This window comes from Pongo abelii, chromosome 3, assembly GCF_028885655.2.
Source record: "Pongo abelii isolate AG06213 chromosome 3, NHGRI_mPonAbe1-v2.0_pri, whole genome shotgun sequence".
Taxonomy (NCBI): Eukaryota; Metazoa; Chordata; class Mammalia; order Primates; family Hominidae; genus Pongo; species Pongo abelii.
The window spans coordinates 8,016,356-8,087,248 of NC_071988.2; the positions used below are offsets into that span (position 1 = coordinate 8,016,356).

The following is a 70,893-nucleotide window of genomic DNA, read 5'->3' on the forward strand; positions in this document are numbered from 1 at the left end:
TCCTGCCTCCGTCTTGTTACTTTTCCCCTTAGAAGCATTCAGCTCTACCCGAATTCGTATTTCTTAGTGTGCTAGTCTTGTTCAACACCGCCGAATGAATTAATTTAAGGAATCTGGACTAAAATCGGGGATGCCGGTTCTGTCCAGCCTTTCTGCCGGACCTCGGCCAAATCACGAACCCCCTTTGAGGCTCAGTATCTCATCCGTAAAGAAGGATGTTGGCCCATTGGTGACAATGGAGCATCCCTCAGGTAAAGCTCAGAGCAGTTTCTCCCAGTCCAGTGTGGGTTTAGGGATTCCACCAGCATCTAGAGTGAGGCAAACTTGGTCAACTTTGACCATGGCCAAAGGGGAATTCTGCCAAGTATAGGAAGCGGCTATGGCCTGGGCGCTCGCTTCCCAGTTGCCGGTCGGCTGTTGGCTGTTTTCTGCATTCATGCCAGAAGCAGCGGCAGAGGTTGGTGGGAAATACAGGCCGGGTCTTAGACACCTATGTGACATTTGGCAAGTCACATACCCTCTCTGTGCCTCGGTTTTCTCACTTGAAACAGATTAATAAGAGTGCCTGCGTCATAGGAGAAGACTAAAAGAGGTGAAGGTGTCTTAATTCCGGGTCCAGAGTGGCGCACAGAAAATGGTGTTACACCCTTCCTGACACTTTCCAAGAGCAAGAACACTCTCCTCCGCTTCCACTCTGCTCATCCCTCCGGCCTCAGGGACCTCCCCTCACCCACACACACCCTCGGAGGACTGGAGCCTAAGGACTTCCAATCGCGCTGCGGGGAGCAGAGCCGGCCAGCAAAGAGCGCTCAGGTCACCATCCTGCCTCTACGCTCGGCGCTACGCTCAGCGCTCTCATAGCGAGCTCCCCTTCTCACCCGTAGTTCTCACCGCGCGCTGCCTTTGGAGTCACCCATAGTTTCCTCTGTACCAGCCCGAAAGTGTTCCCATTCCGCGGGCGAGGGAACTGAGATTTAGGGGCGCCCAGATGGTGGCACCCAGCAACGGCTGTCTGAGTCGGAAGCTCTGTTTCACTCTCACTAGCTGTGTGATCTTGTCTGGGTCATTCAACTCTCTATGCTTCAGTCTATGAAACGGGTCACAATGGCACGTGCCCACCTGGTAGTGAGGATTCGTTGGGATAACCCGCGTGGAAAACTTAGATTCTAAGGGTTGTGATCCGTATGCAAGCGCGCATACATGTCAGCTGCAGTCACCGCAGGCGGAACAACTGTGATGACCTCACCACCATCACCAAACTGGGGAAGCAAGTGATGGTGCAGCCCGTGGAGAACCCTTTACCTTCTACTCTTTCAGGACCTGCCAGGGGTCATGATTGTGTCCACTTAACAGAGATGGAACCTGAGTCTTGGAAAACTCGAGAGGTGGGGGGCCCCACCCAAGGTCTCAGCCTCCTCACACATTCCCTTTTAGTCGATGTGGTTGTTTCTCCGTTGGAGAAGCCCCTGCTGCCACCGGGGGGCCACGAGAGTCATCAGAGAGGAAACGGGGTTATCTTTTAAAAAGCAGCATCGTCAGAGAAACAGCGACTCAAAGCACCAGAATCCAGCCCGCCCTTGGGGCAGCTCATCTAAGGGGCAACAAAGAGGCAGGGCGCCGCAGGGGGTTATGGAAAGCGCCAGGCGGGGGAAGCAAGGAGTGGTCTCGCAAAGGGGAGGCTTTGGGGTCTCTCAGATCCTCCTCCCGCTCCCTAAACTCCGCAAACTCTGGCTGCAGCTCCCGGTGGGCGCACACACGCACTGTCCGGCCGCGCCCTGTGCATCATCAAAATCTGCACCCAGCTGGTGAAGGAGAAAGCAACTCCTGAGGTCCCACAGCAGCGGGCTTGGATCCCACCACTGTCTCCTCGCCTGTAAAATGTGCAACAAAGGCTGCCACGTAGGGTCGGGGACTCTTCCTTCCATCTGCCCCTAATCAGGCCCCAAATTGAGGGCGGGCTTTTGAATTCGCTTTTAACTACCCACCCCCAACTCCTCCCCCCCCACCACCACACACACACAAAGGCAGATCTTTATTGCACCCCGCTGGTGCGCTAGCCCCTGCGAGCCTGGCATTAGGGGCAGAGATTCATCCTGAGGGGGAAACCTAGATTTGAGCCCCATGTCTGAGTCAATGACCAGCCTTGATTCTTCGGGAGTTTCCAGGGAGGTACAGACATAACCCTCCCGCCTTTGAAATTGATCTAAGTGCAGAACTCATAACCAATGTTAATTGCTGTCAGTGCCAAACATCTCACAGAGCATTTCATTTTATTCCGTTAACAATAGAAGCAATTGTGACGATTCCACACTTTATATGGAAAAAGTGAGGCTCAGTGAAGTTAAGGAACTTGCTCAAAGTCACACAGTAAGTACCAAAACCAAAATTTATAAGTAGATGATCTGACTCCAGGCCGGCGACTCGATACCCGCCCTAACCAGGGTCTGCGACTGCTTCTTGAAGTACTACCTTCTCTGTCCAGGGGAGGTGGGATGGGCATTCCAGATCTCTGGCCTTGGTCCGTGGAGAATGAGCAGGGTGTTGGGTCTGATCAAGGCATTCTGAATCCCTCTGCCTAGGTGGGAGAAGGTGGGTGTACAGGACGAGGTGGGGCCGGAGGGGGTCCCAGAGGAGGGGACCCAGGAAGAGAAAGGAGAGCTGAAGTCACTGGCTGTTCTTGGCGGGGGGGCTCCCAGCGTTCCCTCAGGCGATTCTCCAGGCCTTCCAGTAAAAGGTCTGTGTCGGGGGATTGACCCCACGTGCATGGAGCCAGCCTCCGCGCTTACCCTCTGGTGTCAGCACAGCAGAGCACCCAGCGCTCTCATACCTTGAGCTCTGAGCTGAGCTTCTCACTTGCTGTGTTGAGCTTCCGCCGCTCAGGTCTCGCGTGACTTTGCTCCTCCGCCCTGGAGTCCCTGAGTCTGAAAGCCTCTCAATACAGCACCTCTTTGGTTTCTCTCTCCCATCTATGTCTATCTCTGGGGTCTCCCTCCCCCTTTCTCCCAATATTATATGTGTCTGTGTCACCAGAACCCCTGTGGAGACGTTAGAGAGTGGCCTTGAGTGTGTGTGGTTGCCTCTATAACTAGGGCTTGTGGGTGTTGGGTGTATGTTGGATTTGTGTCTAGCATGTGTTGGTTGTGCGTGGCTGGGTGTGTTGGTGATACGTGTTGATTTATGTGTTGTGTTTGTATTTGTCAGCCTTGTGTGTGTGTGCTGGGTATGTGTGGTGGGTGATGTGCGTTGATTTGTTTGTGTGTACCGTGTGTGTTGGTGTCTGCATGTGGGTTATACATATGTGTTGCATGTGTGTGTCATGTGTGTCTGTTTCGGTGTGTATTGGTATATCGTGTGGATGACGTGTGTTGGTCTTGTGCGTGTGCGCACTTGAGGATCTACTTGTCACACAGGCAGCCAAGGCCAGCGTCCAGCACCGGAACTACAGTGAGCAGCCGCTGGGAGAGCTGGCTGTGAGCTGAGGGCCGCGGGAGGGCGCTGTGGGGGAGGCAGGCGGGGTGGAGGCAGGGTCCTCCTAGGCCTGGGAAGGGGGCGGAGTGCGCGGCAGGCGTGGGAGCTGTTGAGTGGAGCGGAAAAAAATTCCACAAGTCTGGAGTGGGGGCCTGGGAGTGCTCTGGAGAGTGGGCACTTGGTGGTGGCACTTGGGGGTCGGGGGCTTCCCAGGGCGTCCGGCGTCGTGGCCGGGGGACTGTTCCACTGTGGGGCGATGCGAGCTGAGCTGCTGGGAGGGCGGGACGGAACCTTGGAGGCCGCGCGGCCTCGGGGGCCCGGCCAGGCCGGCGCCAGCCGCAGAGTTGAAAGGCGGCCGCGGCCTCTCCTCGCCGCTTCCTATTGCGCCCCCGAGGGCTCTAGGCGGGGCGCAGGCCTGGACCGGGCTGGGCTCACCTCCCGGCCTTGGGTCACTAAGGAGGGCGCAGCGGTAGGATTCGCACTCGGGGCCCCTGCCCCACCAGTAACTGTCCTCACTGGGCCTCTTGCTCAATCTGGGCCTTCAGCCCCGGGTTCAGCGATCCGAGAAACTAACCTTAAAATAAGGCGCTCTTAGCGCGAGGTCTTCAGCCCCACCCCAGCCTCCCGGTCCCCAACTGCCCGGGCCCTGCGGACCTATGCTCAAATCTCGAGGCGCCCCGGGTCCCTTGCCGCCAGGTAACCTCATTTCTGCCCCGCTTCCACGCCACGGACTGCTTTGGTCTTGACTGCGTGGTCAGAAGCTGAATTTGAAAAATGAGGCTTCCGTCTCCTCCCCAACAAAACGAAAACGCTTTCACAGCGTGCAGGGCCGGTGAGACGCCCCTCTCATTCCTCAAGGGACAGTGCCTGTTCGTGGTTAGAGCGCGAGGAGTTAAATTCAGAACTAGTTCCCGGATTCTGCGCTCCGTTTTCCAGCGCGACGCGCACTTCGCGGGAGAGCTGCTCAGGCACCAGGTGACCCTCAACCAGATGGAGATGGGCAATGCGGGAAAAACCGGATCCTCGAGTGGAATCCGTGTTGGAATTCCTGCTATGTCCTTCATTAACTGTGTAACCTTGGGAAAACCACGTCACCTCTCTGAGCTGCAGTCCTTTGCGCTATAAAAATCTCCTAGGTTTGTTGGGAGTCAGCGTGAGCGGGAACTCCCGGCACACAGTAGGCTGTGAGTGCAGACTGCTTCCTCACTACCTCCCAGCGCGGAAGGTGGCCGACCTCTCCGCCTGGTAGATCCCATGTTTCTTGCCAGAGAAGGAAATTGGTCCGTAAAGGAACAGACCCAGGAAGCCCCTGCCCACTCCGCCCTCGGTTGATAAACCAGGGAACAGAGTTCGAAGGACTGGGATGGATGAGAAGCAGTGCCGGGAGCGCAGCCGCAATTTCCGGCCGGATCCGGCTGACTGTGGCTCTGGGTGTTCTCCCCACAGCAGTGTGCGGCTCCGAGCCAGCAAACAATTATCGAGCACCTTCTGTGTGCACACCCTGTTCAGAGAGGGAATGCGGAAACAAAAGGGGGGCAAAGAACGGGCTAGACGGACAGAAACAAAAATGGGGAGATTCGGAGGCCCAGAAGTGGAAGGAAGCCCCTATCCAAGGCCAGCAGCCAGAGGCGGAGGCGCGCGCGGGCCGGGGTCCCAGGGCGGCGGGGCCCTCGCACCCGGGCTGAGGCGCAGGGAGGGGGCGGGGAGGCGTGCCCGCCTCGCCTGCAGCTACCGCCTCGCTGGAGCCGCGACGCGTCTGCAGAGCGCGAGCCGTTGCTCATTACCGCAATTATGTTGCTCTAAATTTGCCTCTACCCTAAATTGCCAAACTCCAAGGAGCCAGGAGGCCCTGGAGCCGGGGCCGGGGGAGACACCGGATCCTGCCCTGCCATTTCCCTATCACGGACGCTCGGAAAAAAACTTCAGTGCTGCGGACGCGCAGTAAGCCAAGAAAAGTCAGATGCACCCGGTATTCCCTGGGTGCCCTCCCGCGCGGGGGCTTGTCGACACTTCCCCCAAATCTTGGGGTGTAGGGGGAAGAGTCCAAGGCCCATTTCACAGACGAGAAAACGGTGGTGCAGAGAGATGATATGATCTTTCATAGTAAGTGGCGGGCTTGATCCACACTGAACCACATTGGCTCTCTGACTTCAAGTTCAATACTAACCCCACGACGAGGACGTCTCTAGCGTGTTCCAGAAAAGAACCCAGATTTGCCAGAGCCGGGCGTCCTGCGCGCCGTCATTCGAGGGTTACTTAATTTATAGAGGAAAGAAAAAAGAAAAAAAAACGCGGCGAGGCACTTCAGCCCTAAAGCACCTTTAGAGAGCTGCGTGGTGTGGGAGTCTGAGACCTTGTTATACTTAGCTCCCCTTTGGGGGGCGAAAAGGCCCAGACCCGGGCTCTGGTGCTTTTCTAGAAGTTCCCAGGCCGAGGGCAACAGCTCCGGGGCTCCCCAAGAGCGAAACTGCCCTCCACAGCAAGCTTTTCTTCTTAAGGAGCGGGGTTGTAACAAGCTCATACTGCAGCTCCAGCCAGGGAAGACAGAACCTTTGCCCGAGCTGCAGAGGCTGGAGGATCTGAAGCCCAGGATGCCCCGGAATGTGCCCGGCGCCCGTGCAGAACCTGCCCAGGGCGCGTTCCCGCAACCCTGGGCTCGCTGGGAATTCCTAGACCGACCTCAGGGTCCTGGGGCTAGAAACCGTGCGCTGCGCTTGAGACTCTGTTTTTAACGTCTCTGTCTGTGGAGCTGTTCACCCCTGCCCAAGTCCAACGCCAGGTACCCAGGTTTCGAACCATCTTTAGTCTACTGACCTCCCCCTTAACGGCTTACTGCAGACTGTCCGGCGCTATCTTGCGTGGAGTTTGGAGGAGCGGGCCACCGCGGGACAGAGGCTGAAGGAGGAGAGGGATGCGCAGGTCTGCCGCCGCCCGAACACGAAAGATAACAGAGCGGTGCCTGGAGCTTAATAGGCTTTTTAAACCAGGGGGTAATTTTCTGCATTCAGCATCCTTGCAGAATTCCCCGGAAAGCTAAACTTGGCGCGTGTGCAAATACATTCTCCTGGAAGACTGATCTTAAGACAAACCGAGTTTGTGAGGGTTTGGAAACAGGGCTCCTGCAGGGGACTTTCCAGGCAAGAGTGGAAGGTGGCCCTGGGTTTTCTGTAAACTTTGTTAGGTTGTGTTGTGTTTTTAGCGGCCAGAACAGGGGGTGAGAAGGTTCTTATATTCTGGCAGCTCAAAATTAGTTCCACAAACCGCGTCTACACTGGGGGTAATTTAGAGAGGCAACGCAATCGCTTCCATCCCCCACCTGGCCTCCCGTGGGAAAAACAGATTTGCGGAGGTGGGAATTGTCTGGATTAGCTGTCCGCAGTCATCAAACCATTTGGGCGATTTGCTTTGTTTTCGTAGACAGGTTAAAAGGAGAGAAAGCAAGCCAGAATTGGTTATAGTTTGCCCGAGTAAGTGTCGATTTCAGCTTAAAGTGAATTGGAAAATTGAGCCTAATTATCCCAGGTAATTGCTTCAACTCTCCACTTGACTTTCCTAATGCAGATCTGTCCTGTGTGTTCAAAAAGACACCCCCCTCTATCCCTGCATACCCTGTTATCACCTTTCAAAGTTGCTGTCGTAAAACTACCATCAAACTGAAAAGCAACTGTACACATAAAGAGAAGGCAAGAAGCAAAATTAAAAGACTCAATCAGTAAAGAGATTTTTGTAGCTTAAAATTAATTTATTTAACAAATATAGCTATAATATAAATGATAATAAAATTTCAAATATACAGTATATTACATAGTACACACAATCCCTTCCAAAGGGATGTTTGAGAGCCACACAAATGTACTGTTAAATAGAGTTTTTTTTAAAATTTTACAATTGTGTTTCTGGTACTGGTAAGAGAGAGGTCCCTTCAACCTACCTTTGCAACGCATCTGTGTTTTCCCTGCCCCCCAGAGCAAATGTTTTGTTGTTGAACTTCTCTTAAATTTTCCAATGGAAGAAGCTAGGATTCATCTCCCTGGCTTGCTCGTCTCTCTCTTTTTTTTTTTTTTTTGAGATTGTTCTCATTTCCAAAATCGTCAGACACCGATTTCTCTGCGCTTTTCTTGCCTGGTGTCAGGACAGGGAAAAGCTATGCAGGAGACATGGCCTCTAGTTCTGTTCAACTGCCAATTCTGCTGGGGACCTTAGATAAATCTGTTAACCTCTCTGCCCTCAGTTTCCCCATCTTTAACTCGAGAGTGTAGATCTAAATGCTAGAAGAGTACTAAGGGACTCTTCCAGCCACTTTTTGGCAGGGATCAGACTTCGGAGAGTGAACTCAGGGAGCAAAGAGGTGAAACTGCAGCAGTGTGGGGGTTAAAGGGAAGGCGGCTGGCGGTGCTGAGCAGGGGAGCACGTCGCGGGTACAGCACCAGGGCTGGAAGAATCCGCTGGCCCACAGGTGGGCGACCGTGGGACCCTCTATGTCAGGTGGTACATGCTGTAGCCCACATGGGCCGTGTAGAGTCCCACGGGCGCCACAGGCAGCGCGGCGCGCTGGAAGGGGCCAGAGGCACCGTAGAGCGAGGCACCCGCCGCGGCCGCTACAGCTGCGGGGCCGCCGAGAGGGAAGGAGAGGCCGAAGGCAGCCGGTGGCAGCATGGGCTTGGCGGCCATCTTCAGCTTCTCCAGCTCTGCCTCTTGTAGTCTCTTTGCCTTGGCGCGGCGATTCTGGAACCATATCTTCACCTGCGTCTCAGTGAGGCTGAGCGAGCTGGAGAACTCCGCGCGCTCGGCGATGGACAGGTACTGCTTCTGGCGGAACTTGCGCTCCAGCGCCAGCAGCTGCGCGGTGGTAAAGGGCGTCCGCGGCTTACGGTTCGTCTTGTGTTTGCGGAGGGTGCAGGCTGGGGGGCTCAGCCGCCCTGAGGGCCGAAAGAAAAAAAAAGCACGGGGTTAAGAGAGAAGCGTTGGAGCATAATCAGACCAAGAAGTAGTAATAATAGCCAAACAATACCAGATACTGAGTGCCGCCAAGTGCCTCGGTGCCGGGCATTGCGCAAGGCACTTGAAATACATTTTCTCCAGTTCCCATTGCTACCCCGCAGGGGAGAAGTTCCTGTCTACTTTTTGCAAATGAATAAAGTAAGATTCCAGTAGAAAAATACCCATGTTGAAGGCTCGATGTCCACATCTTAGGCCTAAACAGCTGGGAAGATGTGGAATCACCTTTGTGCTGCCCGGCGGCTTAGGAAGGCCTTCATGGCGGGCCTCCTCCCAGGGCCACCCAGAGGAAAGGTGGATGTTAATACAGTTGACGAAACATGCAGAAAGAGGCCCTGCGCCCAGCCCAAGGGCACATTTAGTTTTACGCGTCGGCCAAACATTTATCAGTGCCCACGGAGTGCTTCAGTGTGGGGCTAGGGCGTTTTGTGGCCTAGAATCCAAATCAAATTCTACACTTTCCCCGGAACACTTCGCTCCTACGGGATTCTAGGAGTAGTTCCCGCAGACCAGAGGTGGAGCAGCGCAGACCATCATGGAGGGTGCACTGTGGCCAGCTCTCTTAGAAATAGAAAGTGTCATCTGGAGCGGAGAACGAGGGGCTGCTTTATTCTAATGGGCTTTTTCTTTAGATTGTCTCAGTCCTCTGTTGGATAGCGTTCACCCCTGGCGCCAGGGCCCTCTGGCCCCATTCAAACATTTGTGTGTGTGTGTTGGTGTTGTTGGGGGGGAGTGTTGAGATTGCCTCTCCCCTCAACCTGTGGCATAGTCAGCAGACACCAACATGCCCAGCTGTCTTTTTCTTTTGGCTTCAAAATAAACCTCAAGGGTGGTCAGTGACGAAGCATCAGAGGGCAGGACAAGTGCAGGTCGGGGATGGGGTCCGCTGGGGACTGCCCCCGGATAAAATGTGGAACAAATTATTCCCAACACAGCCGGGATCGCTTTGACTTTGGGATCTTGGGGCCCAAGGCCCTAAGCGTTGGAAAGGACACTTTGCCTATGCAGCAGCTTTCCTGGCAGAATGTGAATTCAAATCGAAGATGTTTCACCACGCGGGTTTTGCCTAAGTATGCATTTTTTCACACTTCTCTAAAAAACAACAACCACAAACAAACAGAAAAAAAAAAAAAAAGAAAGAAAGAAAACACAACGATCCTTTGGACTTTCAGACCACCAGGATGTGAGTCAAACGAAATCTCGTGTTAACACCCCGCTTCTTCCCCGCTGGAGGCCACCGGGAGTCCGGGAAGCGCTTGGCCCCCAACTAGCTTTCCGCCGGGACGCCCGAGGGGCGGGCGCCGAGAGAAACGTCACTCCCTTCAGCGGCGACAACCCAGAGCGGGGCCACCTTCTCCGGCCATTAGGCTTAGGGAGGGACTGGCCTTTCAAAGACGTTTAATCCCCAGATAAAAATCATTCCTCAGCATCAGGCCATTGAAATCTGGCTGCTATTATGCCGAGCAAAATAATCGGAGGAAACGAGGAAAACTTGGGAATTTCCCGTGCTCCTGAAATATCTCCGAGCGTGTTCTCTGAGTAGAGCAGCCAGGGGGCTGTGAGGCCTTGGAGCGAACCGCCTTGGGCACCTGGAGTCCACTTTAATGGCTCAGTCCTAGACGTTTGGGAGCTTCCGACAGGATTAGAGGGGGCGCCTTCCCCTAATTGACTTGGTGCCCCGCCCCCTCCACTGGAACCTGAATGTCCCCACCCCTGAATCATCCATCCGCCCAAAGCACCAACTATCTGACTCAAACTCAAAGGGCTTGGGGAGGTAGAGTTCTGTAGGAGCTTCGGAACCTCTAGGCAAAGAGGTACTTGAAAAGGAAGAGGGGCTGGGGGACACCAGCTCCTACTGCGAGAAAGTGAAACTCCGGGTGCACGGAAGATGTCCGCACCACACACATTCGTCCACTGGGGTGAAGCCGATGAAACAGAGTTTGGGATCAGATGAGGGATCATGGACCCCCGGGGTCGTTTGGTGGGGCAGGAGGACAGGGTGCCCAGACATCGGTGTCCTATCCGTTAACTCCCACCCGCAGCGTCTCCGGGCCAAGGCGAGGAGGTCTGGAACCTTCTTCCTGGGTGGGAGTGGAGGGAGGCGCAAGACCCGGCCTTGCAGCCCACGGCTCCCTAGCACCGGCTGCCGGTACGCAGGCGCCGGAGGCCAGCAGGAGCCCTCGGGTCCCACACCCCGCCCGGCCCCCTCCCTCGGCGCCTGGATTCTGGCTACTCACTGGCCGGCGGCGGGGAGAAGCGGGGGCTCTGCATCCACGGGGTCCTCTCGGGCTTCTCGGGGCTCTCGGCTTTGACGAGCGCATCTTCTGGCAGCTTGAGGATTCCCCCCACCGAGAAATGGCCGAGCGGCCGCGGCGAAGAGGGCGCGTCCGGGGCGCCCAGCGACCCCGGCGGGACGCCCAGTGGCTGCGCCGAGCCACCCGCCGCCTGCACGCCCTCGGAGGGCGCCAGGGCGCTCTCCTTGGCCCCCGGCTTCCTGTGGTCGGCCATGAGCGCCTCCACGCTGAAGGGCAGGAGCGAAGGGGACACTTTGGGCTTGGCCCCCTCCTCGTCCGCGCCCATGGCGGCTGCCGTGGCCGCGGCGGCGCTGGGGGCCTGGCCCGCGCCTCCCCCCGCCGGCTTGCCGAAGGCGGAGTCCTCCACTTTGACACCGAGTGGCAAAGAAGTCATGTCAGCAGCCGGGGCCATGCAGAGCCGGGCCCCCCCTCCTGCCGCAGCACTGGCCAGCCGCCGGGCATGGGCTCCGGGCGGTCTGGGAGCGCGGCCGGCCTCTGGGAGCGCCCGGGGCCTTGGCCGGGCGGACCCTCCCGCGCGCGCCTCCCGCCCCTCCCCAGCAGGCCAGCTCCGGCGTGCTGGGCCTGGCCCCCGGTCGCCGCCGCCGCGCAGGCAGAGTTCCCGGGAGCACTCGCCGGCTCCGGGCCCTGCCGCGGCTCCCCAGAGAACTTGCTAATAAGGCGAGGCCAGCGCGGCGGCGGCCAATCAGCGCGCGAGGGGGCGGGCCCGGAGCGATCCATTGGGCCGCGCTCCTGGGGACTCGCCGGGAGGCGCTCTGGGCCTGGGGTCGCGCAGGGCAGGGCCCAGGCGGCGGAGGGCAGGGGAGAAGAGGGGGTGCCCGGGAAACTTTCCTCTGCGCTGAAGCCCAAGAGGCCCTCTCTGCGGGAGTCCCCCTGGGTTTCTATCTTTCTGTGTTCCCGGGGGATTTTCCCTTTTTCTCGCCCCTTCTCTTCTGCCCTCCTCTCCTCCCCTCCCCTCCTCAGCCCTCTTTTCCACTCCTCTTTTTTCCCCCCCGTCCTTGTTTCTCTCCTCTACTGCTTCTTTTACCTTTCTCTTTAGTCTGTGGCTGGGTTTCCCTGTGCCTGTCTCCACTATCTGACCCCCACTCTTCTACCACTGTAATTTGAGTTGAGGTTATTTCTTACACATTCCTTTTATATATTTTTTTAAAATACTCATGGCTATTTATCCTAGGAGAAAGACATACTATTAACTTCTTTTCAAAAAACGAAACAAAACCAAACCTTCATTTTCTTCCTGTTCTAAAATCTTCTAAACTTTACCTCGAGGTAAAAGTGGGCCTTTGTCTCTAACTCAGAGCTGGAGTAAACCTTGCGGGAAGAAGCTAGGTTTCTGTGGCGCCAAGGATGTGAGAATACGTAAGATTATCTAGAATCTGCAGTCGGTTTTCATACACGATGTGTATTTCCCCCCGACCCTCGCTCTGAACTTCTGTCCCAAGGGTCACAACACCTATAGCGCCCGGTTGGGGAAAGGAGCTGCCAGATCCTTTTGATATAGAACTTACTGAAATAAAACCAACAGAATCGTCAACGAAACACCGATCTGGCCTTAACGTGACCTCAAACAACGCGTCCTCGGAAACAATGACATGTCCCTATCTCTGGGTCGCTGATCCTGGAGCGGGGAGGCACATCTGGGGGAGAGGGCTGGGAAAGGAGGAAAGTTCCTGGAGGTGGACTCTAGTGTGGGACTTGAGAACTTTTATTTTGCCAATTTCGGAGAAAACGTGATTTAATGTTTGCTGTTAATAATAATAATAATAATAACAGAAAAAATGAGTTGGGGTCAGGGGAGATGCAAGATCTGCTTGAAGCGGGGTCGGGTCTTGGCCATTTTCTGCGCCTGTCGCTTTATGGCCTTTCCTCCCGCGGCCCAGGCCAGCGGCTCTCAGGGAGTGAGCGGAGGTGATTGGCGTCTCACTCGGCCCTGCCATTGATGACTGCGGGGTTCTAATCTCCAGGAAACACAAGGGGCTGCCGTGGCCATTTAGGGGTAATTATCCGAGCGCGGAGGGACAGCGAATTCCCTCGACTTTTAACTGGGCGCAATAAAAGCTGTAGATTAGGGGCGTCCAGATTAGGGAAAATGAATTAGAGCGGGAACTTTATTACCCGGAAGACGTCCGGGGTCTGGCAGCAGGGGTCGGGCTGCGGACGCCGGAGCGATTGGTAGCCTCCCATCTGTCCACAGGCTGCCGAGATATGCTGAGGCCTGGGGAGGTTCGGGAATACCTGCATCTGAATTTTACGCGCATCTCCAGGTTTCTAACGGACCCAAGACTGCAACTCAGGCACTGGGCAGTGGTTGGGGCTTCTAGCTCGAGTTGGGCGGGCTGGACGCGCGGTGCACCGGGGCCTCCGGAGGTTTGCCCGAGAGGGTACAAAGATAGAAGACCTTACTACCCAATTTTGAAGCTCAGCTCGCTGAGGCTGAGCAAGGCTGTAGGGCAAATACCTTGCTAGTAGCCCAGCCAGGACGGCGAACAACAACTTCTTCTTCCTCTTCTTCTTCTCCTTCTCCTTCTCCTTCTCCTTCTTCTTCTTCTTCTTCTTCTTCTTCTTCCTCTTCCTCTTTTTCTTCCTCTTTTTCTCCTCCTCCTCATCCTCCTCCTCTCTTCCTCCCCCTCCTCCTCCTTCTCCTCCTCCTCCTCCTTCTTCTTCTTCTTCTTCTTCCTCCCCCTCCTCCTCCTCCTTCTTCTTCTTCCTCCCCCTCCTCCTCCTCCTCCTTCCTCCTCCTCCTCCTCCTCCTCCTCCTCCTCCTCCTCCTCTTCTTTGAGACGGAGTGTTGCTCTTGTCGCCCAGGCTGGAGTGCAATGGCGCGATCTCAGTTCACTCCAACCTCCGCCTCCCAGGTTCAAGCGATTCCAGGACAGCGAACTTCTATTGCTCCCTTTCTAATCAAACTCTCGCCAGAACAAACCCCTCCGCGCCCAGCCAGAATCTCCCTTTGCGGCCAGGTTAAAGGGGGAGAGGAAACAGAGGCCTATCTGCTTTTGGGGCCATTTAAAAAGCGAGCAGTGTGCCTTTTCGAGTCTTTGCTTAGTTCCGCCCTCTCCCTCCTTCTCCAAATGTTTTGCTCCCAGGTCTCTTTAAGAATCTGATACAGCCAAGAACTTCTTCCTTAGAAAAATGCACATCTACAAAAACACATTACAAGCAACGGTGCAGACAACTTCAGGGTCTCTGGACCCACTTGGAGTCCTCCAATTAAGAACCCCTGCTTTAGGGCTGAGCGGGGGCTTGAACTCAGAGAGTGAAGCCACAGGATGCAGCGGGGGCTAGTGTGGAACTTGCGGCGGTCGCAGTTGAGGAGCGCAGCAAGGCCTGGACTCCGCCGCGCGGGGGGGCGGAGGGGGGCCGGGGGGCGGGCGGCCTGAAAAGGGCCGCATCGCTAATTGCGGGGATAAACAATGTGTCACGATTCCTCAGCGCGCCTAATAGGCAGACTAGGATGTTGTTTTAAGGCGCCAGCGGCGGCCGGATCAAAGGCTGCAGCCGGCGCACGGGCCCTTGAAGTCGCGCCCCTGCCTCCAGGGAGCAAATCGCCTGGCCCCGCAGCCCCAGCCCCGCAGCCAGCCCCTCGGCTTCCCGAGCCGGGTCTGAACGCCACGGTGTCTTCTTTATAGGTTCGGCCTGGGTTCGTGTCTGCTGTCGCCCCGCGCGGCGGGTTAACCGCGTGTAAACGTTGCCAGGCGAGAAGAGTGCATCTGCAGAGAAGGGGGTTCAGACTCGATTCCGTGTCAGAAGAGCGCGGGGCTCTCCCATTGCTCTGCGTCTGGATTGCGAGAGAAAGGTGCCGGCAGTCTCAAGAGAAAGGAGTCAGATAAAAGAAATAAAATGTCTGCCTGTTTCCCAGGGCGTTGTTTGTTCCCGCGGGAGGAAAGGCACGAGTTACAGGGGCAGTGAGAGGGAGCCTTCTCTGAGTTATTTTTTGTCTAGGCCTTTACCGATTTCCCGGCCCAGGGTTTCAGCGAGCAGGCAGGCCCGGGGGCTGAGCCTGTTATCTCGCAGCCAGCTCTAACCTCGAGGCGTTTGTTTCTCCGGCATTTCTCTGCGCTGCCGCTGCAGCCAAGAAAGCCGGGCAGTAATTCATGCCTGGCAAGGGCAGGGCTGGCCCGCAGCAGATAAAGCTCGGGGACTGGCGCTCCGCTTCCATCCTCTACACTTCTCTCCCCTCCCCCCTCGCTCCATCTCCCCTCATTTTCAGGCATCCTAAAGCACTCCCTGCCCCCAAGTAGAGCGCCTCTGCATTTCGAATCTTGAAGACGGATTATCCTTCGCCTACTTTCTGGGCAACTAAACTGGTGGTGGGTTTAGGTGGTTTTTTTTGTTTTTTTGTTTTTTCCTAGAATTTTGCGGGGGTTGGGGGAATGGAGGCAGGGATGGTGGTGTTGCTAGGTATACACCACTCCCGTGTAAAGATTAATTTTTAGAAGGACCCCATCCTAAAGGCGGTTATCCCTATCTGGGTATTGCTGCACCGGTTGGAAGAGCCTGGAGGCTGACTTCTCACTTCGGCATTTGTTGTCGCCTCCGTCGGGTTTTTGTTTATGCCACCTCCCCCTCTTTCCACTGCATTTTGTGACCTTGGCCCAGGAATCCTGCGTGCATTTTTAAAAATGTGCAGCTCAGTGGGATCCCCCGGCAATTAGCGAGCCCCAAACAGTCCTCTTTAATAGAATGAATGTGCTATGAAAACCGATTACCCGGAACGATTTATTTTGGTGGGAATTCACCAATCGCCAGGAGGGCGACGGAGGGGGAGAGAGAGGAGGTATTTTGTCCCGGGGAGGGGGTGGGGGTTGACGGGCAGACAGAAAGCACTGTCACCAGGTCTCCCAATCTGCGAAGGGGGCCTCCCGACCCAGCCATCTCCACTCTTTTGGCCTCTGTCACCTAGAAGTGAGGGGCTGGGAGTCAGGTTCAGCAAACTGTCTGGGAGTCACTAACTTCAGGAGGACTTCACAGCTTTCCAGAGAAAAACTCCGAGCCCTGAGAACTCCAGGGAGTCTTCAGCTACTGGTTGAAGATCCACGACACAGACCTGGAGAAAAACAGCGTTCTGTTTTCCGGAGACCTGGGCAGAACTTGCGCTTTTCAGGAGTTGTGGTACCTCCTTTTAACAGCGAAGTCAAAATACAAACTCTTTGTGAAAATGTTTCCTCCTTCTTTCTAAATCGTCCTCAAAGTGGGTGCAACTTGTGCGGTGGTACAGTCCGCGTGGAGTGGATTTCACCCGGCGCCAGGGAGAAATTGACAAGCCCCACTCCCGGCTTCTGCCCCCATCCCGCCCTTCCCCCAATGTCTGCTCTCCCTACCGTCCCAGGCCCGGGCTTCCTTGTGTCTTTAAATTTGGAAGGGGGTGAGCAGGGCCAGGATCGGCAGGAGAAGAGAGCCCCAACCTCCCCCCCTTTCAAATAGCCCAAATTAATGTGATCGCGACGTGAGGGTGCACTTGGGAAGATGAAAGGAGAGGCCGGCCGGCTCTCCTAGAGCTCTATAATTATAGATAATATATCCCATTTCAAAGCAATTAGACCAATCAGGCGTAACGAACCACTTTGCTGCCGACGAATAACAAAGGCGCACGGTTATTTAAGCCCGGAGATGTCAGGCAGACCCCGAGGCTCCAGGGTCGACCAAACGTCTTCCATTCTGGCTCTGCCCACCCCCGGCGGAGGAAGGCTGGCCCTTCTCCCCTCCAGCTCTGCCCTGCGCAGCCCGCCGTGGGCCCCATCTCAGTTGCGGCAGGGGGTTGGAGGGAATGCGAGGAAGAGAACTGACTTATATTGAGTTGGGTGTCAGGCCCCTTGTCAGAGGTTTCACAAATTTTATCTCTTATAATCCTCTCTACTCTGTACTCTGGGAGGTAGGTATTATTGTCAGATTTCCCCCCGCTCCCCCTCAGATGAAAGAACAGAATCAGAGAGGTTAAGTGTCTTGCTCAGGGTCACACAGCTAGTTAGTAGTGACACCAGGATCTGTTCGCAGGTGGATCTGAACGCCTGGAATCCACTCCCTTCACTCCCGGGTGCAGCCTCTCTCGGGGCGCTTTCAAAAGACGAAATGCATGAAAATATAGCGAGTAGGGACAATGGCTTACGCCTGTAATCCCAGTACTTTGAAAGTCGGGAAGATCGCTTGAGCCCAGGAGTTCAATATCAGCCTGGGCAAAATAGAGGGACCTCGCCTGTACCAAAAAAAAAAAAAAAAAAAAAGGCCAGGAGTGGTGGCGCGCGCCAGTGGTCCCGGCTACTCGGGAGGCTGAAGCGGGAGGATTTTTTGAGCCCAGGAGATCAAGGCTGCAGTGAGCCGCGATCGCTCCACTGCTCCAACCTAGGTGACAAAGCAAGACCCTATCTCAAAAAAAAAAAAAAACCATAGGATGCTCGCAGTATTTTTGTGGAACCGCCTCCCCGTCCCTCCCCCAATCCACGAAATGGGTCTTTGGGCCGGTACTCACTACTTTTCTCTTATGCTCCTCCCCCTCCCGCCCACCACCTTCTTTGGGAGTCCTGAACACTGTCGAGGTTTTCCATGAATTTAGGAAATGTCGAGGATCTCAGGTCTCTCTGAGAAGAAAACAGACCCAGGGCTGCGAGCCAGGTAACCAGCCGAGGGTGGAGGGCCGATTTTTCTAAGCCTCTGTTTGTCGTCTTTGAAATGGGCGAGGATGGGCAGGAGCAATGATCAAGAGACTCCGAAAGACAGAGATGCCCCGTCCCAAGAGGCGCAGAGCCACAGAGGGTTGGGGAGGGTCCTTCCGTGGACACGGCGACGGAGAGAACCGAAGACCTCCCGACGCCTCTGAGAGACCCAGATATTGAGTGAAACTGAAGGCAAGCTGGGGATGCCGAGAAAGGCCAGAGCTGAGGCTGGAAAAGAGGGGCGTCCAGGGAGAGAGTTTCCCCCGGAAAAGCCGCCCCGCGCCCCACCTTCGCGGGGGCAGCTGTCGGGACTCTGCGGGGCTGGGGAGGTGCCTTTCTGTGACAAGACGGCCCACGGACAGCCCGGTGGGTGGGAGGAGTCTCTTATTTTTCTAGGACTCAGGTTTGTCCCTGCCTTTCGGCGACATTCCTTTCCTGTATCCTTCTGTCTGTCTGTCTGCCTGTCTGTCTGCCTCTGAATCTCTGCGCCTAAGGCGGTCTCCCCTCCGAGCGTCTCTGTTGGTCTCTGTGGGTAGGTCTCGCAGCCTCTGTCTCTTCCGCTCTCCGCACTACTTCTCGAGGCGCGTGGCTCGGTCTCTTCGCCTCCCTACCGCTCAGTCGTTTTCTCTGGAAATATCTTTCGCCTCCCCCGCCCCTCCGCCCAAGTTTAAGTCTAGAAGCTGCTGTGACTCCAGCAAGTTCTTCCTGGAGGCAGTCTGCGATTTCTGGAGCAGCCGGCGCACCTTCGGGAGAAGTAAAGTGCCGGGTCCTCCCAGGCAGGAGAGGGAACTCCTGCCGGCGGCTTATCTCCGCGCCTCTCTTTTCACTTCTGGACCGCGCGCTGCACAGTGAACTACCTTCCCCCAGGCAGCTCTGAGGAGCAGTGACCCAGGCTGCAGCAGGCCGTGCTGAGCTAGAAAGAGCCAGCGTATAGTGTTTCATCCCTACTGTCCCAGAACACGAGGATGGGAACTGAAGGGTGCGAGCGGGGCTATGCAGAGGATCTCGAGGAGGGGGAAAGGGTCACCGGGAACCCACCAGGAAGCCCACCGCTGGAGGCAGCAGGCAGCGTCTGTTTTCTGGAGGGGCAGCTGGCACAGCTCAGGGCACCCAGGCTGGACCCCAGCACGTTCCCTTTTGGCTGCTGACCCTGTCTTCAGGGCTGGAAGAGCCACAACCCCGGCCACCTGGAATCTCTGCCCTCTTCCCTCTTGCACTTACCGCCCAGACCTCAGCCGGCCCAGGATAGACAGCAGCAGGCCTACGCCCTGTATCTTTGGGCCTGGCTTTCCTCGCCCTTGAGCGAGATGGAGGGGTGTTCACCTTACAGGAGGGCCTTTCTGGGTAGAGAACAGAGGTCCAGAGGGGACAGTGACTGGAAAGCCTCCCGCATGCAGTAAGTGCTCAATCAGTGCTCGCTGAGCATGAAGGGAGGAAGGGGAGAGTCCATGGAGTTTGCCTTTCGGTCAAAAAACCAATAGTGAATTTCAGTGGGGAAAGTTGGGGAGGTGGAGAACCAATGAGCCAGGGTCCCTGTGTCCTCGGTGAGACCTGGACAAGGTTCTTTCCTCCCTTGCCTCTTTCCTCCAGCCACGGCCTCTTGCTCACCATAGCCCCCACCCCAACCTGGGTTTGCTATGGAGAATAGGGCAGTCCCTCCCCATCCCGGGGTGGGGTGTGGGTGCTGTGTGACCCTTTTTGGTCCTTGCACTTTTCTGAGCCAGGGTCACTGACACGGGTGAGACCAAGCTGAGGGACTGGGGAGGGGAGGGGAGGGGCAGGATGTTCATGCTCACTCCTCTGCAGGCCTTCCTTTAGGCCCAGGAAAACAAAACAAAACAAACACAAAACAAAACAAAACAAAAAAACACCGGGGCTGCAAGAAACTAGACATTTGGGGCAACATTCATCCTCCATAGAAAGGGACACTGAGGCCCAAACAGGAGTCATTTTCCCGGAGGTCTCTGAGCCAGAAACTGGCAGAACTGATACTAAGTGCAGGTTTTTCAACCCCCTACTTGGTGCTTATCCTTCCCCGTCCCCAGAAAGGTCAAGATACCTGGGTCATTCCCCGGCCTCTCTAAGCAGAAGCCACCTGTACCTTGTGGCCTGCACCTTCGCGACCTCACAGAGGGCCATGTCCGTTCGTGAGGACTGGGGTGCAAAAGCCTGTAAAGTGTGGGGCACCCTGCAGCACTCTGGCCCAGTAGGTTCAGAGAGCATCTCTTCTGCTCCCCAGTGTGGGAGGAGGGTGCGGCCTGAGTTCAGTTCTTGGAGCTGGGGGCGCCTGGAGAAAACCCACTTTGACTACGTGCTCCTCCTACGTGCTAGGTGCTTCACATGCACCACCAAAGTTAATTCTCATGACAGTCCAGAGGTGAGCACCACACTTTTCAGATGAGAAAGTGGACACCCCGGGAGTTGAAGCAGCGAGGTCCTGGCAGCACAGCTGTGCATAGGGACCACCAGGACTGGAACCCATGGGCGCCACTGCGTTGTTTCCCGTATACCACGAGCTGGAAGGGGGCTCTGGTTGTAGGCCTTCTGGCCTCTGCATGAGGTGGGTTGGCCCTGGGGGTTGCAAACATCTCAGACTTTGGTTTTCCCTGTACCGCGAAGGTCAGGGAGGCTGAGACTTCCTGGGTCCCCCAGGTCTAGAATGTTCGCAGGTCCCCTGGGCACGCAGAAGGGGCAGGACAGTGATTCCCTGAGAAGTCCTGCCCTCCTCCTCACCCCACTGGGTTCTGCGGGAGGGGGTGGGGGTGCCAGCCTCCACCTCCGACCTGAGCAAGTGACCATCCCCAGATCCCAGTTGCTGCATCCGTGTAATGGACCTGCTAAGCCCCATTCTGTCTTCCTTCTTGAAGTTGTGTGAGGAGGATCTGAGTCCAAGGAGACTGGAAAATCAAGGAGCCGAATACCAGGATGGGAAAGACTATTACTTGTTAATAATAGCACGCATTAAACAATTACTGTTGCCAAGCATTGTTCTGAGTTCTCAGCATGTCTTAATTTACTTCATCTTCACAGCAACTCTGTTTTTATCCCTAGGTTACACAGGAGAAACTGGAGTTAAACAGTTTATACGAGCAAAAATGAGCATAAAACAAGACGTCTCCTGGCGCTCGGGATTTTCAGGGATGAGTCCCACTTCGGAGACTCCCTGCTGTGGACTTCCTGATGAGGAAAGGCAGGGAAGGCTGCTTCTCGCTGCCCCAGTGCCAATCTCTGTGTGTGGCCATGGGGTGGCTCCCCAGAGCGAGCCCATATGGGTCCCTGAGACCAGTACAAAGCCTGACATAAAGAGGGGACCTCAGAAGAGGATGAATGGCTGACTACCAGGCAGTCAACCCTTCATCAGCCAGGCTGGGCTCCTAACCCAGTGCACCCCATACATATGGGCAGCTGTACCCGGGTGGTGGGTAAGGCCTGAGGGCAGAGCCTGGGGGTTAGGGGTGGGGACAATCCATTGGAGTGTTGGTCCCAGGTTTCTTGAATGACATTTTAAAAAGAAAGCTGAAGTCACCCCTCTTCGGTCGCTTATTCTCCTGTGTTTAAATTTCCTGTTTTTTTTTTTTTTTTTTTTTCCAGACAGGGTCTCACTCTGTTGGCCAGGCTGGAGTGCAGTGGCACAGTCTCAGCTCACTGCATCATCCTCAACCTCTTGGACTCAAGCGACCCTCACACCTCAGTCTCCTGAGTAGCTGGAACCACAGGCTCGAACCACCATACCTGGCTAATTTTTAAAAGTATTTGGTAGAGCCTGGGTCTCACTATGTTGCCCAGGCTGGTCGCAGACTCCTGGGCTCAAGTGATTCTCCCACCTTGGCCTCCCTAAGTGCTGGGATTACAGGTGGGAGCCCCTGAGCCTGGCCTAAATCTCCTTTGCACTTGAAGATGGGTCTAGCTACCCCTTCCTCCAATGAAAAGGAAGCTGAGGCCCAGAAAGGTCAGGCAACATGCTTGGTGTCACACAGAACGATCTGTGTGGCCTCCAAGCCCAGTGGCTGTCCCCACAAGGCAGCCTTCTCCTGCCCAAGGCACCTCCCACGGCCGCTTGCTTCCTCACCAGTGTCCAGAGCCGGGCTGTGGGAGTGAAAAGTGGGCTGAGCATCCCCTAGGAAGTCGTGGCAGTGTCTGTCATCCAGAGGCTCCGTCTTTCCAGGAAGGCCAGATTTCCCTCCCTGGGTTTTCTGGTGGAGGAGAGAGAATTATTCTCCTGACAGCCCCTCCCCAGTCTAGGGTTCTCCCAACCCCCTTTAGCTTCTCCTGTCCCAGCCAGGATGTAGGACCACCCCACCTGATGGAAGATTCCATCCCTGGGGAGACCCCCTATCTGATCAAATGCTGGACCCTTGGCCACAGTCCAATTAAGTGAAAATAGATCTGGCCTTATCAGATTCAGGCTGTAGTTCCCGGGGTGGTCCCCTCAGCACCCGGAGGGTCCCTGTCTCTTTGACTTTCCTGCTCAGACACACTTGTTTAAACAGACCCATCAGGGCCTTCAGTAACCTGAGCCAGCCTGGAGGGCAGTTGCCAGGTAAGGCACAGCGGTTCAGATGGTAGATGGGGCAGCCAAGAGCACAGAGGAGGCAAAGGTGGTGTGGGGAGAGCAGGGTGAATCCACCCTTAGAACACAGAGGAGTCTCTGGAGCTTGCTCTGTGGGTTCAAATCCTGCCTCCACTCCTTTCAGCTTTGTGGCCTTGGACAAATTACTGACGTTTTTTGGGCCTTGGTTTCCCATTATGGTGAGGATTCAATGAACATGAACACTTCTAAAGTTCTTGGAGCTGTGTGGGCACAGACTGAGGGCTCAGTGATCTGAAAATCCAGGTGCTTAGCAAGTCATTTTTGCCATCACAACAGCCCTGGAATGTGGTTACTACTGTGCTGCTCTATAGGCAAGAAAGCCAGGGGCCAGAGAGGTCCAGTGACTGAGATTGGCCAATGTATGGAGACTGTGTCCCCACCCAGGCTTGTGGCCCCAGGCAGGTGTTCTTTCTATCCCACCAGGCCACTGAAAAGCTCCTAACTCAGGATCTGAGTGAGGATCCAGCACCTGCCCAGTGTAGGCAGGGGCAGAGCACAGCGCATCTGGGGATGTAGGTCCTTGGCCTCCTCCTCCTCCCAGTCCCGAAGTCCTGGGCCTCAGGTCTCTACAGGAGCCGTCCTCCCTTCTCTGCATCTCCCGTTCCCTGCCGCCTCCACCACCATGTCTGGCTCAGTCCAACAGCCACACTCTTGGATTGCAGTTAGACCCACATGCCAAGCACACTCCTGCCTCAGGACATCCGTGTGACTGTTCACTCTGCCTGACATACTGTTCCCACAGATATCCTCCTGATCCCTCCCTTCAGGGTTTCTGCTCAGTGGGTAAGTCCTCAGAGAATGCTTCCCTGAGCACTTTCACTAAAATAATAGACAACCCTCTCCCCAGCCAGGCAATCTTTTCCAAAATCCTGCTTTAACTTTCTCCAGAGTATGCATTGCCATCCAACATTTTATTATTATCTCTGGTTAGTTGCTTATCTGTCTCTCCCCATTAGAACTTCAGCAGCATATGGACAGGAACTATGTTTTGCTCATGGCTGTCTCCCCAGTACTCTGCACAGAGACCAGCACATTGTAAATAATTAATAAAAACATTTTAAAAAGAGACTAGGTCTCACTATGCTGCCCAGGCTGGTCTCAAACTCCTGGGCTCAAGCGATCCTCCCGCCTTGACCTCTCAAAGTGCTGGGATTACAGGTGTGAGCCACCACACCTGGCCCAATAAATATTTTTGAGTGACTGAATAAATCTCTCACATACGCCCTGTAACTTCATGGCCTCTACAGCCTCAGTTTTCTCATCTGTAAAATGGGCCTAATAAGTCTATGCATCTTATATTGTTGTGAGGAATAAACTAGAGAAAGTGTGGGAAGTGCGTGGTGCAGTGCCTGGCACCAAGGAAACCTGCAGAACTGGTTTTTTGTTTTTTTTTTTTCCCTGACTATAAAAGGTGAGTGGACTTTCCAGAAGGTTTCTGCTCTTGAGTGGAGTTAGTGCAGCAGGGTCAACCTTAATTCTAGGTTTTTATCATTCACCCCAGAAGATAAAGCCATTTCCCATCCTGTATTTTATCTGAGCCTTTCAGTGACTCTATGAGCTGGCCAGGAGATGTCTAGGTCTTTTTGCAAGTGGAAGGACAAGGCCCAGAGAGGTCAACACACTAACCCAGAAGTCACACAGCTAAGCAGCTCTTTCACATTCTTGAGAGAGCTCTCTTGGCCCTACTCTAAGTTCTCATCCAGGGACTGGAAGCTTGCGGCTGACATCCTTGGATCTTACCTATCTGAGAGGGCAGGTTCCAATAGGCTGACCCCTTCAACATGGACTGGTGCCAGGCAGTTTCCCTCAGAAAGACTCTGAGCTAAGAGCGGCCCTGGAGATGTGGACCTGGAGGAAGGGTCGTGATTTGGCCAAGCTGAGTGGAGGGGGCTAAGCAGGTGCAGGTGAAAGGACAAAGGCAGGGAGGTGGAGGGTGCAGGGTATGCAGGGTATGAGTGACCCCAAGGCTCCGGCAACCTACCCTGCTTCTGACACTTCTACCAACTCAGTCTTTGGTCAGAGGAGGTCAGTGGGCCGTTACGGGCTTCCATGGACTCCGTCTCCCCTGTAATGATAGTCGTTCCAGCTGCCTGCTGAAGCCCTCATTTTCCTGTTTACGAGCTTTCCAGAAAACAGAAGTAAGCCCAGCACGCCCCTCCCCTCTTCCTAGGCAGGAGTGCCAGTTCTGCGCTCTGAGTGCAGACAGCAAACCCTCCCTGGGACTCTCCTGGGGCTGGCAGTGATCTTGGTAGCCCCTGGTTGCCTGTGGTGGGGGTGGGGTGTGTTGTGGAGTTTCTGTCTTGAAAGGCAAATTTGGGCTGACATTTAGGCTTTGCCTTCACAATTCAAAGACAGGTGGTGAGAGTGGAAGGCAGAGATGTGATGCTGGCTCAGTGTGAGGCACTGTTAGTGTCTCATTGAATGTGTCCAGCAACCCTGATACCCAGGCACTATGAACCCATTCAATAGATGAGAAAACAGAGGAACAAGAGTCTGTGGTCTATGGCAAGAGTCCTCCTGAATGGTGTTTGCTTCTCACATGTGAGGCAAGTGGAGAAAATTAATGGCATAATGATTACCGCCATGAAGCTTCCAAACACCTACTAGGGGCAGGCTCTTTACACACATTAGCTTGGTTAGTCCTCCCAGCCACATGGGGTTTACACCACAGTCTCCATCTGACAGATGGAGAATATAATGGGGGTGAATAGTCACTCATCCAAGGTCATTCAACTACTGGAAGAGAAGGGAAGACTTTAGCCTCTGAAAGAGTCTCCTCCAAGAGGAAGCTGCCCCTTTGTAGGGAAGACTAGGCATGCTTGTGAAAGTACAATGAAAGGAAACAAACATTTTTGTTGCCTTTTTCCCTGGCAGGAAAAGCCCCCTGGGATTACCCCCTCTCTACATGTGCAAAGATATCAAAAGTAGGACAGAATTCCTCCAAAATCTCAAGCCAGGGGCTGGGTCTCCCCTAGGGAGGGAGCCCGATGAAAGGGAGAGAGAGGGAGGAAGATGGAGCAGGAAGAGGAGGAAATGAAGGCGCATCAAAGCCCCCTGCCTCCTGGCTCCACCGGGCTCTGCTGTGCCCTAGTAGGGTGAGGGCCTAGGTGGGGTTGCGGCCTTCAAAGAGGAACCCTTGAGGCGCTCAGCCTACTGCTACTGAATGCAAAGCCCTAAGATGGGGCATTCAGGGCCTCCCAATGAGGACTTTTAAAAAAATCAGTGCTTGTGGCTGGGTGCGGTGGCTCACGCCTGTAATCCCAGCACTTTGGGAGGCCAAGGGGGGCGGGTCATCTGAGGTCAGGAGATTGAGACCAGCCTGGCTAACATGGTAAGACCCTGTCTCTACTAAAAATACAAAAATTAGCAGGGCATGCTGGCACACGCCTGTAGTCCCAACTACTCAGGAGTCTGAGGCGGGAGAATCGCTTGAACCAGGAAGGCGGAGGTTGCAGTGAGCTGAGATCACACCACTGCACTCCAGCCTGGGCGACAGAGCAAGACTCCACCTCAAAAAGAAAAAAAAATCAGCGATTGTGATAATGTCATAATTAACAATCTTGCCAAGTGGGCCAGTGCTTCACTGACTTGATGCCATTCACTCTTTTTATTTATTTATTTATTTATTTATTTATTTTGAGATGGAGTCTTGCTCTGTCACCCAGGCTGGAGTGCAGTGGTGTGATCTCAGCTCACTGCAACCCCCACCTCCCGGGTTCAAGCGATTCTCCTGCCTCAGCCTCCTGAGTAGCTGGGACTACAGGCCTGCACCACCACACCTGGCTAATTTTTGTATTTTTAGTAGAGACGAGGTTTCACCATATTGGCCAGGCTGGTCTCGAACTGCTGACCTCAAGTGATCCATGCATCTTGGCCTTCCAAAGTGTTGAGATTACAGGCGTGATCTACCATGTCCAGCCCTCGTTCACTCTTTCCATCCAAACTGTGAGGGCGGCATCGTGGTCCCATAGCTCTGGGAGAATGGGGCCAGTCGTTCAGCATGGTGGGATCCCCACTGCACATCAGGGTCTGTTTGACTCCGGGGCAAGGGCTCTTTGGCCCCACCGCACGAGGCTTGGAATCGAAGTTGTCCTATTAGGATGCATATTCATTTCCTAAGGTGGTCCTAACAAAGTACCACAAATTGTATGGCTGAAGACAGCAGTAATGTGTTTTCCCACAATCTGAGGGCTGGAAGTCTGAAACAAAGAGACTGGCAAGGCCATCTCCCTCTGAGACCCTGGGTAGAGGCTTGCCCTGCCTCTCTGGGCTTTGGTGGTGGCCAGCAATTCCTTGGGGTTCCCTGGGTTGTAGCTGCTCACTCCAGTGTCTGACTCTGTCTCTCATGGTGTTCCCTTGTGCATCCCACATCGCGATCCCTCTGTGTGTCTGTGCCCACATTTCTGTCTTCTTGAAGGACAACAGTCATATGGGATGAATGGTTCACCTACTCCAATAGGACCTTATCTGAATTTGATTACTTCAGCAAAGACTCCATTTCCAAATAAGGTCAACTTCGCTGTTCCGAGGGGTTAGGACTCTCACATATCTTTTGTGGCGGGGGTGGGGGGGGTGGGGGAGCACAATTTAACCCACAACAGAGACAGATGCGTGTCCCCTTCTACTCACAGGGAGCTCTGTGGTGCCACTGGTCCCCCGCTCTGAAAGCCACTGGCTCCAAGTGAAATAACGGAAACAAAAACTCCCAGGTGCCCCAGTTCCTTTAGATGTTGTGGCCCATTCACATCCTTTTGCAATGCCCTCATCCAATTTTGTACACTAGCCGGACTGGCATCATTATCGCCACTGTACAGATTACGAGACAGAAGTTTAGAAACATGCCATGGTAAAGCTTAAATCTGAAACAGTATCTGTTTGACTTCAAAACCAACCACCATCCACCCCCATTCCACCAGGGGTTGGGGTGGGCAGGCAAGGGTTAAGGCTGAGGAGGAGGTGGTCCCTCCAGGCCCTGCTGGCTCCCAGAGTGCTGAGTGTGATGCTGGTGTCCAGGCTCTGTCGGTTGCCAGGATGCTGATTAAGATGTCACAGAAGATTATGCTGTCAGGTGCAAGAATCACGCTCCAGGAGGGGTGGCTGCTGGGCCAGGAGGGAGGTTACCCTAGCAACGGAGATGGAACATCCACGCAGTGCAGCGTCCCAGCCTGGTGAGAAGGGCTTGGGGTTCAGCATCACCTGTGCTGGATAAAAAATTTGGCTCTTTGGCCCTGCAGCTGGGTAACTGTGGGTAAAACAGTTCACCTTCTGAGCTTCCTGGCCTCATCTCTGAGATGGGGGAGTCATTCCATCCCCATGTGGATCAAATGGCAGAGCCAGGGAAAATCCCACATCTCTGCAAGCATCTGCCTCATGGCGGTTCCCTGGGAACCCCAGGCAGGCATTAGCTCAAGAGCTGAGGCCCGGGCATGGGCAGGCTTGCCCAAAGGTGGCAAAGCAATGGTGCCAAGTCACCTCGCTGCTGGGACTGAGGTGCTGGGAATGCGGGGTCACCTGGTGATGGGGGTGCCCTGTCTGCAGCCTTCTTTGTACTAATCAGCGGGGGGATCAGCAGATCGTCCTCCGAGTCTCCTAAACTTTCTGCACAAAATAGTGTTGACCACAGCACATAGTAACTGTCTATTCAGTTGTATTTCATGTTCAGCCGTGAAACCTGTCTCTTTAGATGCCTAAAGCTCAGCATACAGCCCAAATGCATGTTGAAGTAAAGGAAAAGATGAATGAAGGTGTTCGCTCACATTGCCCCTCTATTCCTTGGAGTAAATTTCTTCTGTCATTGAGGGAGAAATATTCTTTCTCTCTTGCAAAGCTACTCTTTCCCCGTGTCCTTAATTCTGATCTTATTTTCCCAAGTCCTGGCTTTCATTCACCCACCCACCATCCACCCGTCTCTCCACCCACACATCCAGGCAGCAGACCGTGGCTGAGTGTCTGTCTCTGAGCCACATCCTGTGCTAGGCCAACAGGGCCAAGTCAGACTGGGATCTTGGTCCAAACTAGTTCTCACTCAGCCTTGTAGAGGTGTGGGGGCATGAACCCAAATCCGTGTGATGCACAGTAGAACTCGCAGGCTGTCTCGGAGAACGGGACACAGCAGAGGAAGGAGAAATTATGTTCCACTCAGAAATCAGGGGAAGCCAGAGCAGACAGCGACCTCTCTTTGAAGGAGGAGTATTTGGGCACAAGAAGTGAGCTAACAATCAACTGGGAAACACCCTTGTCTTCCACAGCCCTCACCACATCCTGATGTCTCCTCTCCTTTGCAGAGCCCTCACATGGGTTCAGAGAGGTTAACTAACTTCCTCCAAGTCACCCAGCTCATAAGTGGTAGCGCTGATTGGAGAAGCTTGAATGGCGATCTTCACAAAGGCCTTCCTGGACCACTTCTGTGTATCTCACTCGGCCTGTTTTCGGTCACTCCCTGTCCTGTGTCTTTTGTCCCTCTCCCCTGCTGGAAGGCAGGCTCCACGATGAGAGGGGTGGGTGGCCTGGCCTTACCTCTGCTCCGTGCCTCGCCCCTGGAAACTAGTGGGTGCTCAAAGACATCTTTCTGAGATGCTGGGATGCACCAGTCCCTGTTCTGAACCAAAGGACTGTTACCTGGTCCCCAATCTTCTTTCCACTCCTGGTAGCCCTCTCCTTGGGGGTCTGATCTGCCCTCACCGCTCAGCTACCTTTTAACTCTGGCCCCTTGGCTCCACAGCTGGGCCCCTCAGCCAAACATGGTTCAGGTTCGGTGTCTCCTGGCCAGGGCTGGCATCCTTGCTGCACACTTCTGATCATCTCAGGAGCTGCATACCTCACAAGCAGATAATTGAAAAGATTACCCTGAGATGGGACTCGTGGAGGCTGATTTATTGTGCGTCATCCCTACTTCAGGATTTTTATTAGAAATTGAAGAATGGCTTTCCAACTTGAGGCTGTGTTTAACCTCCACCAGTCCTGCAAACCAACAGTGGCTCCCAGAGTGGCTGCAAAGTCACTACGCACCAGAGCTCTGCCCTGCAGCAGCACCCTTGAGTGGCTCTCACTCCAGAAACAGAGCCTCTCCCTCTTTTCTTTTCTTTCTTTCTTTTTCTTTTCTTTTCTTTTTTTTTTTTTTGATACTGAGTCTTTCTCTATTACCCAGGCTAGAGTACAGTGGTGCGATGTTAGATCACTGCAACCTCTGCCTCCTGGGTTTAAGCAATTCTCGTGCCTCAGCCCCCTGAGTAGGTGGGATTACAGGCGCCAACCACTACACCTGGCTAATTTTTGTATTTTCAGTAGAGATGGGGTTTCACCATGTTGGCCAGGCTGGTCTTGAACTTCTGAACTCAGATGCTCCACCCACCTCGGCCTACCCTCCTTTCATTTCTCCCTCCTTTCGGTGCCTGGGGGTCTTGAGAGAACTGGTTAAGAGTGGGCACTTGAGCTAGACTATCCAGGTTAGTGGGACAGGGAGGAGACTGGACCTAGAACGGTGTGCTGCAGTGGAGGCAAATATTACGTGGAATCCACTCTGCTCTGGGAAGCCCTCCTTAATTCTGCTCTTTCCTATCCGGAAGTAGTCCCTTTCCTAGGTGTGTCCAGAGCTCTTGGCTGGTGCCTATGTCTGTAGCACCCACCCTGCTCGCCTGGCACTGGAGTGGCTGTGTTCACTGTCAGCCTGTTCCTTCTCCTTCAGGGCAGAGGCTCTGTGGTCTCTGAGCACAGAGGCCAGGAAGTGGGGGATGATGCCAGGTACTAGGGAGGGTGTGGGGTGGGGAGTGGTTAGATGATGTATTGGACCTCATAGGCCAACAGGAAGATCAGCTGGGGACTGGTCCATAATCCAAGCGAGATGACCACACATGTGAATGCAGCATTTAGCAACCAGGTGGCTTTGGGCAAATCACCTGACTTCTTCGAAACTGCTATTGCCCATTTCTTTCTACCATGAGATAATAGCACCCACCTTACTGGGCCAGCAGCATGGGCATCACCTGCCAACTTGAGAGGGACACAAATCACTGGGTCCGCCCCTGACCTGCTGAATCCAGAACTCTAGGATGGGGCCAGCAGCCTGTGCTGAGGGAGCCCTCCTGGGGATTTCCATGCACTCTCAAAGTTGCAATCCACTGCCCTGGAGCATTGCTGAGAGCAGTACAGGAGGTAATGTGGGTGCAGCAGTTGGCAAAGCGAGGTACATGGGGACTCTGGGGTCCCTTCTTCTATGCTGAGATGATGAGGCCATGAGTATGCTTCTGACAGGGAAGACCTGGCCAGAAAGAAGTATGTGTTCTGCAGCCAAGGGGCTGGAGGCTGCCGCTCCAGATGCCCACAGAGCAGCAGAGTCCCCACCTCCCTCCCTGAGGTGCATCTGGGGTTCAAGGAGGGAAATGCAGCCCCAAGGGGAGGACCCTGGTGGGGACTCATGCAGTTGGTGATCCTCCACATTGTATTTGGTTCATTCCTATTCACTTAGATCTGCCTTCCCCTAGAGAGACGGACAGGGCATGCTGCTGCCCTCGGTAGGGCTGGGGCCAGGGAGATGTGTAGTTAACTGATATCAGATGCCTGGGGAGGAAGGGAGGGAACGACTGTTTCTGAGTCCCCTCTGTGGACCAGCGACACAGGGAGAAGGCCATGTGACGACAGACAGAGATTGGAGGGTCGCAGCTACGAGCCACGGGATGCCAAGGACTGCAGCAGCACCGAGGCCAGGAGAAAGGCCCAGGCCAGATCCTCCCCTCAAGCCTTCAGAGAGATCAGGGCCCCATCAGCACCTTGGTCTTGGACTTCTGGCCTCCAGAACTATGAGAGTAAATCTGTGTTTTTTGAAGTCTGCCCATGTGTGATACTTTGTTACGTCATCCCTAGGAAATGAATTCAGATTTTGTTTTAGTCCCTGAGGAATGCTGTAAGGAGGGTATATGGGTCCCCATTACACAGATGAGAAGGCTGAGGCTCAGACAGGTTAACTGCTTTCCCCCAGGTAAGTCAGCATCAAGGGGGCACCAGGATCCCAAATCGGACATGCCTGCGTCCCAACAGTGCGTGCTCCTGGGGTGATGGTAGCTAACAGCCTCCCCGATCCTGAGACCCTCTTCCTCATTTCCACCCCTCCCTGCTCTGCTGGGTATTTCTCAGGGCCCACCCCCCCACACTTTAGTGTCTGCACACTTGAAAAATCAGTGCGTAGACCTGAATAACTCCACTTATCCGATGGCTTGGTCCCTCTCTGCTCAAACCGTAGTCCCCAAACCAGCGTCATCAGCCTTACCTGGCAATTGGCTAGGAATGGCTAGAATCCTGGGGCCCCTCCCAGACCCCTGAAATGGAATGTGCATTTTAGTAAGACCCCCAAGCAACTGGATGCTTTCTGAAGTCTGAGAAGGCAGCTCAGCACAGCCTACAGAGCCCTTCGACAGCTATGGCTCCTTTGGCATTGGACTGCCCTGGCCTGGCAGGGGCTCCAGAAGGACAGGGTGGGGCAGGGGCAGGGCCAGGGGAAAGGGCTCTGTCTTCTCAGAGTGAAGCTCTTGCTTGACTCTTGGCTCTAATACCGGTTGGCTGTGTGATGCTGGGTCAGTTTCTCAGCCTCTCTGGGTCATGCATCCACATTGGCAAGTAACTGAACCAAGCTCCTTCAGAGTGTGGCTGTAAATGCTCAGTGGGTTCATTCAGGTTAGAGCTGAGTGCCCCCAAGTGGGGCTTTCACGGGAAAGGAGTTGAGCTGGAGAAGTTTCTGAGACTTGTGGGGAGGCATCCTCAAACCCCCCACCCACATCAGCCCTATTGCCATCCCCACTGCACAGGCAGGCTCCTTCCGATTTCCAGCGAGGCGTCCTGAGGCCCGGGTGCAGGCTGCACAGCCAGGGGCAGGCAGGGAGTCCTCTCCTTCAGGCTGAGACTGTGGCCACTGGCTCATGCCTTACCATCATCTTTGAGGGCTTTGCTCTCCAGCCCCCTTTGCCCTTTTGCCTTTTTTTCTGTCTGTTCTCAGTTCCCTTTTCCCCCATCTTTCTGTTCCCTTGTTTCTGCTCTCCACATTTTCCTCTCTCCCTGCCTGCCCCACCCCCTCTCAGGGACACACACAGTAGGGAGCTGGGGCCGGCACATGGGAGCAAAGGCCTCTCCCTTGCTCACTTTCTCACAGGTGGATCCAGAGCCTCGATCTCCACTGCTTCCTGACATCTTTTCATCTGGGTCATGTCAACATATTTGCTAAAACCAACTGCGGTAGATGTGTGCAGGTGGACACAGCCTCCTACCTTGGCCCTGCCTCTCTTCTCTCCTCTCTCTTCTCCCTCTGTCTCTCTGTCTCTCTCCCTCCCTCCCAGCTGTCCCTTTTCTTGTTTCTCTCTTTGTGCCTGTCTGTGTCCCTGTTTCTAAGTCTCTCCCTCCTTCCTCACCATGGAAACTGATTTTAATTCTGACCTCATCAAAATGCTTACAAATAGGAGGAGAAAACCACAGGCCTGGAATTTGGGCAAGGCAGCTCTGTCAGCGGCCGCGTTCGAAGCTTGATTTCCTTCCTCTGGAGTAGGGCAGGGTGTCCCTTGAAGCCCCCAAAACGGGCAGCCTGCAATGCCCTCTGTCACTCCCACTTCCAGGCCCCAGGCCTGAGTCTTTGAGCTCTCAGGTACAGGAGGAAGGAGGGACTCACGCCAAGGCTGGCGTCAGAGGACTATGTGACTTAGGCTGCTCTCCAAGGCCTGCGACCACCCTCTGCATCTCCTGGGGTCTCTCATCCAGCAGCAGCAGTGGGGTTTATGGTGACCAGGCCCAGGGGCTCTGGGGAGGGCTGGAGTGAGGAGCGCTGCCCTGAAGCAGTGCAGACCTGGAGGCCGGCAGGCTCATCCAAACCTGTTTGCCTAATTCCTTCTCCAGGAGCTCCCTGGAGACACAGTTGTGAGGGGGAGGGTGGCTATGCCTGGCCTCTTTCATCAGCTGGGACTTGTCTCTTTCTCCATCCTTGCCCCTCCCCTGAGACAGACCTGCTATCACTTCAGTCCTTTCAAAGAGAAATGCCTTCTACTTCCATTCCCTATTCAGTTCTGAGGTTTAATGAGTCAGGATTACGATTTGCAAGATAGGGGATAAGCTTATGTGGGTTAAAAGGCTTGATTAAGGAACTAGAGGAAAAGAGGTGTAGTGTTTCTTGCCCCTGCTCTGGGTCTCAAAAATGAATGTTTTTATTCTGAGTCAATCAGCCATAGTCTTGGTTTGCAACTTCCAACTTTATTGGATACCTTCCTCCCTAAAACACATACCCACTCAGACACCCATCACATGCATACCCTAACATGTACGTTCACACCCGTATACATGCACACATGCCACACATACATGCTACTCACTCACATGCTCATGCACACACACAGCCAGATACTCACATGCACTGAGGCACTCACACACACATACTCAAACATACACTCACGCTCATACGCTCAAATACACACATGCATACACAAACACACAACTCACACTTTCCTGTACATGCACACACACACACAGAATTTCTTTGGCTCTAACAGAGCAAATCTATAGACACCCAAGATTGCTAAAGCTACCAGGAACCTCAGAGGCCCTCTGACTCAGGGATGGCAAACTTACTTTGTCTGGGACAGGTTGACTTGGGCCACGTGTGACTCTGCTGACCAGGATGAGACTGAAGAAGGAGGCAGCCAACACTCAGTGCAGTCACAGGGCTGTATGGGAGTCCTGACCTGGGCTCGCCTTTTTTGCTGATATTTTCAGAGAAGCTGGAGACCTGAATTTTTATTAGAAATAGCTCATTTTTAAAATTTTTTCAAGAGAAAAAAACCCAATTTTAAATGCTGGCCATTAATTCAACTAACGGCAAGAGCAATGTTTCTTCAGGCTGGATCTGTCCTTGGGGCAGCTAATTTAGGACCTCTTAGCCGGGCCAGTGTGCCCATTTCACAGGTAGGGAAACTGAGATTTGCAAAGGAAAGCGGCTTTTCCAGGGATTCTCAGGAAAAGATTGACCCAATAAGGAGTAGAGCCAAGATATTTTGGGATTTCTCAACAATTGAATCTGGTAAGCGTAGATGGTTCTCCAGACAACCAGAAAAAGTTTAGCAAGGCAGTCGCCTGCCTCCCTTAACCTAAAATTACTACTCCAACAGCTCACATGTCACTTACCCAGACCCTCCCATCTAAAGGAGCTCCCTGCACCAGGCTCCTCCACCTCTTGTTACCCAAAAGCCCTGCTTTCGCTTCTTCTCAGCAGTTCTCATGATTGCAAATGGTCTTCATTTGCCAGCAGTTTGCTTTTTGTGGTAGCCAACAGTGCTATTCTCTCCACCTCCAAGACAGAATGGGAGGATAGCCATTCCTTGTCCCTCATGAGTGGATTTAGCTATGTGACTGTGAGCAGAAGTAACTTGTGTCTCTGCAGGTAAAAGATTTCACAGCCGTCTGTGGCTGGGCATGGTACCTCACACCTGCAATCTCAGCACTTTGGGAGGCCAAGGCAGGATGGTCATTTAAGGCAAGGAGTTGGAAACCAGCCTGGTCAACATAGTGAGATCCCATCTCTGAAAAAAATTTAAACATTAGCCAGGTGCAGTGGCATGCACCTGTAGTCCCAGCTACTTGGGGGGCTGAGGTGAGAGGATCACTTGAGCCTAGGAGGTTGAGGCTGCAGTGAGCTGTGATTGTACCACTGCACCCCAGCCTAGGTGAAAGAGATAGATTCTGTCTCTTAAAAAAATAGCTGTTGTGAGATCCTCCGGAGCACTCTTTCCCATGATCATTGTGACCTGCAATATTTGAGAGCTGGCTACTCCAGCAGTCTGGTCACCACCTCCAGTGGTAAGCAGAGGTCCCCTGGTGACCCATGGTGGACATACAGCATAAGCAAGAAATAAATTTGTTATTTTAAACATGGAGATTGTGGGGTTGTTTGTTACAGCAGCGTAACCTACCCTACCTGACTGATACACTTAAAAAAATTAAAGACAATATTTTTTGAGCAGTTTTTGGTTCACAGCAAGATTGAAAGGAAGGTGCAGAGCTATCCCATATGCCCCTTGCCTGCACATGTCATAGCCCACCATTATCAACATCCCTACCAGAGTGATACATTTGTCGCAACTGATGAACCTATCTTGACACATCATTATCACCCAAAGTCCAAAGTTTATATTCGAGTTCACTTTTGCTGTTGTACGTTCTGTGGGTTTGGGAAAATGTATAATGGTGTGTATTTATCATTGTAGTATCATGCAGAGTATTTGCTTTGTATTTATTTATTTATTTATTTATTATTTGAGATGGGGTCTCACTCTGTTACCCAGGCTGGAGTGCAGTGGCAAGATCACAGCTCACTGCAGCCTCGACCTCCCGGGCTCAAGCCTCCTTCCACCCCAGCCTCCTGAGGAGCTGGGACTACAGGCATGCACCACCACACCCAGCTAACTTTTGTATTGTTTGTAGAGATGGGGTTTCACCATGTTGCCCAGGTGGGTCTCAAACTCCAGAGCTTTAATGATCTGCCCACCTCAGCCTCCCAAAGTGCTGAGGTCACAGACATGAGCCACCTTGCCCAGTCTCAGAGTATTTTTATTGCCCTAAAAATCCTCCATACTCTGCCTATTCATCTCTCTCTCCCTTCTAATTCCTGGCAATCACTTACCTTTTTACTGTCTCCAAGTTTTGCCTTTTCTAGAATGTTATATAGTTGGAATCATACAATATGGAGTCTTTTCAGACTGGCTTCTTTCACTTAGTAATGTGCATATAAGTTTTCTTCATATCTTTTTTGTGGCTTGATAGCTCATTTCTTTTTAGTGCTGAATAATATTTCATTGCCTGGATGTTCCAGAGAGTTTATCTATCCATTCACTTATTAAAGGCCCCCATGGTTGCTTCTGGGTTTCAGCAATTACAAATAAAGTTATTATAAACATCTGTTTGCAGGTTTTGCATGGACATAAATTTTCAACTCCTTTAGGTAAATACCAAAGAGCATGATTGCTGGATCATGTGATTAGGATATGTTTAGTTTTGTAAGAAGCTGCTGAACTGTGTTGGCAAATGGCTGTACCATTTTGCATTTCCACCTACAATAAATGAGAGTTCCTGTTTGATACGGTTTGACTGTGTCCCTACCCAAATTTCGTCTTGAATTGTTAGTTCCCATAATTATCATGTGTTGTGGGAGGGACCCAGTGGGAGTAATTGAATCATGGGGGCAGGTCTTTTCCATGCTATTCTCATGATAGTGAATAAGTCCCATGAGATCTGATGGTTTTATAAAGGGGAGTTTCCCTGCACAAGTTCTCTTCTCTTATCTGCCACCTTATGAGATGTGGCTTTCACTTTCCACCATAATTGTGAGGCCTCCTCAGCCACACGGAACTGTGAGTCCACTGAACCTGTTTTTCCTTATAAATTACCTAGTCTCAGGTATGTCTTTATCAGCAGCATGAAAATGGATTAATACACCGTTACCCCACACTCTTACAGGATTTTGTCTTTTCAGTGTTCTGAATTTTATCCATCTAATAGATGGATAGTGTAATCTCCTTATTGTTTAAATTTGCATTTCCCTAATGACACATGATGTGGACCATCTTTTCATATGCTTATTTGCCATCTCTGTATTTTCTTTAGTGAGATGTCTGTTAAGGCCCTAGGCCCATTTTTAATCAGGTTGTTTGTTTTCTTATTGTTAAGTTTTAAGATTCTTTGTATTGTGGGATAATGATATATCTTTAAATCAGATATATCTTTAAATCAGATATATCTTTTACAAATATTTTCTCCCAGTCTGTGGTTTGTGTTTTCATTCTCTTGACTATCATCTGCAGAGAAGAAATATTTACCTTTGGTGAAATCCAGCTTATCAATTGTTTACTTCATGGATCATGCCTTTGGTGTCATATTTAAAAAGTCACCACCAAACCCAAGGCCATCTAGGTTTTCTCCTAAGTTATCTTCTAGGAGGTTTACACTTTTGTATTTTTCATTTAGGTTTATGATACATTTTGAGTTAATTTTTATTTTTCTTTTCCTTTTCCTTTTTTTTTTTTTTTTTTTTTGGCTTGTGGATGTCTGGTTGTTCCGGTACCATGTGTTGAAAAGATGATCTTTATTGAATTGACTTTCCCCCTAGTCAAAGATCAGTGACTCTATTTATGTGGCTCTATTTCTGGACTCTCTATGCTGTTACATTGCTCTATTTGTTTATTCTTTTGCCAATGCCACACCTTCTTGATTATTACAGCTTCATAGCAAGTCTTAAAATAGAATAGTGTCAATCCTCCAACTTTGTTCTTCTCCTTCAATATTGTGTTGGCTATGTCTGAGTCTTTTGCCTCTGCATATAAACTTTAGAATCAGCTTGTCAGTAGCTACAAGAGAACTTGCTGAGGCTTTGACTGAGATTGCATTGAATCTATACATTAAGTTTGAAATAACTGACATCTTCACAAAATGGAATGTTCCTATCTATGAACATGGAATGTCTCCATTTATTTAGTTTTTCTTTGATTTCTTTCATCAGAGTTGAGTAGTTTTTCTCAAGTAGATCTTACCCATGTTTTATTAGATTTATACCCAATATTTCATTTTTGAAGGTGCAAACGTAAATCATTTTGTGTTTTTAATTTCAGATTCCACTTGTTCATTGCGGGCATACAAGAAAGCAATTGACTTTTGTATATTAACCTGTAGCCTACAATATTGCTGTAATCACAATAGGATAATTTTTTGTGATCCAATACAGTTTTTCAAATCTAAACACTTAGTAAATACCTGACACTTAGTAAATAATAAATATTGGTCTGATGAATGGATGCATAAAATAGTGTAGTAATTAACAGCACTGCCTTTCAAAACAAGACAGACTCAGATTGGAAACTCAGCCCTGCAATGTGACTTTCAGCAAGTGACAACTTGTCTGGGCCCCATTGTCATATTCAGTGAAATAGGGACACTATGAGACCCACCTCACATGGATGTTACATGGATTTATTGAGATCATTCACACTGTATTCTTAGCACTATTCCTGAGTTGGATAAATGTGCTAGGCAAATGCTCCTAAACAGAAGCTGGTGATAGTCTCATTAATGTATTTAATGAACCTCCCTCCCAGGGAGGTAGGTCTTAGAACCTCTCCAGGTATGTAGTATAATGCCCATTCCAGGGATCCAATTCTAGAGAGCCTAATTCAGTATATCTGGTCCAGAGCCCTTTAACCTGCAATTTTTAATTTTTTTAGCAGTCCTATTCCAGCACTGGAAATCTGCATTTTAAATAAGCCCCCTGGGTTCCTTAAAGAACGAAAAGTAGATCTAACATTTGATTCAGCAATCTCACTCCTAAGTATCTACCCAGAAGAAAAGGAGCCGTTATATGAAAACGACACTTGAACAGGCGTGTCTGTAGCAGCACAATTGCAAAAATATGGAACCAGCCCAAGTGCTCATCAATCAATGAGTGGATAAAGAAAATGTGGTGTACAGGTATATATACAGGTGGTGGTTGGTTACATGGATAAGTTCTTCAGCAGTGATTTCTGAGACTTTGGTGCACTCACCATCCAAGCAGTATACACTGTACCTAACGTGTAGTATTTTATCCCTCACCCCCCTCCCACCCTTTCCCCCGAGTCCTCAAAATCTATTGTATCATCCTTATGCCTTTGCATCTTCATAGCTTAGCTCCCATTTATGACAGAGAACATATGATGTTTGGTTTTCCATTCCCGAGTTACTTCACTTAAAATAATGGTCTCTAATTCCATCCAGGTTGCTGCAAATGCCATTATTTCGAAACCCAAAATCCAGAAATTACTGCTAAAGAACTTATCCATGTAACCAAACACCACCTGTTCCCCAAAAAATTACTGAAATAAACAAATAAACAAAAAAGCCTCCTGAGTGATTCTGATGCAATGGCTGCACTTTGAAAACACAGGTCTAAGTTTTCACTAAGGAAACTGATGGTCAATTCAGGGAAGGTGGAAGGCTTAGGCGGCTTGTATTTAATTTGGCGTTTGACAGGACCTCATAATTTCCTCATGATTAATACTCTAAAAGCAGACAGTTTCAAGCACTTCTCATACACCAAGCTCTCTACCAAAGTGACTAACAGGTCTCAGCTCCTAGTGACCCAAGAGGAAAAAGTTATTGCCCCCATTTTACACATGAGGAAATTGAGGCTCAGAGACAGGCAGGAATTGCCTAAGGGCACCCAGCTGGGGAGTGGCAGAGCCTGTGGGCAGCCCAGCCTTCAGTACTGTGGCCGAAGGCATGAGCCGGCCTGCAAACACTGTTGCAGACGAGGAGGAGCTTGTTTGAAATCCGACAGGGATCCCCACAGATTCCAATGGGTAGGAGAGGCTTATCAGGATAATAAAATATGGTGTAGTTCAGTCTAAGCACTAATATTAACTTTTAAAAACAGCTTCATTGAGATATGATAGAAAGCACTAAAATATCTATGTTTAAAGTGTACAATTCGATATGTTTTGACAAATGTAAACACCCATGAAACCTTCACCATAACCAAAGTCATGAGCATGGTATTGGTCTTTGTCTGCTCTGGCTGCCATGACAAAATTCCACAGCCTGGGGTATTTAAACAACAGAAATTTATTTTTTTTCACCATTGTGGAGGCCAGAAGTCCAAGGTCAAGATGCCAGCAGGGCTGGCTCCTGGTGGGGCTCTCTTCCTGGCTGGCAGACGGCCGCCTTCTCACTGTGTGCATACATGGCCTTTCCTCCAGATCTTGCTCTGTTCCTCTGGAGTGCAGTGGCATGATCTTGGCTCACTGCAAGCTCCGACTCCTGGGTTCACACCATTCTCCTGCCTCAGCCTCCCTAGTAGCTGGGACTACAGGCGCCGGCTGCCAGGCTCAGCTAATTTTTTGTATTTTTTAGTAGAGACGGGGTTTCACTGTGTTAGCCAGGATGGTCTTGATCTCCTGACCTCGTGATCCACCCGCCTCGGCCTCCCAAAGTGCTGGGATTACAGGTGTGAGCCCCCGCACCTGGCCTTTTCCTCTTCTTACAAAGACACCAGTCCTATAGGATCAGGGCTGCACTCTTGTGGCCTATTTAACCTTAATGACCTCCTAAGAGCCCTGTCTTCAAATATAGTCACATCAGGGGTTACGCCTTCAACATACGAATTTTTGGGGTTGACACAGTTCCTCCATAGCAATATTTAACTTTTAAAACTTAATTGCTTATCCAAATATGGGTGGAAATTTTTGCTCATAAAAGTCTGTTGGCCAGGCACGGTGGTTCATGCCTGTAATCCCAGCAATTTGGGAGGCCAAGGTGGGAGGATTTCTTGAGCCCAGGAGTTCAAGACCAGCCTGGGCAACATGTGAAACCCTATCTTTACAAAAAATAATTTTTAAAAAATTAGCCGGGCATGGTGGTGTGTGCCTGTGGTCCCAGCTACTTGGGAGGCTGAGGTGGGAGGATCACCTAAGCCCAGGAGGTTGAGGCTGCAGTGAGCCATGATCACAAGCCTGGGAGACGCTGAGACCCTGTCTCAAATATAAATTATTGTGGAATTACTGCTAGAGTGAAAAATCAAAGCCACTCAAATGCCTAACCATAAAGGAAAGGCCAAATAAGTGATGGTGCATTTATATAGCAAATATGAACATAAACCTGCATTTAGAACAGGACTTGACACTTAGTAAGTCCTCAATAAAAAAGTTAAAAGGTGTTAGAGTTTCTAATGATGTAGAGAAATATTGAGGATGTGGTCTTAAGTGAAAAAACCATAGTTTTAAATGGCATTAGAAACCTAATCTAAACATATATACAGCAAATACAAACACATAGAAAAGGCTAGACACTATTAAAATTTTAACAGGGATTGTCCTAGAGTGATGGGAATAATAGAAATTATATTTGCTGCTTTAAATACTTTTCTCTAGTTTCCTGATTCTCTAAAATGAGCACATACAACTTTTATAATGAGGAATAAAAGCTGTATTTGCAAATTAGAAGCAGCACTGGAAAACTCAATTGCACAGGAATGAGAGAAGAGGCACCTGGCTTGGCAGAGGTTCATGACAATGACCTCGAATAACTGAAAGAATTAGACAGACATGGGTTTGGGTTTCAGATTCAAACAGATGTGCTATTTTGGGGCAATTTACCAGGACTTCTCTGGGCCTCAGTTTCCACATCTCTAAAATGGGTATCTTCATGGGTCCTTTAGGAGCATGCTTTCAGCTTTGAGTATAGCTTCATCCTCAATTTTCTTTTCTCCATCCTCCCTGCTGACTCTCATCTTTTGTCTGTTCTTTACCTTCCTGATTATTTTTCTCAGTTATCCAATTAATATTTACTCACACACTTTGTTCCAGGCTTAGCCTAACTTCTGATGATGCAAGGATAAACCAACTATTTTCCCATTCCCCTTGAGGATGAGGAAGGGCCTTGATGATCCAGGACAGGCCAGGGATCTTGGAGCCAGCCACTCCTCATTGTCACCGCACCACAAGTTCTCCCTGTCACACCAGGAAGATGCAGTCTGACTGGCAGGTAGAATGAGCTGTAGGGGCTGGCCCACACGGGTGCTCTGCTAGCAAGATCTGCATCCCTCATCCTCCTTCCATGAAGGGAGCTGGGAATGCTGTGGATGGATGCATAATTCTGGGGTAAGAGGGACTCAGGAAAGGGCATACATCTGATCCAGGTCTGGAAAGCTAAGCAGGGGTTTAATCAACAGGGAAAATGCAGGGAAGAGGGAACAGCACTGTTAAAGGCCTGGGGTTTAGACCTGCACTTTGTGCAGCATAACTAATTCTGGATGGAGAGGAAGGAGGACATGAGGGCGACACCTGGAGATGGCTGGGGATTTGAGGGATGAGTGTAGATAGGGGCAGGAACCACTTCCCAAAGTGCTTGTAGACGGGGGTGAACACTCAGATCTTTAACCCAAAGGCAGTGGGGAGCCATTGAAGGGATCATGTAGTGGGGAGGCATGAGGTTTTCTTAGACAGAGACACCTGTGGCTCAATGAAGAGACTGGATCAGGAGTGAGAAAGCAGCAGGAGCAGGTGGGAACCTGTTTCGTGATACAGGGAGGGCTGTGGGGATGGAGAGGGGAGGAAGCTCCAAAAGAGGTGGGGACAGAAGGATTGACAGGGCTGTGCGATGGGCTGATTTGGGTGTGCAGGGGCTGCCTGCACAGCTCCCGGGGAGTAAATAGATAACGGTGGTCCCCTGTAAGCTAGGAGAGGCTGGAGGAGGGAGAAAAGGAAGGAGAGGAGAGGGGAGGGGGAGAGGAGGAAAGGAGGAGTAAGTAGAGGAGGAAAAGAAAGAGGAGAAGAGAAGAAAGAAGGAAAGGGAGAAGGAGGAGAAGAATAAGGAGAGAAAGAGAATGAGGAGGGAAAGGGAGGAGGATAGAGGAGAGGGAGAAGAGAGGAGGAGGAAGAGGAGAGGGAGAAGCAGGGGGAGCTGAATTCCTTCTTAGGGGATGGGACTCTGCCTAGGAAGTGGGGAGCCTCCTCTTCATGCCCTGGGGTGACCTTCCCTGCCCTTCAGAGGTCTTGCCAGGCTTAATAAGGGCCTATAATGCGCAGGGACTGTCAATTACGGAGATGAGTTTATTTTGAAGTCCAAGATAGGAATGGCTGTGTCTCAACCAGGTATGTGTTTACACCTCCAGGCCACCGATGCCAGAAATAAACATTTTTGTCATGGCCTCAAAACTGAGCCCAGGCCCTAGAAAGGTGCTGTGCAGAGGTCTGCCCTCTAGACGCTAGGTCATGGTGGGGGAGAACAAACATTTAGGGGACCCCTACTATGTGCCAGGCAGTGCTGAGCACCCAGGATGAGTGCAGTGGGAACTTCATTCTGGAAACCCTTGTAGTCTGGTGGGGAGGCAGAGGAGTACAGGCAATGACAGGGTTGTCGTCAGCATTGAGACAAAGAGAAGGGCTTGGGGCTGGAGGCCCACAGAGGGCTTCCCGGAGGGTGATGTCTCTCCTGAGGATTGGAAGGGGTTAGCCAGGCTGCAGCAGGTTGGGCAAGGAGCTGTGCTGGCCGGTGATGAATGGTGTACACATTTCCTGTGGCTGCTGTAGTTAATAACCACACACTGGGTGGCTTAGGACAACAGAAATGTTCCCCTTCGTAGTTCGAGAGGCCAGGTGCCTCACATCAAGGTGTCAGCAGGGCTGTGCTCCCTAGGAAGGCTCTAGGGGAGGATGCTTCCTTGTCTCTTCCAGCTTCTCGTGGTTGGCAACAACATAGGTGGTGCTTACAGATGTGTCCCTCCAGTCTCTGCCTGCATCGTCACATGGCCCTCTCCCCATGGCTGCATCTCTTCTCTTCTTATGAGAACACCAGTTACAGGGAATTATGGTCCACTCCAATCCAGTGTGACCTCATCTTAATCACATCTACAAAGGCCCTATTTCCAAATCTTAATCACATCTACAAAGGCCCTATTTCCAAATAAGGTCACGTTCACAGGTTCCAGGAAGACATGGAGTTTGGAGAGACACTACGGAACCCAGTATAAGTGGAATGGCTCAGTGTGACTGAGACTTCCATCTGAGACAAGGAGAGGTGCTGGTTGGAGATGGGCTGGCGGGGTAGGCAGGGGCTAGGTTATGAGGTACCTGTCAGGCCAGGCAAAGCACCTTGGACCTCGGTTGCAAATCTATAAACAAACACGGCTTTCTCAGGAAACACAGGCAGATTCCCTTGCAGAGCAGTGCAGAGAGGGCATTAGATTTTGATCTCTGAAGGGTTGGCTGAATTTGAAGGCGTTGGCCTCATCCTCCCTGATGTGTCTGCCGCCCTCTGACACCCTACAGATTTATTCCTCAGCAGCAATTAAGGTGAAGAAATGTGGTCAGGCCAGAGGCAGCTCCTTTTTCTGGTGTCTGGGATTGTTTTTTTTTTCTTCCTGCGGAGGATCTGTCTGTGAAAGACGATGAGGCCCTCTGCCCTTGCTCCAGGGAAGACCCCCTGCCTTTGTCAGCCTGGGCCTGATTCTCACAGATTATCTTGGGGTCCTTGAGCACAGGGGACATGTGACCACTCGTGACACGTGGCCCTTTGTGACACCTGGCTGGGAGCCTGAATGTGTCTTTCTTACCTCCTGTGTGCCAAGTACTGTGCTCAGCACTGCAAATTCACTTTTGGTTTGAAACCTGCTAACTCCTGCATGCCATTGGCTTGGTTATCCTCATTTTATAAAGGCAGGTGCTGAGGCCCAGAGAAGCTCAGTGGCTGGCCAAACTCATACAGCCAGTGAGCCAGGCAACGGTTAATTTTAGGAGTCAACTTTTCTAGGCTATGGTGCCCACTTATTTGGGCAGACACTGGTACAGATGTTGCCATGAAGGTATTTTGTAGATGAGATTGACCTTGAGAATTAGCAGACTTTGAGCAAAGCAGGGGACCTCCCATAACAGGGGTGGGCCTCATCCAGTCAGTTGAAGGCCTTGAGACTAGAGACTATGGTTTCCCAAGGAAAGAACTCTCCTCAAGACTGCAACCTAGAAAGCCTGCCTGAATTTCCAGCCTGCAGATTTTTACTGAAGACTATATGACATCAACTCTTTCCTCAGTTTTCAGCTTGCCAGCTTGTCTTAAAGATTTCAGATTTACCAGCTCCTACCATTGCATGAGCCAATTCCTTAAAATCTCTCTGTCTTGCCCAGGCGTGGTGGCTCACGCCTGTAATCCCAGCACTTTGGGAGGCCGAGGCAGGCGGATCACGAGGTCAGGAGATCGAGACCATCCTGGCTAACATGGTGAAACCTCTACTCTACTAAAAACACAAAAAATTAGCCGGGCGCAGTGGCGGGTGCCTGTAGTCCCAGCTACTCAGGAGGCTGAGGCAAGAGAATGGCGTGAACCTAGAAGGCAGAGTTTGCAGTGAGCAGAGATCATGCCACTGCACTCCAGCCTGGGCAATAGAGCGAGACTCCGTCTCAAAAAAAAAAAAATCTCTGTCTTTCTAGCTTGCAGATAAATGTTTTGATAAGTAGACAGATGGATAGATGGATAGATAGATAGATAGATAGATAGATAGATGAGAGAGGGATATAAATATAGATATGGTTGGACAGACGGATGGGTCGATTAAAAGATGAAATATAGGTATGATGGATGAATAGATAGATACAAAGACAGGTAAAGATGGATGGATGGATAAATAGATGAATTGGTAGATAGATAAATACATACATACCTACATAGGTGAAGGGTGAGTGAGTGGACTGATAGATGGATGGGTTGGTGGACAAATGGATAGGTAGGTGAGTAGATGAGTGGATGGATAGAGACAGAAAGAGAGAGAGAAGGGAGAGAGAGAGAGACAGACAGACAAGACAGACAGACAGACATCATCTCTGTTCTGTTTCTCCACAGAACTCTTGGTTCTGTTTCTCTGCAGAACTCTAACTAACAGCACAAACAACAAGGCAGGGATTCAAATGCTGGGCGTCTCACACCAAGCCACTGTCCTGCTGCCTCCCTCACATGGCCCCTCTGAGTGAGTTGCACCGGCCATGCCCAGTGTGCCCCATGCTGCAGCAGCATTGCAGCATCACCTGTGAACAGGCTGACATGCAGAGACCCAGGGCCCCTTACTGAATCGGCAACTGCATTTCATCAAGTCCCAAGCAGGGCAGGCATGGAGCTCCTTTTCTATTCCTAGGTAGTATCCCATTTGATATGGTTTGGCTGTGTCCCCACCCAAATCTCATTTTGAATTGTAGCTCCCATAATTCCCACGTGTTGTGGGAGGGACCTAGTGGGAGGTGATTGAATCATGGGGGCAGGTGTTTCCTGTGCTGTTCTCATGATAGTGAATAAATCTCATAAGATCTGATGGTTTTATAAAGGGGAGTTCCTCTGCACACACTGTCTCTTGCCTGTCACCATGTAAGACGTGACTTTGCTCCTCATTCACCATCTGCCATGATTGTAAGACCTTCCTAGCCATGTGGAACTGTGAGTCAATTAAACTTCCTTCTTTTATAAATTACCCAGTCTTGGATATGTCTTTATTAGCAGCGTGAGAACAGACTAATACATCGTCTCACTCATAGTTCCAGCTAGCCTTCTTGCTTTCCCACAGAAGAGGCATGAAATAAATTCTGATGAGTTGCTTAGTTGATCTCTGTCCTGTCCCTGATATTTAGAATTGGACCTTCTATTCACTGTATATTTTATTTCCTGTCCAGACATTTTTTTTATTGTGGTGAAATATACATACATAAAACTTACCATTTTAACCATTGTTATATGTATGATTCAGTGGCACTAAGTACATTCATATTATTGTACAACAGCCACCACCATCCATCTCTAGGACTTTCTCATCTTTGCCAACTGAAACTGTCCCCATTAAACACTAACTCCTCTTCTCTGTCTGCACCCCAGTGCCTGGCAACTGCCCTTCCATGTTCTATCTCTATGAAATTGACTACTCTAGGGACCTCATATAAGTGGAATTACACAAATTTGTGCTTTTGTGTCTGGTTTATTTCACTTAACATCATGTCCTCAAGGCTCACCCATGTTGTAGTGTGTGTCAGAATTTCCTTTCTAGGGCTGCATAATATTCATGTGTGTGTGTGTGTGTTTGTGCATGTGTGTTTGTGTGTGTGTGTGTGTACTACATTGTATTTATTCATCTGTCAGTGATCACTTAGGTTGTTTTCACCCTTTGGCTATTGCGAATAATGTTACTATGAACACAAGTGTACAGATATCTGTTTGAATCCCTGCTTTAAATTCTTTGGGTATATCCAGATGTGGGATTTCTGGATTTCTGTTTAACTTTTTTTAATGTTTAACTTTTTGAGGAACTGCCACACTGTTTTCCACAGTGACTGCACCATTTTACATTCCTAGCAGCAGTGCACCAGGTGCATAAGGGCTCCAATTTATCCACATCCTTGCCAACCCCACCAGTTATTTTCTGTTTTCTTGATAGTGGCCATCCTAATGGATGTGAGTTGATATTTCATTGTGGTTTTGATCTGGAGGGAAGGAACCATGTTTTACATGCCTGTCTCCCCAGTCCTGGCACAACACCACAAGGAGTAGGAACCCAGTAACAATGTGTGAATGAATGAATGAATGAGTGAATGAGTCAGTTGAGGTATTTTCAGATGACCTCAGTAAGCCCACCTCAGTTAATAGCCCCCCACCTGATTGAGTTAACATGCCCCTCTGCATTCCCTTACTGCAATTCACACAGCACTGGACTGGGGTAGTGAACTACATCTTCCCCTATCATCCTGCAAATCTGGAGAAGCCACAGGGCCACAGCAGCCTGGGACCAGCTCTGACAAGGTCAGCCAGCTCAGTTCTCCAGTGGAAGGCTCTGTTTTGAAGAAGGTGTTTTATCTATCCCTGTTGTAATTTGTGTCCAGTGGACTCATAATTTCACCAGCAATTCATGATATACGGCAAAGTGTGTGTGTGCATGTACACATGTGTGTGATGTATTATCTGCATAGCAGTCACTGTGGCTCACAGTGGAAAGCACACAGGTTTTGGTCTCAGGCTGGCTGGGATGTAAATTTCAGTGATGAGATTTCAGTCAGGAGGTGTGGGCCCTGGAGGGGGCACCCAAACTCCTGGAGCCTCAGAGTCTTCATGCATAGATTGTGAGCATCAGAACCCTCCTTGTCTGATAGTTCTGAAAATATCAAATCATGGTAAATGTTTATTAACTACACCAGTACTTTACATATTCATTTGAGTTGAATGTATTTTCTGTATTAGTCCATTCTTGCGTTGCTATAAAGAACTACCTGAGACTGGGTAATTTATAAAGAAAAGAGGTCTAATTGACTCATAGTTCTGAAGGTTGTACATGAAGCATGGCTGAGGAGACCTCAGGAAACTTAAAATCATGGCAGAAGGCAAAGGGGAAGCAGGCACATCTTCACATGGTGGAGCAGGAGAGAAAGAGCAAAGGGGCAGGTGCTCTACACTTTTAAACAACCAGATGTCACAAAAACCCATGATCACAAGAACAGCAAGGGGGAAGTCTACCTCCATGACCAATTCACCTCTACCGGGCCCCTCCTCCAATGCTGAGGATTATAATTCAACATGAGATTTGGGTGAGGACACAAAGCCGAACTATATCATTCTAATCCTTGCCCCTCCCAAATCTAACGTTCTTCTCACATTTCAAAACACAATCATGCCTTCCCAACAGTCCCCCAAAGTCTTAACTCATTCCAGCATTAACTCAAAAGTCTAAGTCCCAAGTCTCATCTGAGACAAACAAGTCTCTTCTGCCTATAAGTCTGTAAAGTCAAAAACAAGTTAGTTACCTCCAAGATATTCGTATAATGGGGGTACAGGCATTGGGTAAATTCACTCATTCCAAAAGGGAGAAATCAGCCAAAACAAAGAGATTATAGGCCCCATACAGGAGAGTAGTTGAATATTAAATAAATAGTAAATAAAAAATAAATGTTAAATACTTCCCAGCAGGGCAGTAATTAAATATTAAACCTCCAAAATAATATTTTTTGACACAATTCTCTCACAGCCAGGCCACACTGATGCAAGAGGTGAGCTCCCAGGGCCTAGGGGACCTCCACCCCTGTGGCTCCACAGGGTACAGTCGCCAAGGTTGATTTCATGGGCTGGTGTTGAGTGCCTGTGGCTTTTCCAGGCACATGGTGCAAGCTGTCAGTGGACCTATCATTCTGGGGTCCGGAGGACAGTGGCCCTCTTCTCACAGCTCCACTAGGCAGTGTCCCAGTGGGGACTTTGCGTGGGGGCTCCAACCCTGCATTTATCCCTCTGCACTGCCCTAGTAGAGGTTCTCCATGAGGGCTCTGCCCTGAAGCAGACGTCTGCCTGGATGTCGGGGTGTTTTCATTCTCTGAAATCTAGGTGGAGGCTCTCAAGCCTCAATTCTTGCCCTCTGTGTACCTGCAGGCTTAACACCAAGGCTTCTTACAGCTTGCACCCCCCTGGAGCAGCCACCTGAGATATATCTGGGGTCCTTTTAGCCACAGCTGGAGCTGGAGTGGCTGGACACAGGAAGCAGTGTCCTGAGGAGGTTGCACAGGTTTTTGTGGACCGGGCCCACAAAAACCATTCTTCCCTCCTAGGCCTCCAGTCCTGTGATGGCAGAGGCTGCCACGAAGGTCTCTGAAATGACTTTGAGGCATTTTTCCCATTGTCTTGGCTAGTAACATTCAGCTCCTCTTTAGTTATGAACATTTCTGTAGCCAACTTGAATTCTTCCCCCCAGAAAATGGGTTTTTCTTTTCTACCACATGGTCAGGCTGCAAATTTTCTATACACTGTTAGAAGCAACCAGGCCATATCCTGAACGCTTTGCTGCTTAGAAATTTTTTCTGCCATATTCCCTAAGTCATCTCTCTCAAGTTCAAAGTTCCACAGATCTCTAGTGCAGGGGCACAATGCCTTCCTCTTTGCTAACACATAACAAAAGTGGCCTTTGCTCCAGTTCCTCATCTCTGTCTGAGACCATCTCAGCCTGGACTTCACTCTCCATATTACTATTAGCATTCTTGTCACAACAATTTAACAAGTCTCTAGGAAGTTCCAAACTTTCCCTTACCTTCCTTCTTCTTCTGAGCCCTCCACACTGTTCCAACCTCTGCCCATTACCCAGTTTCAAAGCTGCTTCCACATTTTCAGGTATCTTTATAGCAATATCCTACTCCCAGCACCAATTTTCTGTATCAGTCCATTCTCATATTGCTGTAAGGATCTACCTGAGACTGGGTAATTTATGAAGAAAAGAGGTTTAATTGACTCACAGCTCTACATGCTGTGCACGAAGCATGGCTGGGGAAGCCTCAGGAAACTTACACTCATGATGGAAGGTGAAGAGGACGCAGGTACATCTTCACATGGTGGAGCAGGAGAGAGAGAGCAAAGTGGGAGGTGCTACACACTTAAACAAGCAGATCTCATGAGAACTCACTTATTATGACAAGAACAGCAAGGGGGAAGTCTGCCCCTATGATTCAATCACCTCCCACTGGGCCCTTCCTCCAACATTGAGGATTACAATTCCATATGAGATTGGGGTGGGGACAGAGAGCCAAACCATATCAGGTGCTGGTATCTCCATTTTGCGGATGAGGAAACTGAGGCTCAAAAGATTAGGTGACTGGCCCAAGGTCATACAGCCAGAGAGTAACAGAGCTGGAGTTTGAGCCCTGAAAGTGTGGTCCCAGAGCCCCCATGCTTGAGCTCTGCATGGGGCTTGGCACAGGAGTGCCCCAGGGCTGCATAGCAAACCTACGAGGTGGAAGGTGTTATTGTGTCCATGGTCAACACTAGTGCCTGAGATTCAGAGAGGTTGAGTGACTTTGCTCAAGGTCACAGAGCGAGCCAGGGATTCCACATAGGTCACGCCGATGTAAAACCTGAGCTCTTGGTACTGTGCAGGGGCCTGGCAGTGAACACTAACTGCTGGCCATTATTGTTAGGAAATATTATCCATGTTGCTTTTTCATCAGCTTTAAGGAAATAGTCATCAAACTGCTTGGTCTTTTGGCTTCCCAGCTGTTCTCTAAGATTCCACCTTCATCAAGGCCTCGGTGGCTGGGGTGCAGCAGGGCAGCGAGTTAAGGTGCTTAATGTGCAGAGAGCCCTCAGCTAAGCAACCTGGGGTGGGATTATCCCCACTCTGGTCTGGCACGCCTGGAGCCTGTCCACAGCCAACAGTCAGCCGCCCTCCCTCGCAGCCTCCCGCCCTCCAGCAGAGTTGTCACAGCAACCGCTTGGGCATCTCATAGGCGTCTCCTTCAATAATCTAGGCCTCTGATCTCCGGCAGGCCTGTAATGAAGGGACAGTTTGTTAGTGCTGACATAAACACTGGGGAACTCAAGCCACCTATTTCATGTCATTTAAGAAGTCAGCTCAAGCCTGCCGACAGCCGAGCAAACTGTGAAGATATTTATTTGTTCAGCTTCCTATGGTGAAAACCAATGTTTATGAGGCCAGTTTTTTTGTATCATTGATTTCTTTTTTTGTAAGGAAAGAACAATATCTCAGAACGTGATCATATGCAATTTTCTTTCCTTCACTCAACCTGTGGCTAAAGCAAGTGGAATAACAATGCCTGATCATGAACAGAGGAGATGCCATTTACATCAGATTCTCTCATTTGCAAAGCCCTTTCTTGGGCATCACTGCTTCAATAACACATCAGTTCTGAGAGGAAGGGAGGTCTTGTCCCCATGGGCAGATGTAGGGAAAGAAAGCAGAGAGGTTGAGTGACACACCCAGGGTCACACAGCTAGTACACAATGGAGTCAGGATTTGAATCCAACGAAGGCTGTCTGTGAAAACTCCAGAGTTATTTCCACTACCTTGTGCTGGGGTTACTTGCTCCAAGGTATCTAAGCAACCCCATGTATTAATCCCCAAATTCACAGGAATGGCAGGAGGGGATGTGTGTGTCCTAGATCTTTCCATGTGTTTTAAAAAAATTAACCTGATGATTTTTTAGCAGTGAGAAAAAAGAATGACAGGAACCACAAAAACAAAACTTTGAGAGCTGCTATTGGGTTTGTACTTTGTCTGCTTAGCAAATAGACCTTTTTAAAGAATCAGGCTTCTCGGAGGAGAGGTTAGGTCCCAGATTCTAGCAGCTCTGTAGTGCCAAGTGGTTCCCTGGGCCTCCCAGCCAAGGGTCTGGGTCCCTCTGTCTGTCCTTGGCTTCAGTTTTGGGCATCATTCTAACAGGTTGCTGGGTTGTAGCCGGGGCTCCAGCACTCACCAAGAGAGTGACCTTGGTCAAGTTGCCTAGCTGCTTAGTTTGCTCATCTGTTAAATGAAGTTGAAAATCCCCATAACTTTTCTCGCAGGGCAGGACCTGTATGGGGAAAACGTATCTGCCAAAACTAAACATGCTTCGTGTTTGGGCGGCACCATGTCGATGAAGAAAGGACCCTGGGTCTGGGTCAGAGGTTCTGAGTGTGTAGTCTGAAGGACTCACATTCCCTCTCTGGGCCCCTGCTTGTTTGTTGCAAAACGGGATGACAGTCTATGGCAGTGGCAGCGACGTGTTCATTCGCTCCTTTATCCATTCATCAGCTGTTTACCCCATGCAGGGCTCTGCATCCCAGGCTGTGCATTTTATGTATCCAACTCCTGCAACTCTCTCAGCACATGTACCCATTCTACCGAAGAGGAAAATGAGGCTGGCCTATCTGACTAGTTTCTCCCGCCAGGGCTGTCGTGAAAAACGAATGCCTCTCATCCAAGGACGTGGTAAATAGTCACGTTTGTCAAGGAGTGATTCACTGGTGCATTGTGTTTTCCTTTCCTGCTCCCCCTTCTCTAATGCATGGGGCTCCTCTGCACTCCTAAATTAGGTGCCACAGGACACAGACTTCCTGACTCCCGACAGAACAGAGCCAACACTTTGAGGGGGAAGGCATCCTGGCTCCATATCCGAGTCTTCCTCAGCCACCGGGCTGGCCAGGCAACAGGGGGCGGGCAGCGCCTCACTCCTTTCGGAGCCTCTGTCTGCAGGAGCCTGGTCCCCAACTGTCCCCTGGGGTCAGATCCATCACACGGTGGCTGTACTCCATCAGGCGCGCTCAGCCGGAGGAGGGTCAAGTGGCCCACAGACACCAGGCTCTGGGAGCCCATCACAGCCATATTTAATTTAATTAAGGCTGTCAGCACTATTGATTTTGGCAGTTTCAATTACTAGCCTGTTATGGTTTCTGGATCAACTGATCTGTGATGGGTCCTATCAGCAAAGACACACATTGAGGAGAGGGCCCTTCATCTCCTTTAAAACCTGACACATGCTGCCACGGGCCATAAGTTATTGCTTTTATCCAGCCCCGCTCCCCTTCCCTTCCTCATAATTAATTTCTCATTAGACAGCTCTTTATTGTTTAATTTGTGCAGTTTATAATCAAATTGGGCACATTAATTGTCGTTGAATTTAAGGCTAATGAAAAATAAAGGTTTTCAATAACTTACTCTTCCATTACTCCCGACAAGATGAAATAAAGCACTCCAAGAAGTGTCAGCTCTTTAAATTATAAATTAGGTTGTTTAAAGAGCATGGGCATTTAAGGAGCAGTTATCACACATTTAGTAATTATAAATCCTATGCTGCAAAACAATTATTAAGATATAATTATGCTGCTTTACTGTTACGCAGCCCCCGCAGCTGGTAAAGGCCTGATTCTTCATTGCTGATGGGGTGGGGGCTTCTGTTGGGTTTGAGGAGGAAAAAGACTCCAGCAGGGAGCTAAGTTGGCAAACTTGGGAGTCGGTGAGGTGTCACTACTTTTTAATGAAACTGTTTGACCTAGGGGTGTATCGAATGGAACACCAACTGATGGGCTTTTCTCTCTGTCCTTTAGATCTTTAAAAGACTACCCAAGCCCCACTCATATGTCCAGCCTGTGCTGAGACCTGGAGACACAATGATTAAGCAGACATGGGACACAGACACACAGACAAATGGAGGCACGGGTCAGTGGGGTGTGAATGAGGGAATATCCAGATCCACCTGTGGGGAAGGTCAAGTCTTTATAAGAGACTTATAGAGGCCAAGATTTAAAACTAGGTCGTCTTCAAACCCCACTGTTTCACACCCACTGTTCCATGAGCACCTACTATATGCAGGAAACTATGTCAGCGGTTTCAGGAGAAACTGGTGAGTCAGACAAGGTCAAGCTCTCAGAATGATGGGCAGGAGCCAGGCATGTCCACAGGAATTCACGAGAAGGAACACCAAGAGACAAGAGTGTCACATCCAGGGGCTAAACATAGCATTAAAGAACCTACTTGGTCCAATTCTACTTCTGGTTATATGGTGTGTAACAATGAGATTCATGCATTCGTTTGCTCAGCAACACTCTGGAAGGTCCCCATGACCAGAGGTGAGCACCAATAGAGAGGAGGCTGATGTTTCATGGGCAAATTAGATTTTAATGGAGGCGCCTTCAGAAATGTGCAAGGCATCACTAGAGGACAGTAGAAAGGGTTCCCTTGGGAGAGGTCAGTGATGTTTCTCTGAGAAGTGACATTTAAACTTCAACACTAGGGATCAGAGGAAGTCTCAAAGATAAATCTAAAGCAAGAGTTGATTTATAACCACACCCCATGGCAGGGTTATGCCCCTGGCAATTCCAGGATACTTGGTGATATAGTTTGGATATTTGTTCCCTCCAAATCTCATGTTGAAGTGTAATACCCAGTGTTGGAGGCAGGGCCTGCTGGGAGGTGTTTGGGTCATGGAGGTGGATCTCTCATGCAATGCCTTCCCTGTGTGTATTAGTCCATTCTCATACTGCTAAGAAAGACATACCTAAGACTGGGTAATTTATAAAGGAAAGAGGTTTAATTGACTCACAGTTTTGCATGGCTAAGGAGGCCTCAGGAAACTTACAATCATGGCAGAAGGGGAAGAAAACACGTCCTTCTTCACATGGCAGCAGCAAGAAGTGTCAAGCAAGAGGGGGGAAAACCCCTTATAAAACCATCAGGTCTCATGAGAACTCACTCACTATCACGAGAGCAGCATGAGAATCACTGACCCCATGATTCAATTACCTCTCACCAGATCCCTCTCATAACACATGGGGATTATGGGAACTACAATTCAAGATGAGATTTGGATGGGGACACAGAGTCAAACCATATGACCATGGTAATGAGTTCTCACTCTATTAGTTCATGTGAGAGCTTGTTGTTTAAAAGAGCCTGGCATCTCTCTCTTGCGCACTCTCTTGCCATGTGACACGCTGGCTCCCCTTCATCTTATGCCATGGTTGGAAGCTTATTGAGGCCCTCAACAGAAGCAGATGCTGAGGCACTATGCTTCATTTACAGCATGCAGAACTGTGAACCAAATAAATCTCTTTTCTTTATAAATTACCCAGTCTCAGGTATTTCTTTATAGCAACACAATTGCACAAATATACTTTGGCTTGCCCCGATGGCCTCAGGAAAACTGCCCACCCTATTTGGGCCTCAGTTTCTTCATAGGCAGAGCTGAGAGTATCTGACTACTTTAGATGATCTGTCAGGTCCCTGAGCATGGGCAGGGTCTTTCAGAACCTGGAGGAATTCAGAATTGCTTTGAAAATGATTGTCCACTCATACCAGCCACCCCACCCAAATCCCTGCTGTTCTTTGGCTTAGAGATATCTGAACATTCCCAACTGCTCAGGTTTAATTGCCTTTTTTAGACCCCCTACACAGACATAAAAGGCATTTCTCTGTCTCCAAGTTGAAAGAACTGTTACCTGTCAGACCCTCTGTTTCCAAGCAAGATGGACCAACATCAGTGTGCTTCACCTCTGTACCCCCCATACAGACAGATGAAACATCTACTCCTCAACCATTTTATCTTCACAATTAAGCCTGGAGGTAGGGAATTTGCTCCCATTTTATAGATGAAGAAACCAAGGCCAGGGGGTTAGCAAGGATGGAAAGGCAAATCTTTCCAGCTCATCTCTACGGACTGTCAGTCTTGCAGCTCAGGGGCCCAACAAGAGATATTTTTCCCCTTTATTTCTTCTAAAAAACAAAAACAGGATACAAGTGCAGAACGTGCAGGTTTGTTACATAGGTACACGTGTGCCATGGTGGTTTGCTGCACCTATTGACCCATCTTCTAAGTTCCTTCTCCTCACCCCCACCCCTCCATAGGCCCTGGTGGGTGTTGTTCCCCTGTGTCCACGTGTTCTCAATGTTCAACTCCCACTTATGAGTGAGAACTTGTGGTGTTTGGTTTTCTGTTCCTGTGTTAGTTTGCTGAGGATGATGGCTTCCAGCTTCATCCATGTCCCTGCAAAGGACATAATCTCATTCTTTTTATGGCTGCATAGTATTCCATGGTGTATATGTACAACATTTTCTTTATCCAGTCTATCATTGATGGGGATTTGAGTTGGTTCCATGACTTTGCTATTGTAATTAGTGCTGCATTAAACATACATGTGCATGTGTCTTTATAGTAGAATGATTTATATTCCTATGGGTATATACCCAGTAATTACATTGCTGGTTCAAATGGTATTTCTGGTTCTAGATCCTTGAGGAATTGCCACACTGTCTTCCACAATGGTTGAGCTAATTTACATTCCCAGCAACAGTGTAAAAGCATTTCTATTTCTCCACAGCCTCACCAGCATCTATTGTTTCCTGACTTTTTAATAATCATCATTCTGACTGGCATGAGATGGTATCTCATTGTGGTTTTGATTTGCATTTCTCTAATAATCAATAATGTTGAGCTTTTTTTCATGTTTGTTGGCCACGTAAATGTCTTCTTTTGAGAAGTGTCTGTCCATATCCTTTGCCCACTTTTGATGTGGCTGATTGTTTTTTTCCTGTAAATTTGTCTAAGTTTCTTGTAAATTCTGGATATTAGACCTTTATCAAATGGGTAGATTGCAAAAATTTTCTCCCATTCTGTAGGTTGCCTGTTCACTTTGATGATAATTTCTTTTGCTGTGCAGAAGCTTTTTAGTTTAGTTAGATCCCATTTGTCAATTTTGGCTTTTGTTGCAATTGCTTTTGTCATTTTCATCAAGAAGTCTTTGCCCATGCCTATTCAATACTGAATAGTATTGCCTAGGTTTTCTTCTAGGGTTTTTACAGTTTGGGGTTTTACATTTAAGTCTTTAATTCATCTTGAGTTAATTTTTGTATAAGAGGTAAGGAAGGGGTCCAGTTTCAGTTTTCTGCACATGGCTAACCACTTTTCCCAGCACCATTTACTAAATAGGAAATCGTTTCCCCACTGCTTGCTTTTGTCAGGTTTGTTGAAGATCAGATGGTTGTAGATGTGTGGAGTTATTTCTGAGGTTTCTGTTCTTCTCCATTGGTCTATATGTCTGTTGTGATACCAGTACTATGCTGTTTTGGTTATTGCAGCCTTGTAGTATAGTTTGAAGTCAGGTAGTGTGATGCCTCCAGCTTTGTCCTTTTTGCTTAGGATTGTCTTGGCTGTATGAGGTCTTCTTTGATTCCATATGAAATTTAAAATAGTTTTTTCTAATTCTGTGAAGAACATCAATGGTAGTTTATGGGAATAGCACTGAATCTATAAATTACTTTGGGCAGTATGGCCATTTTCACAGTATTGATTCTTCCCATCCATAAGGATGGAATGTTTTTCCATTTGTTTGTGTGTCCTCTCTTATTTCCTTGAGTAGTGGTTTGTAGTTCTCCTTGAAGAGGTCCTTCATATCCTGTGTTAGCTCCATCCCTAGGTATTTTATTCTATTTGTAGTGATGTGAATGGGAGCTCACTCATGATTTGGCTCTCTGCGTGCCTATTGTATGTATAAAGGAATGCTTATGATTTTTGCACATTGATTTTCTATCCTGAGACTTTGCTGAAATTGCTTATCAGTTCAAGAAGTTTTTGGGCTGAGATGATGGGGTTCTCTAAGTATAAAATCATGTTGTCTGCAAACAGAGACAATTTGACTTCCTCTCTTCCTATTTGAATACCCTTTATTTCTTTCTCTTGCCTGACTACCCTGGCCAGAACTTCCAATACTTAGTTGACTAGGAGTGGTGAGAGAGAAATCTTAGGAGGATTTTCTGTTAGACTGTAGTAAAAGCTCTTCTCTGCAGAGAATGATTTACTTGCCATAATCACTTGCTTGGTGCCCCCAATTCCCAGGCACAGAAGACCCCAGATGCTTGAGATGTCTCCTCTGCCCTCTGGAGATTTAAGTCTGGAATCTGTACACTGTATACTGGATTTAGGTCTGCTGGATATACTCCATAAACAAAGCTATTAAACAAATAGCAGTCATTTATTGGTTGTGATTCTTTTGTCTTCTTTTTGCTTTTAAATAACAATGAGCAGTTTTATTTGTCTAAAATGTCTAGATAATTAAAATTTTTATAAAAATCATTTTTTTTGGTCTTCCTGGCATTGTTTAGATCACTGCTTCATTGTTCACTTCAAACTCCATGTACATTCAACCTCAGGCTTTTCTGTTGAGAAACCACTTTCTGCTGTCTCTTTGTGACTGAGTTTTAGGTGTGTACATTAGAGCAAGGGCTTCTTAATTGTAAAATTGTGGCGTTTGCCTTATTTTACAATAAGATGAAAATCCTCTAATTTTTCATCCTGAACTCTTTGCTTACTTCCATGTGACCCCCATCTCTCAACTGACTAACTGACTCTCTACTATTTCTACCATGAGCTATTCTCAAGAAGACACCTTGTAACAGGCATTTAAGCCCAGTGCAACTTTTCAGGTATATTTTGCCTACCAAGGGCATTTACAAATAAACAGACCAAATTTTGTGGAATAAAAAGCCTTGTCCTGGATAAAGAATTGTGAGGATACAACACCATGGAGATGTTTTCAGTCAGAGGAAAAAGCTCTGCTATGATCCTGAAGTTCCACCATCCAGGCAGTGGCCTATGTTATATGGATTTTAGACTAGTCTTGATTACAGTTTTCATCTTCCTCTCTCTGAAACACCTTCCCCAGAACATGGCCTGGTTTATCCAGATACACTTAACTAGCTCTCCAGGGATAGAGAAAAAAGTCAGACATTGAGTTTTAGTGTTGTCTGAGTATAAGGGGAACTCTTTGCTACATACAAGGTACCCTAGACTTTGAAACAGGAGAGCTGGCTCCTAAGTAGTTTTAGTTTAACCAAGAACTTACATGACCCTGGGCAAGTCACTTACTCCCCAGGGTCTCAGGTTCACTGATTTTTACAATAGAGTTGGATGAAGTAATGGTTAGATGATTTCTAAGGTCCCTTCCAACTCTTATGAACTTTTCTGACTTCCTCTCTTCACTCTCTCTTCTTTCCCTTCTCTCTCTCTTTTCCTTCCTTCCTTCTTTCCATTCTTCCTTTCTTCCTTACCTCCCTCCCTTCCTTCCTTTTTTCTCTCTCCCTCCCTCCCTTCCTCTGTCCTTTTCCTTGAGTGATGTGAACACTTAACACAGGATCTACCCTTTCAGCAAATCCCCAATCTTACCCTTGACAGCATGCATCTTTCTCCCCCACCTCCCATAATAAAAAGTAACAAGAGAATATGTCTAGTCCCAGGGTGGGATTCCGGGGACTTGCTCCATACAGCATGACAGCTGATCCCTTCCCAAAGAGGAAAAACCTTTTGGCCAATCTGGGACCCATGTGGGGACTACATGGTTTCCAAAATAGTTTCCCACCTACTATCCGCTGACAACAAAATGGGTTCAAGTTAACACATCTTTATGGTTCAGCCACTGTGTGCCAGGAGCTGGTGAACAAGAGTGAAGGTCCCACTTCCAGGAGATCGCAGGCTTTGGGGGTCAGATAGCAAACAGATAGGTGTGATTAGAAGGAAATAAATAGCAGACAGGGACACTTGGGACAAGAGCTGGAGCACAAGGAGGCTGGGGCGGGGAGGTCTCCTTGGAACAGGAGGCACAGCCTTTGAAACCATCCATTTGTGTGGCCTCAAGCAAATTATTTAACATCTCTGTACCTCATTAGAAAAATGGGAATGACAATAGCACATGCTGTCACAGGGCTGTCCAGAGGGTTGAACAAGGAGCATGTGAAGCACCTGGGACAGGGCCTGGTGCCCAGGAAGCCTCAGCGCTCATTATCGCGACACTAGCATGGTTGGGGAAGTCTTTCTTGGGAGTGGCATTTGAGCTCTCCTGGGCCACTCTGTGGATGAGAAGACAGGGAGGCAAGAATGGAAGAAGGACACAAAGTAGGAGTTGATGGCAGTCATCCAGGCAGCATCCAATGGCGGCTAGGACCAGGAAGGAACTGGGTGACATGAGCTTTGGGGGAAGAGCTGGCAAGACTTGTTGAGGGATGAGGAAATGGAGGGAGGCATCCAAGAATAACCCTGAGATTTTGGCCTGAAAGAGTAAATGAAGCAAAGGTGGTGGCGTTTATTAAGATCAGGATGGAGGGCCCAGGGAGGAGGGAGGAACAAGTTTGGGGAGGAGCTATTTGGTTTTGGATGTGTTGGAGAGGTGATGCCCGTGATTTCCAGAGGAAACGTCAAGGAAGTGGTTGAGGATATGAATCTGCAGCTCAAGAGAGGGGGATGAACTGGAGATATAGATGGACAGGAGAATGTAGAGAGAAGAGAGATGAAAAGAGGGTCACCTGGGTGGGCCCCTAGAGCACCTTAACATGTGCAGACCTGGCTAAGAGGACAGCCAAGTTCAGACCCTGAGCACTGACCAAGAAGACTGAAGGATCAGGAAGCCCCTTGCTGGGCCAGGCATCTACCCTTTTGTTTTGGGATTATGAGGAAGCCCAGGGATTCCTGTGCAAGGGTCCCTAGAAAGTGGGAGGCCCATAGGGGGCTAAGGAAACAATTTACCAACTAGTATGAAAGTATTCTAACAGTTAAACAAGCAGGATAATCGTACTAGTGTCCACTGAATAACACCCCGTGTCAAGACCTCTTGGCAGGGGTGGCCCCAGCTCCCCTAGGTTCCTTGTATCCCCAATCCCAGCTGGGACACTGATGTGGCTGCCAACTGGTCACTGCTTCCAGCTCCTGAATTTTCATTAAAATCCTGGGCATTTCCCCAGAGCTCAAAGGCGTCCCGATTAATTACAGGCAAATGTTGGCTCTCCCCCCGGAAATCTGCTGCCCCAGCCTGGCTCCGTCCCCTATGATTTTATTAAAATCCACCTTGCCAGCCAGGGCCCCGAGATTTATGGCCACAGCTAATAGGCTGCCTCCCCAGGAGACATAAATCTGGGGCCTACCCAGGGAGCTACTCGCTGCTAAGAGGCCAGTTAATTGTTCCACCCAGAGGGTTCCACGGAGGAATGTTCAATTAGGCCTCTCAGAAAATTTGGAGCATTAAATAAGGTGAACAGGGATTTGGGTGCCATTATTTTCTGAGTGAGAAACAGCCCTTCCTTGCTCCCCTGGCCTATTTCAGGCCCCTGGGCCTCCACTGGCTTTTTGCAGAACAGGAGGAATTCTCTAGGATCAGGGCTGTGCTCTTAGAAGACAGCTAGACAAAAGACAAGACCAGGATTTATCATCCTACAAAACCCTTGAAACTTTCTAATGCAAGGTCGACTATAGACTTGCTGCTGTGTCCTTGGGTGAGTCACTTCTACTCTCAGAATCTGTTTCCCTTTCTATAAGATGGGTCAATACTGTCTATTCCATCTGCCTCACAGCATTGCTGAAGGATACATTCATTCATTCATTTATTCATTCTTCATTCAACAACTATTTGATGAGGGATAGGCCTTCTGTCTTGGTCAATTTGGGCTGCTATGACAAAATACCATAACATGAGCAGCTTATGCAATACAAATTTATTTTTTACAGTTATGGGGGCTGGGAAGTCCAAGATCAAGGTGCCTGAAGGTTTGGTGTCTGGTGAGGGCCCACTTCCTGGCTCATAAATGACCTTTCTTCTTGCTGTAACCTCACATGGCAGAAAAGGGAAGGAGCTCTCTGGATTCTCTTTTATAAGGGCAGTAATCCCATTCATAAGGGTTCCACCCTTAGGTCCCAATCCCAGAGGCCCCATCTCCTAATACCATCACAATGGAGACAAGATTTCAACAGATGAATGTTGAGGACATACAAACATTGTCTATAACACCTCCTATGTGCCAGGAAATATGCTAGATCTGAGGTTATAGGGGAGAAAAGGACAAGGTTCCTGTTCTCAAAGAGCTCACAGTTTTGAGGAATGGACAACAAGGGACCCAGAGATGTGGACTCATTCATGCTATGATAGAGGCACAAGGAATGTGGGAGCCCAAAGGAGATTCTCATTCCAGACGGAGGGTAGCACCAGCCTGGGGAGACTTCCTGGAAGAGACAACGGGAATTATATGATATTGTATCTGTGTGTGGCTCAGCTCCATGATGTCATGCCACCATTTCCCTTCATGGCATTTCTTTCTCAGAAGATTACTTTATGAGCACACTCTAGGTATATCTTGCATTCACAAATTAACAACCTCAGGCACCCAGTCTATTGCTGTATATTAGAGCCTGGGGCTCAAAGTCATTGAGTAACAGGTGCGTGGTGACACCGCTACAGCTAGCAAGTGGTGGAGCAGACTGTGAGATGGGCTAACAGCTCTGCAAGGAGGTGGTCAGAGGGGGGCCTCCATGAGTGCCTGGGGGTGATGGCCCCAGGCCCCAGGTAACATTCTCTGCTGGATTCCACCTGGAGGAGAGACCTTTTTCTGAGCTGCCATTTCTGGAGACCTGAATCCTGGTAAGCCCTTCATTTGTTCAACACCCAGCTGCCCTGAGCCCAGCTGCCATGAGCCTGTGACCTTGGGTCCAATCTTGCAGGCCACACAGTCTTGGTCAGTGGGAAGAGGATCCAGTCTCCCTCACTGAGCTCACAGGCCCCCTTCTCTCCATCCTCCAGGACGGTGGCTCAGTCCCCTGAGTTCTTGGACCCTGGCCCCTAAATGGGGCTGTAGCTGAGGATGAGCTCCACACTCATCCCCTTGCAAATACTACCCAGCCCTTATAAACAGTCTCATTATTAAATACTTGAAAATACTCTTTCCCATTGGACCCTGACTGGTAACACCAAGTAAGACATAGACAGGAAAATGTCCCCCAGGTTTAAGCTGGAAGGACGAGGACATCAATTCAAACCCTACTGGGAACACCAGTTGGCTTTGAACACATTAGTGATGTGATATTTAGTATTTTTCCTGATCTCATCTGATAATTAAGAAGAAGACAAGTGGCCGAGTAGAAGGTTGCTCCATGTGGAGCCAAACGGGCCTGGCCTGAGTCTGGGGGATCTTGCTTCCCTTTCTGTACCCTTGGGTGCCTCAGATTTCTCATCTGTCATCAGGAATAATACTCCAAGCCTGGAAAGATTGTGATGCGGATCTATGGGGCGAGATGGCTGGGAAAATACTTGGCAAAGTGGAAAGAGCTGTGAGAACAGAAGGGATTATCACAATGCTTTGCATTTTTATTTTTAACCTGCATGAAATTCTGGAAACAACTGGCTGCCAAGAAATGCTAAGCTATAGTTTATGTTCCACAGGGAAATCAAGTTTTTTTTGTTTTTTTTTTTTTAAATGAGGGATTGCATGGTGCACAACTTTTTTATTTGGGAAACATGGACAGAGCCAAGACAACTCCAGCCACCGGCTCTCTCCCTGGCATTGCCTCCTGGGATGCATCAAACCGATGGGCTCTTCGTTTGCAGTTAAGGCCCCATCCAGAATTTGGACACAGATTGTTTTCACCCGTGATCTCTGCCTCCTGCCCCTCCCTCACCTGTAGGGCTGGTTAGCCTGGGTTTGCATGAGCTGTCCTGAATGCCGCTCCCCACAAATATAATAACATTTCTCACCAGAAGAGCTGTGACTGCTGGCCTCACCAACACAGAAAAACAGTAACTGTGTATTCTCACAGCAAGGCTATGGCAGATGACACGGTTCAGGAGGGACACAGCTCTGTGTTGCAGGACGTGTTGGTGGCGGGGGCTCGTTCCTGAGTCCTCCACCATATTTGCCTTTAACTAAAGAGCCCTGTTGGCCAAGACAGGAAGGAGGAGTGGCCCCAAGTCCACCCCAAGGGGCTGGATCTGCTCCATTTGCGGAGCAGCCCCTCCTGACTCTTGTCACCTCTGCCATGCTGTTGAGCCCTGCTTCACTTGTTCCTTCAGATGCACCACTAAAATCTTGGGTACATGAATCACAGAATCTGTTTCCCAAGGAACCAGACCTGTGGCAAACCCTATGAGTAGCTGTCCCTCTTTCAGAAATGAGAAAACGGAGACACAGAAGGTTGAGAGACTCACACAAGGCCCTGAAGCTGGCAGGTAGCAGAGCTGGGATTTGAACTGAGGCCATCTGATTCCCCAGGAACATAAAGCTAAACACTCACTGTCAGTGAACACCCACTGCATGGCCAAGCCGATGCCAGCCCAGCCCTAGCCCTCCTGAAACCCCATACCTGGGCCACACACAGGAAAGCCTGGAGCATGTAGAAGACAGCCCTGGGCGGCAGCAACGGCCACGTGGGCCCCCTGAGGTCCTGCTCCTCACTCTGCTTCCCTGCAGTGCCTATGGCTTTGGGTAACAGAGGCTGCCCCCTGCCTGGGCCACATGGCTCCTGATATTCTCTCTGGCAATGGAGAAGGATGAGACCTGTGCTGGTCCACAGGGACCCAGATAACTAAGATATGAAGTCCCTGAGAACCTGTAACTCACGGTCAAGCTGAGATGACTGATACTCCAGGTACAGTGGTGAACAATGGAACACAAAGGAAGAACAGCATCCCTGCCCTTTGTCTCTGCCAGGATGCACTGTCCTAAAGATGGAATTGTGTACAAGGCACAATTACAGTTATATACAACAAAGCACTGCTTGGCCCAGATTCACAAGTGCAGAGGTGCTGATCTATCTACCTGGTGGGTCAGAGTGGACCTCTGGAAGCTGTGGCGTCTGAGTTTTGAAGGTGTCACCCACCCTCCTATTCACAAAGCAGTAGTGGGGAGGGCATTTCTGGCCAAGGAAACTGCACTGGGAGCAGCCTTGTTTCTACCTCCTCAGTTCTGTGCACCACCAAATGCCCCCATCCCCTCTCTCTACTTCCTGCCTACCCAGAACCACACAGCTTATTAGGAGGCATCATCCCAAACCTCTGTGTGCTGCATCTGGCAACACCAACTCCCAAGGCCTCTTCTGTTTTCTCAGAGACTTAACAGGGGATGAGGTGCTTGCAAACCTCTTGGGAAGGCTAAAGAGGAGCTGGAGGCTGAACCTCCTCGGAGTGACTGGCCAGGGTGGCTACTAAGGTTTCCACCATGGTAAGATGGGAAACCAGAAGGTCACCGCTTCGACTGCGGAGCTTAGGGGGCCCACGGCACTGGGCAGATGGAAATGCTTTATAGCTAGACGATGGGGTGGTTACATGGATGTATGTGTACATGTAAAAAACTAATCAAGAATTCACTTTTGCACACTTTATATAGGAGATTAGATCTCAACAGTAAAGGATCACGGCTATGGCTATAAATCAGGGATCAGGGAGAGGAAATCAGAAGGTTGCAACCACTGCTAAAACTGCCCCTCACCCTCTAGGAACCTGCAGGAACCACACTCCACTGGAACGCCGACTGCAACAGAAACGTGCCCTGGCTGCCAACAAAAAGGAGCCTGAAGCGCTGGAAAGAAGGCCTCGCCCTGCTTGTGCTTTCCAGGGCTCCAGATGCATCTATTTGGTGGAACCTAATTTGTCTTGGATCCAGAACTGCAAGGAAGTCTGGGAAATGTAGTTTTTAGCTTTCCAGCCCCTGAAGTCCAGGAAGAGGAAGCAGAAGGCACACAGCAGGGATGCTAAGGGCCTGCCTATCCCAGGGACCCTTTCACGTCTGCTTGAGTTTTCTCTGGAGCTCTTGTCAGCATCTGACACTTCCTGACATATTTATATTTATTGTCTTCTTCCCTATTAGAGTGCAAGCGTTTTCCCAGAGCCTGCGCAGTGCTTGGCTTACAGTAGATGTTCAAAAAGTATTCACGGAGTGTAGGAATGAAGTCTCATTTAAGCCATTGCAACTGCCTCCTTCCTGATCTCTTTGCCCCCAGCCTCTCACTCTTTGGCCTGCACATTGCTACAAGAGATCCCTCCCCCCAGATAAAGCCGATCGTATCTCTCCCTTGCTTAAAACCCTTCTATGGCTCTCAAGTCCAGACTCCCCTGCTGGCCTGTAAAGCCCGTGCCTCCACTGTCCAGTGAGCACTCCCCACTGACACACCGCATCACGCCTTGCCTCTCTGCACGTGCAGTTTCCTCCGCTTTGATGTCCTCCCATAATGGGGCAGACTCCTGTGTAAGCTTCAAAACCCAGCCCAAAGACCCCCTCCCCAGCAGGATTGTGGTTCTCTACTCAACCCTTGCCTGTCTCCTCTCCAGACAGTCAGCTCGTAGAGGCCAGTGACAGTGTCTTAGTCACCTCTGCAACCCCAGAACCCATGCGTGGCACAAAAAGGGCACACAGGCAATGCTGAATGAATGGATGGATGGATCAATAACCAGGGTGAGTTCAAAGAACAGCAATTTGTCCAGTGTAGGTAGGACTCAGGATTCAAGACGTATTTATGGCATTATTTGCATACCAACTTCCTGACTTCATCCTCGCCTACGGCAGGGGGTAGTGGGAAGGAGGATCTTTTCACTTCCATTTTATAGGCAAAGAAACTGAGGCCAGGAAAGGTAGACAACGCACAGTGGCAAGTGGCAAAGCTGAGACCAGAGGCAGCACCCCAGAGGCAGTGCTGCTGTGGCTTAGCTCGCCCCAGGGCAGCGTGAAGTGCCACAATTAAGACTTCAAGAGAGGGGCCCTTTGATCCAAATTATACAGCCCCTTGTGCTCTGGAGCAATTAACTTGGAGCCACCGGATGGCTCTTGCAGCTGGTGCGGCCAGTGTGGGCGACACAGAGGCATCATTATCTGGTGCCACGTTGCCTGCCCTGCCCTGCCTCCAATGGAGGGCCCAGGCAGTGCCCAGCACAGCTGAAGGCGGTGCAGGTTTCTATACCGGAAAGCTCAGGAGTATCTATGCCCTGCAGGCTGTAGACCTGAGCTCCAGAGCTGTGGAGGAAGCTTTCCTAGACCGCAAGTTCCCACCCTTATCCCCTTCCATACTGGCTTAAGTGTTCCCTCCTGGAGAAGCCCACTCTGACCACCTGACTTGCATCTGCAGCCCTCTCTCCCAAATGCACTCCCAATCCCTGTTACCAACTCTACCCTTTCTTTTTTTATGATGCTTCCCCACGAACTCGCATGGAGCTTGCTGTATAGCAGACACTCACGAAATACTTGTTGAATTAATTAATTGGTAAATAATTGAATGCAAGGATCTAGTGGTGTGACTTTGAACAAGTCGCCTTACCTTTCTCCAGGCCTTCATCTGCCCCTCTGTAGAATGGGGAGAGGCCTTCCCACCTCACCCAAGGACTGTAAGACTCTTGGAGATAGCAGAGGTGGAAGCCCTTGCCTGAGGCTTGGCACTTAAAACCCTTGTGAGTACAGTCTCACAACTTTTTCTTTTTGCCCTTCCGATCTGGAGGTGCTCCCTCCATCCCCACTAATTCCTGCAGTGGTACTTGCTACTCATTTAATATGATGTCACCTCTCCAAATGACTGTCCAAAGGTCAGTCCAAATGACTGTTCCATGTTTCCACTGCTGTGTAACAAACAGCCCCAAACTTAGTGACACAAAACATTTTATTGTATGTCATGATTTGGGGGTGAGGGGTCAGGGTTCATCAGGATGATTCTCTGGTTTATTTGGCATTGATGAGGGTCACTTAGTGGTATCCAGCAGGCTGCTGAGCTGGGCTTGTCTGGAGGGGATGTGCAGATATAGAAAGATAAGTTTACGCAGTCCCTTATTATCCAAGTCCTGGCAGGTACTGTGCAGCAAAGAAAACAAACACAGGTCTTTGTAAGAGGAAGAGCCTCACAAGTGAATGGACTACGTATGCTGTCATCCCCAGCAAGCGGCCTTCTCTGTTCACCTCCACCAATCATCTTGTTAAAAATACAAACCTTGTCTCTGCTCTAGGCAGACCAGTCTGAGGCCATCTGACTCCCTTGACTGCAAGCAACGCAATCTAAATTTTTGCTGTCTTACATGTAGTATACCAAGAAACATGTCTGAGAGCTGATTTGCATGCAGAAAATTCCTGGAGAGTGCTCTGGGCAGCAATGCCCAGGAGGGAGAGAGAGGAGCACCTTAGACAGGGGAGAAGCTGAACTGTGATGCAGCCACCGCTGAGCACCACGTGGAGCTCTGAAGCTGGGATGAGCCTGAAACTATCCCAATCAAGACCAGACTCTGTCCCCTGAGACTGACTGTTCATTCAATACAGGCTGCCCCAGTGGAGGGGGCATAACCTTGGGTGAGGCTGCTATCTTCTGCAGAGGGCAGTTCCCAGGGAGGACTTGGCTGTGTGACATTCATAGGAGAGTGAGGGCCTGGGTGGGATGACTGGAGGTGCAGACACAGAACATCAACCATGACTGCAAAACAAATTTCAAAGTTTTCAATGATGCACGATTTCCTCGAAGTGGATAAAAATGGTTGCATTCGCTTCTTATTGCTGCTGTGACAAATTACCACAAACTTAGCAACTTGAAGAACACAAAGCTATTACCTCACAGTTCTGGAAGTCAGAAATCAGAAATGGGTCTCCCTGAGGCTAAAATCAAAGTATGGGCAAGATGATGTTCCTCCTAGGGGAGGATTCATTACCTCGCCTTTCCTTCTTCTAGGGGCCTCCTGTGTTCCATGGGTCATGGCCCTTTCTTCCATCCTCAAAGTACATCACTCCAACCTGTGGTTCCTTCATCACATCTACTTTTTGTAACTTTGACCCTCTTGCTTCCCTCTTACGAGGACCCTTGTGATCACCCAGACTGTCCAGGAGAGTTCTCCCATCTTGAGGTCTTTAACTTCATCACATCCACAAAGTCCCCTTTATCATGTAAGGTGATATATTCATAGACTCTAAGGATTAGGACGTGGACATCTTTGAGACCATTATTCTACCTGCCACAATGTTTTTCAAGAATTTCTTCTGCCACAAGCAAAACTGGAGACACATGAGGATCTGGTGGGATTAACTCCAAGAACATTTGATGAAGAGCAGATCCACTCAATCAGGACAGCACAGGCACTTCCAGAGGAGGGATTTGCATATCCAAACTTGAGAGAGGCTCCTGGGAGCATTGATGAACTCCTCGAATGCTGTAAAAAATGATGCCCTTGGCTTGACGCATGCTGGTGTCCTACAATTTGTCAGGATCTCCAGAAGGATCAACTCTTATCTCATATTGACCGGTCCCAGGAGCCAGTTCATTGGTATCATAGGACTAAATGTTGTGAAATGTAAAATAAACTGTTTCACAATGTTATTTTATTTATTTATTTATTTATCTATTTAGTTATTGGGACGGAGTCTCACTCTGTCACCCAGTGGGATGATCTCAACTCACTGCAACCTCTGCCTCCCAAGTTCAAGCAATTCTGCCTCAGCCTCCTGAGTAGCTGGGATTACAGGCGCCCGCCACTATGCTTGGCTAATTTTTTTTTTTTTTTTTTTTTTTGCAGTTTTAGTAGAGATGGGGTTTCACCATGTTGGTCAAGTTAGTCTCAAACTGCTGACCTCAAATGATCCCCCCGACTCGGCCTCCCAAATTGTGGGGATTATAGGCATAAGCCACCACGCCCGGCCTGTTTCACAATTTTAAATTTTATTTGCAAGCTAAGCCCTGATCAGCCTCCCCTGTCCCACATTATTTGCTATGACTTTTTGGTGCCTTTCCAGAACCCTGCATCCTCCACAACCAGGCTCTCCTGCCCTTGAACTGCGGCCAGGTTCAGAGTCTGTGCAAGGCATAGAATGGGAGCAGAGGAGGACAGGGCCAATTCTTCTTAGGGATGGGGACTTGAGTCAGTCAAGACTTCATGGATGAGCTGAGCCTGAGGTGACGTGCTGGCTTGGCTGGCAAAACAGAGCATGCGTATTGGAGGAGGGTCATAAGCAGGCATGGTGGCATGAAACTGCTTTGAAGGTCCTGGGAAGTTCTGGAACTCTTATGATATTCCTAAGGGGTACAGTGGTAACGGGAGGAAGCTGGGGAAGAGAACGAAGGAACGTGTACTACAGCTCTCACAGGGGGACAAAACCACAGAGCTTCCCAGAGATCCCAGCTGTGGCGTTAGGGCTGTGAATAGAACTGCAGCTGTTTTCAGCTCCCTGGACAAGGCGCAAGGGACAGAAGGGAGTGGCAGGAACAGGAGCCCAGGCCACTGAGCCAATCGCTTGGGTTCATCTTCCGGACTCAACCTCTTTCTAGCTGTGTGACCTTGAGCAAGTTCCTTCACTTCTCTGTGCCTGTGTCCTCATCAATAAAATGAGGACAGTACAGTCCCTCACCCAGGAGATTGTTGAGAACTTGCAATAAGTGAGCTCAGGAATACCTCTAAGAGCAAAGCTTGCCATAGGAAAAGCATTTACATGTCTAATCTTATTGGCTCTCTTCTTAGAAACTCATTTTCTTTTGAACCATTTTCATCTTCCTTGGAAGAATGTTATGTCTGGAATGCATAACTCATGCTGTTACCTCCTTCTTGTCTAGTATTTCAGTTTGTCTTTCTAGCTTTAAAAAAAATCCCAGCTTTGTTGAGATATAATTGACATACTGCATATATTTTAAGCGTAAAATCTGATAAAATGTTAGCAGATGCATATGAACACAAGCCAATCAATCATCACAATGAAGTTAGTTAACGTAAAAGTCATCATCTCCCAAAGTTTTCTGGGGCATCTTTATAATCCCTTCCTGCTTTCCCCACTGGATACTCCAGAGAGCCACTAATCTTCTATTTGTTATGACAGATTTTCTAGAATTTTATGTAAATGGAACCATTACAATACGTACATTTTTGGTCTGGCTTCTTCCACTCCACGTAATTAATTTGATACCTGTCCACGGTGTGCATGTACTACCATTCATTACTTTTTTGCTGGGTAGTATTCCACTGCATAGATATATCACAGTCAGTTTACTATTCACCTGCTAATGGACATTCGGATAGTTTCTAGTTTGGGGCTATTGCAAATAAAGCTGCTCAACGTGTTCCCAACGTTTGTGTGCAGTTCTGTATGCTTTCATCTCTGTTGGCTAAATACCTAGGAGTAGAATTGTGGGTCATTTGGGGGTATGAGTGTAACTTTTTGAGAAACTCCCAAACTGCTTTCCAAAGAGACTGTACCTTTTCATGTTCCTCCCAGCAGCATATGACAGCTCTAGTTGTTCGACGTTTTCTCTGATACTTGGTTAATCAGTCTTTTTAATGTTAGCATGTGTGTGTGGTGGTATCTCCTTGTGGTTTT

General features: G+C 49.8%; 1 protein-coding gene and 1 long non-coding RNA gene across 2 annotated transcripts; both read right to left on the minus strand.

Moving 5' to 3' along the window:
* Window positions 1-7,189: 7,189 nt before the first annotated feature.
* Window positions 7,190-11,407, minus strand: MSX1 (msh homeobox 1). Its single transcript, XM_009239784.4, has 2 exons — window positions 10,704-11,407; window positions 7,190-8,387 (listed from the first exon to the last, which is right to left on the minus strand). The coding sequence occupies exons 1-2, from the start codon at window positions 11,170-11,172 to the stop codon at window positions 7,945-7,947; spliced, it is 912 nt and encodes a 303-aa protein (XP_009238059.3). The 5' UTR covers window positions 11,173-11,407; the 3' UTR covers window positions 7,190-7,944.
* An 8,990-nt stretch (window positions 11,408-20,397) lies between these two features.
* LOC129058903 (uncharacterized) lies at window positions 20,398-27,751 on the minus strand. Its single transcript, XR_008524336.2, has 3 exons — window positions 26,649-27,751; window positions 21,498-21,621; window positions 20,398-20,475 (listed from the first exon to the last, which is right to left on the minus strand). It is a non-coding gene; the product is annotated as an uncharacterized LOC129058903 (long non-coding RNA).
* Between the last annotated feature and the right edge of the window lie 43,142 nt (window positions 27,752-70,893).

What these genes read in the sequence shown, in the direction of transcription:
- MSX1 (XM_009239784.4), bottom strand. Translation starts at nt 11,172, where the DNA reads ATGGCCCCGGCTGCTGACATGACTTCTTTGCCACTCGGTGTCAAAGTG. An exon ending in CTTCTCCCCGCCGCCGGCCA is followed by an intron (nt 8,388 to 10,703) that starts GTGAGTAGCCAG and finishes TTCGGCCCTCAG; the next exon opens with GGCGGCTGAGCCCCCCAGCC.